The sequence below is a fragment of the Copadichromis virginalis genome, linkage group LG9 (genome assembly GCF_057382275.1).
Source record: "Copadichromis virginalis isolate Kocher_CV1m ecotype Utaka linkage group LG9, C_Virginalis_male_GT1.1, whole genome shotgun sequence".
Taxonomy (NCBI): domain Eukaryota; kingdom Metazoa; phylum Chordata; class Actinopteri; order Cichliformes; family Cichlidae; genus Copadichromis; species Copadichromis virginalis.
In genome coordinates this window covers 2,601,199-2,673,287 of record NC_140626.1, presented here as the reverse complement: position 1 = coordinate 2,673,287, position 72,089 = coordinate 2,601,199, and the positions used below count along the sequence as shown (strand labels likewise).

Genomic DNA, 72,089 nt, shown 5'->3' with positions numbered 1-72,089 from the left:
TCATCAACAAACACTCGTAGATTACTTAATTTAATAGACTACTCATACAATAAAAACATCGAAACCATAATATTATCTCTAGATGCAGAAAAAGCATTTGACAGAGTTAACTGGAAATTTTTAGTCACAACTTTACACAAATTTGGTTTTGGAAACTCTTTCATAAACTGGATAAGAATATTATACAATTCCCCAACAGCTCGTATCAGAACAAATGACCAGATATCCTCCAGCTTCTGTCTCCTGAGGGGCACCAGACAGGGATGCCCACTCTCCCCTTCACTTTTTGCAATTTTTATCGAACCTCTAGCAGCAGCATTTAGACAGGCTACAACAATTAAGGGCATAAAATGTAAGAACATAGAACATAAAATCAGTCTCTATGCGGATGATGTGTTGCTTTTTCTGCAAAACACACAAACCAACCTCTCTGAGGTAATTACTCTAATAAACTGGTTTTCAAGAGTTTCAGATTATTCAATTAACTGGCCAAAATCTACAGTTCTTCCCATTAACTGCTCCTTCCATAATTCTTCCTCTGCCCCACTACAATCTGGAAATGTTAAATATTTAATGGATTGGATTTATATAGCGCTTTTCTAGGCACCCAAAGCGCTTTACAATACCACTATTCATTCACTCTCACATTCACACACTGGTGGAGGCAGCTACAGTTGTAGCCACAGCTGCCCTGGGGCAGACTGACAGAAGCAAGGCTGCCATATCGCACCATCGGCCCCTCTGGCCAACACCAGTAGGCATATTTAAGTATTAATGTCTCTCCTAAGCTTTCAGACTTAACAAATTAAACCACATCCCACTTCTAAAGAAAGTAGAAGGCGATTTGACTAGATGGAAATCTTTACCCATATCACTCATGGGAAGGGTCGCCACTATAAAAATGATGATCTTGCCAAAAATAAATTACTTATTTTTGATGATCCCTAACAAACCATCACAAGATTGGTTCAGATCTCTGGATTCATATATTTCCAAATTCCTTTGGAAAGATAAACCCCCGCGTATCAGCTTAAAAACGCTACAAAGAACCAAGGATAGAGGAGGATTAGATCTGCCTAATTTTCACCAATACTTCTTAGCCAACAGGCTTCACTTCATCTCAGAATGGTTAAAACATACCTTCTTAGATGAGCCCTGGCTAGATGTTGAACAGGCACTATGCAATAATCCAGAGATTTCAGACCTACCATTTATCAGCTCAAACATCAAAAGAAATGAATGCTTTAAAAGTATCAACATCAGCTCTTCTCTGACAGCATGGTGGGAGTTTCTAAAAATAACAGAGTCTTCATTAATCCCATGCAGATGTACACCTATCTGGAATAACCCTGACATATTACAAAACAATAATATGATTAATTTCCCAGAATGGAGTTGTAAAGGAATTAAATACTTAGAACATATATTAGAGGGAACAGAATTTATTCCATTTGACAGACTAGTTGCACAATATGGGATCAACAAGAAAAGATTTTTAGAATATCAACAAATTAAATCCATAGTAAAAAAGAAATTTAACCTCAGTCAAGTTGAATTACAGACACCACCAAGTGCGGCACATTTTCTTACTCTTAAATCCCCTAAATTATTATCTAAAATATACAGAACACTTTCTAAATTAGATGAATCAATATCCCTTCCTATTGCAAAGTGGGAAGCAGATTTATCAGTCAGCTTAGACCAAAACTTCTGGTCTCAGGTATGCTTAAAAACCTTTAAATTGATTAAAAATCACAGTCTGCAATTAATACAATACAAAATACTACATAGAGTGCACTATACAGGTCATCGGATGTTCAAGATGGGCTTTACATCTACCAACAACTGCTCACGCTGTCAAGGCAATACACCAGACAATTACATTCACGCTCTTTGGTTCTGTCCACCAGTGCAAAAGTTTTGGCGCGAGATATGTGAAGACTTATCAAAGTGTCTGAAATGTAAAATTCCAACTTCCCCTTTAGTATGCTTGTTGGGAAAATTGGATGATGTCACTACAGAAACTAATACAGTCCACATGGTTTTCACTGCCCTATGCATCGCCAAGAAAACGGTCCTCATGAACTGGAAAAATAAAATTAATCTTAATTCTAGCCAATATAGAAACCATCTAATAGATCACATTATTCTCGAGACAGCCTCTGCCACCACATTAGATCAATCCCTCTGGGCTCCTTTGATCGGCTCCATCACCTAGCGGGGGTAGGGGGTCGTAGTTTGGTCCAGCCTTAGCTACTGTGGTTGATATGGAGTTGGGATGGGCTTAGGGCGCCTGGAGGACCCCTAGAAACATTATCCCTGGAGGGCTTAACCCGGGGGTTGTGTTCATAACCTGGTTAGTGGCTCTGGTTGCTCTTAGAGGTTGTCCTCCTCGTGGCTGCGTGCAGCGGGGCTGGAGGATGGTCTGTACTGGTGGACGTAGGTTACTGGCCTGGTGGCCTGGCTGGCCCTGAGTGGATCCGGGGCAGGCGTGGGGGTTTGGGGTTCGGGGGTGCTTCGCCTCTGTGCTGGGGCTCTGGCTGGGCCTTGGGGGCTTCGGTCCTCGTCAGTGTGTCACCGAGGTTGTGGGCGGGTGGGTGCACGGGGGCTCAGCCCTGGCGCAGGGGGCCTCTTGTGTATTGGCCTAACTGGGGGGCTCTTCAACTGGCGGGGAGGTTGTTCCATCCTTGCAGGAGTCCACTCTGCAGGTGGGGGAGAGACATAGGAGAGGTGGAGAATAAACTTAACCTGGGTGTCTGTTGTCTTGTGTAGTCTGGGAGACAATTGAATGTTGGGGTTGGTACAGTTTCCTCTGCGGTGGGGTAGGGTGGGCTGCCCCGGGTCCTGTGGGGCTTGGCAGTGCTACCGTAGGCCCCGGTCTGGATGGACCTGGGCTCCCTTGCCTTGGTGGGTACCAGAGGACGGGGGTGCCTACTTGGGTCAGCGGGGGAGCTGGCCCTAGGGAGGGGCATCCTCCCCTCCCCCCTTTTCCTCCCCATCCCCGGCTACCTCCCTCTTCCCGCTCCACCACACTCACTCACACAGGTAGGGCCTTGGGGTGCGGGTGTGTCACCAGGGTGCAGGGGAGACATTCCCCCCCCGTCCCCTTCTGGCCACCTGTGCCTCAATTTTATCTCACAACTTAGACATCCACATTACTTACACTCTCATAACACTCACACATATATATATATATATATATATATATATATATATATATATATATATATATATATATATAGGGCCTTGAGGGTGGGCACGTTAACGGCGTCCAGTGGACGGTCTGTGTACTCAAACCTACCTCTGGTGCCCACCTCCCAATTTTAAATCCATGTAGACATTGAGGGTTCTCGGGACGGGCCGTGCTAACACCTGCTGCTCTCTGGCAGCAGCACCATGCTCTCCCTTGTTTTAAATGCACTTTAGAACAACATGCAGCAACACTACACATGAGCGGGAGAAGGGAGGTATGGGGTCTTCATACACCCCCGTTCTCTACTAGCCATCGGGGCGGGGGGGATGATAAAATCCAATCCAAGATGATAAAATCCAATTTTGGTTACATGTTTAATATGTGGGATAAAACCAAGCTGTCCGATTGGCCTCCCTGCTGCTGCGGAGCCTGGGACGGTCTGCTTGCCTCCACCCGGGGAGGAAGGGTAACATCTCTTGGGTCTGGGTTCTGTTTCCCCCTCTGGGGGCGAGGGTACCTGGACCCGGGGTGTAGAGTATGTTTGGGGAGTGTGATTGTGTGTACATGTCCATTTATGTCAATCCTTACGTTGGGTGAGTGCTGAGTGTTTGTATATGTGTGCATGAGGGTGGGAACGCATGTTTGTGTCTGTGTCTATATGTCAGGTCGGTCCTGCCCCATCCCCCAGGGCTTCATGCCCCATCCCCCAGGGCTTCATTTGTATTCAAATGGTTTCCACCATTACATGTGGAAACCATTTGAATACAAGCGCGCTGATCCACACAGGTATGCACACGGGTGTTCACTGTTCGTAGAGTTAAATTACACCTTTCTTGGCTGCTACTTCAAAGCACATTGTGCGCTGTCTGTCCTGCGTGCTGCACAACAACATTGAATATTTAGTATTTACTCCTGTTTACACTTAGCTAGATTAATGCGATGGTGTTGTGTTTAGTATGTTGCTTTGGGGTTTTTTTTGCTTGTTTTCTATTCTTTCTCTCTTAACAGGTGATCCAGGAGATTTTTTTTCCCCCTTTCTCACTGTCCCTCTCCCCTTCTGTTTTTCTTTTCCTTCCTCTTTCTCTCTCCTTTTCCTATCCCTCACTCATGTCTGTCCCGTCTGTAACAACTGAAAATAAAATAAAATAAATAATAAAAACAAAGGTCGATCAAATGGACCAATACGGCAATGCCACGATGATCCATTTGGCAAAATAAATCCATTGGGTATCCTTGTTGGTCTTCAGACAACAATTCTGAAGGCTAAAGAACCAAATGGGACAGGCGAAGAAAAAAAAAAGATGATAAAATCCAGTTTTGGTTACATGTTTAATATGTGGGATAAAACCAAGCTCAGAGTCAAAAATAACACCCAGGTTTTTCACTTGTAGCGAAGGACATAGTGAAAATGTCTGTAATTTAGACAGGAGTTTCTCTCTATGAGCCTCAGGACGACGATTAAAACTTCAGTTTTGTCCTGGTTAAGCTGTAAAAAGTTTTCTGCCATCCAAGATCTTATATCTAAAATACAGTTAAAAAGGGCATCCATTGGTCTGGTGTCATCAGGAGACACGGAGATGTACAGCTGCGTTTCATCAGCGTAACTGTGGAAGTTCACTCCATGCCTCCTGATGACACCGCCGAGAGGGAGCATATACAAATTAAAAAGTTCAGGGCCTAGAACCGACCCTTGAGGCACACCTCATGTCATTCTATGGGTCTTAGAGGAGCATGTATCCATACTCACCATAAAAGTTCTGTCTGAGAGAGCTGTGGTTCACCCTAAATCCAGACTGGAATATCTCCAGGATCTGTTTATCATTCAAAAAGTCAGTAATCTGATTAAAAACAAGTTTTTCTAAGATTTTACTTAAAAATGGTGAGTTGGATGCAGGTCTGTAGTTATTAAAATCATTACAATCCAAACTGCTCTTCTTCAGAAGGGGCCTCACCACCGCCGTTTTAAAGGCAGCAGGGAAGACACCCAACTGAAGAGAGCAATTCATCATGTATAAAAGCTCAGCCTCAAAAAATCCATAAAGTGTTTTAAAAAGTGAAGAAGGGATTGGATCTAAAAGACATGTGGTGGGTCTCACTGTGGAGAAAACTTTCTGAAGGTTCTCAGCATTAACCAGGACAAAGCTGTCCAGTGTCTCCTCAGGTACAATCAAGCCCTCAGATGTGTTTACAAACATATTGCGATTAGATAAAATATCAGATCTGATGGCGCTGATTTTTCCCCTGAAGTGGTCTGCAAACTGCTCACAGAGCGAGTCTGTGGGGGTTCTTTGGGAGCTGTTAAAATCAGGGTTAAATAAATGATCTATGGTGGAAAAGAGGGCCTTGGGATTATTTTTGTTATTACTGATTATTTTGGCAAAGTATGAATTTCTTGAATTCCTTAATGTATTATTGTACATTTTAAATTGCTTGCAAAGTATTTGATGGTTGATAGTATTTTTATTTTTCCTCCATCTCCTTTCTGCTGCCCTGAAATTTCTTTTGAGTGTTTTGACTTCTTCGTTTCTCCAGGGTGATGCATGTTTTACGTTAATCTTTTTGGTGGTGAGTGGAGCAACAGAGTCAAGGCTTTTCTTCAGTTTGCTGTTAAAATGATTAAAAATCAAATCACAGGGTGCAGGTAAAATCACAGGGGGGCATTTGTCTAAAACCCTGGTATAATTTGCAGCCACTTCAGAGGTTAGATAGCGCCGCCTCACAGTTCGCACCGAGGTCTCCCGCTGAATAAAACCGGTGATGTTAAAAAACACACAGTAGTGGTCAGAGACAGCCAAGCCAACAACAGAGGACACGCTGGTGGACAGCCCATGGGTGATGACCAGGTCCAGAGTGTGTCCTCTGTTGTGAGTCGGCTGCGTGACGTGCAGGTAAAATCCAAACAGTGAAGAATGTTTAAGAATTCTTTTGCTGCAGGGTCAGAAGGATTATCTATGTGCAGGTTAAAATCACCGGTTAAAATTATCATATTATATTCTGAATGTATGTTTGTTAAAAATTCTGAGAATTCCTTGATAAAAGCAGCGCTGTCTTTAGGTGGTCTATAAACTGTGACAGATAAAACTGGAGGGCTGCTAAAAACAATAGCATGGAATTCAAAAGTGGTAAAATGATCAAATAAAATTTGTTTTGTGGTGAGTGTGTTGTTGGCTAAAGATGCAGTCCCACCACCTCTCGTACCACTTCTAATAGAAAAAGAGAGGACGCTGAAGATATCTACCTATTCGGAACCATGATAACAGGATTCTTGCTGATTGGAGCTGGCTTGGCCCTGGCTTATCGGAGAATTAAGAAAGCGGAACCAGCTGTTCAAACCCCCCCCAAGGCTGCCCGCTGGGATTGAAATGATGGGACAAGGCACGACCTCTCACAACGAACGCAGCATGGTTAACACCTTGGAGACGCTTACAGCTGCCGTGAAGACTCAAAATAACACCATTGAGCGTATGATGGGATACATCAGAGAGAGGCCTGCTCAAAATGAGACCCTTGAGCGAAGGTTGGATCACATCGCAGAACGGCTCACTGCAGTTGTGGGGTCTCAGAATCACAAGAATGACAACACCACGGACCAGAAGTTTGATACCATCATGAGGAGGCTCGCGGCTCTCCAACGGGAGATTGAGAGACCAGTGTCGGAGTGTTAAAGATCAGCTTTGAAATTCTCCTGAGCTGCTCGCATAAAAGAAAAATCAACGACATCAACATGCGGACACCACGGCGCTGCTCAGGCCCAAGGCTGGAGCCGAACAAAAACTCCCTGATAACGACTGTGTGATGACTCTTCTTCCCATTCCATGCAACGCCACCTGGGTTGGCTAGCATTAGCCTGATAGGGTGAAGGACACTTTCTCAGCTGAACTAAGGACACGCACACACATACACTTACACTGATAAGCACTCACACATCCCCCTCCCCTTCCAACGCCTTCGATGCTTGTTGCCTCCTGGGAACACGAGGCGGGTCTGAGCCCGCGCTGGAGAGTCGGCGCAGTGGCAGGATGGCTGCTGTGTTGCCTGGGATTACTCCTCACCCCCTACCCAACCCTGTTGCTGGTCACGTGCTCTATAATGTTGTACTGTGGATGTTTATGTGCTTTTCTGTGCAGAGGAGTTTTTTGTTTCCTCTTCTCATGCTGTCCTCCTGTAGCCCAGCATGAGAAGAGGTCTCTTTTTTTCCTCTTGTACTTTCCCATTGTAGTGTACATTTCAGTGTTTTTCTGTAATGCAACCGTTCTCTGACTTGTATCCCTATGTGATGTCTGTGTTGTGTGTGTAAGGTCGGGGGGCAGGTTCATTCCACTGCAGGGCAACCTGCTTGTGGCGAATAAACTTTGAACTTGAACTTGAACCCTGGGAGACACAGGCGGCTGAGCAGCCGGCTGAAACGGCCTATCCCTCTGCCACAGGTGGGGGTGGGCCCGGAGATAAAAGCACTCACCTGCAACTGACCAAGGAGGCTGAAGAGTTGGAGGAAGTCCAGCTTCAGCAGCTCAGTTTGCTGTTTGGGGATGTCATTGGTGCCGATGTAGATGATGAGCCAGTTGGCCTGTGGGTGGGATGCAAGGATGTTGGGAATTCTGTCCACTATGTCAACAACGGTGGCTCCCGGGAACGACAGCGTGAGCGCCCCCCTCATCCGCACATTCCTGACGATGGAATCCCCGAGGACCAACGTGGAGAGAGGAGGTGCTACTGGGGGCTGCTGGCCATCTGCAACGCCCGTGCCGCGGCACCAGGGATGTTCAAATTGAGATGCACCAGCCAGACCACGTGAGTGACAGGATCCAGGACATTGAATTTATTCTCCAGTACTACCGCACCGGAGGGGTGAGGGTGCGAGAGACTAATCCTCCTGGCCCCTCTGCAGCCACCGCGCGTCTCAACCACGGTCCATGGCGCTGTTTGGAGTGGAGTGGAGCTGACCAGAGCCTTGGGTCTGGCCCCTAGTTGAAACCAGCAGTTCTCGACCATGACAGAAACACCAGCGACGCAAGTTGAGAGCCTGGGTTGACTGTTGGCGGGATCTTGGGACACAACAGCTGGGTGGTGCACTGTGTCGGCTAGCTCAGCGCTAGTAGCAGTGGTTTGAGCTTTGCCAAGGAGGATCGTGTCAAGTTCGTGTTCAGCCCCCTGGATTTGGTATAGCATGGATATCCTTTGTTTCAGCTCAATCACTTTTTGGCTCAGGTTGATGCAGCTTTCACAACTGGATGTTGAGGTAAGTGGTACCATTCCGAAATCTTGTACCGGTGACAAGATCTTGTTTTGGCTTCCCTTCATTGGCTTCCTGTTAAATCCAGAATTCAAAATCCTGCTCCTCACATACAAGGTCTTAAATAATCAGGCCCCATCTTATCTTAATGACCTTGTAGTACCATATCACCCTATTAGAGCACTTCGCTCTCACACTGCAGGCCTACTTGTTGTTCCTAGAGTATTTAAAAGTAGAATGGGAGGCAGAGCCTTCAGTTTTCAGGCCCCTCTTCTGTGGAACCTCTTTTAAGATTAGGCTTCAAACTTTCCTTTTTGCTAAAGCATATAGTTAGGGCTGGATCAGGTGACCCTGAATCCTCCCTTAGTTATGCTGTGATAGGCGTAAGGTGTTGGGGGATCCCTTTGATGCATTGAGTGTCTTCTTCAGTCACCTTTTTAACTTACTATGTTTATACACCTCTCAGCATTTAATCATCAGCTATCGTTAATATCTGGCTGGTTAATATCTGGCTGGTTAATATCCAGTGATGGGAATAACGGTGTTACTTTTTTCAGTAACGAGTAATCTAACTAATTACTATTCCTATCGTTGCAACACCGTTACCGTTACTAACAAGAAAATGCGGTGCGGTCGCGTTACTATTTTTCAACAAACAGACGGTTGAAGCTGTCTTTAGCTTACTGCACCTTATTTCAGTTGCATGGAAGGAGCTGTAAGTAATCGACCAATCAAAAAATGATATGGCAACATGACATTTGGTTGTTTAGGAAGAGGGGGAAGTTTTAGGAGTGACGGCGAGAGAGAGAGATAGAGAGAGAGAGTGCAGAAAAAGAGAGAGAGCGAGTTTTGAGATATGAGACATTTGTGATGTTTAGCGTGTTTAGAGTGTGTAGTTAATGTGTAGTGTTGTGGATAGTTTTGTGTTGTCTGTCAGAACAATGCTGTCTCCAGCAGTCAACTCATTTTTTTTCGAGTGGCACAAATAATTTGTGCGGCATCTGCTTGAATGCAGAACAGAATATTTGTTCTGTAAATAGTTTGAAATGGTTATTTAAAAAAAAGGTAAAACTTGTGCATATGATTTTAAAATTGACAATTTATATTTGCATTTAACATTATGAAATATGATTCATTAAACATGTTTGTGGTTGTTACAGTAAAAAATATAACTTTTTCTACTCGGATTTTATGTTTTTTGTCTGATTTTAGATCAATTGTGTCAATACAGTTTGTCAAAATGAAAACATAACTGTAAATTCAGACACGTGAGGTTGTGCTGAAAAGAATGACACCAAACAAGGCAAAGTAAAGAGTTTTTATTTTAGTATTTATTTATTTATTGTCATTGTCAAGAACAATGAAATTGCGTTTGGGGCTTCCATACAACCCAAAAAAAAGAAGAAAATAATAAATACCCCTTAAAACCCAAGTGTACATATTTAACCCAGTGTGACTCCAATGCAATAAGACAATCCTTAGCAATAATGTTCGTAGAAATTCAGACAAAGACCTGAGAAACATGACAAAATACAACAATGCAACCCATTCAATATTATTGTACTGTGAGATATGATATCAGATATGATAGTTATCTATTTAAGAAAGAGGGGGGGGGGGCAGGAGGGGGAAGAGAATAAAGATATGATGCACCAATGCAGACCAGTTCATTGCTATTAAGAAGTTGGATATGGTTATTGTCCGTGAGAGGGGGGCAGAGAGTTCAGGAGCCTCACAGCCTGTGGATACAGGCTGTTGGCCAGTCTGGATGTTCTGGCCTGTATAGACCTGTACCTTCTCCCTGAGGGCAGCAGATGGAAAAGGTGGCACGCAGGGTGATGTTGGTCCCGCAGGATACTGTGCACCCTCCTCAGACAGCGAGTGGGGAAGATATTACTGATCTCTGGCAGACTTGTTCCAATAATTCTGCCAGCTTCTTTCACCACCCGCTGGAGTGCTTGCTGATCGGCCTTGGTGCAGCTGGGGAACCACACTAGAAATCCATACGTCAGAACGCTGCTGATGGCACAGTTGTAGAAGTTCAACATCAGAGATCTGGGAATGTGTGCGCTCCGCAGTCTCCTCAGGTAGTAGAGGCGCTGTTGGGCCTTCCGTACAACTGAGGTGATATGGTTGCCCCAGGACAGGTCCTCGGTCACAGTTACCCCCAAGAATTTAAAACTGCTCACCCTCTCCACCGCCTCACTGCCAATGTTAAAGGTGAAATGTAGAGAAAACATCAAAAGTAGTTAAAAATGGCCAATTATACCCTGGACCCCTGAGGGTTCAACATTTTTTTTAAAGTAACGCAGTAGTAATTAATTACTTTTAGAATCTTGTAATTCAGTTACTAACTACTTTTTTGAAGAAGTAACTACTAACTATAATTAATTAGTTTTTCAAAGTAACTTGCCGAACACTGTTAATATCCACTGCGTGTCTGCCCCTCCCTGAGCCTGGTTCTGCTTGAGGTTTCTTCCTGTTAAAAGGGAGTTTTTCCTTCCCACTGTCGCCGAAGTGCTGCTCATAGGGGGTCATATGATCATATGATTGTTGGGATTTTCTTTCTTTCTCTGTATTATTGTTGGAGTTTCTGACAGAGCAGTAAAACATGGCATTAGGTGACTTCTGGAATTGTCTTTTTTTCTCCAGAATAATTTTCTCTTTCTTCAATTCAATTCAATTCAATTCAATGTTATTTATATAGCGCCAAATCACAACATAAGTCGCCTCAAGGTGCTTCATAGATACAGAGAAAAACCCAACAATCATATGACCCCCTATGAGCAAGCACTTTGGCAACAGTGGGAAGGAAAAACTCCCTTTTAACAGGAAGAAACCTCCGGCAGAACTAGGCTCAGGGAGGGGCGGGGCCATCTGCTGTGATTGGTTGGGGTTCAAAGTGTATTTTCAGTACAGTGCACCCTCCAAAGAAAATTAAAAAAATAAAATAAGCTAATCACCGAGTTACTAATGAGCTTATCCAGAGAATATTATATCTTTGTGATTAGTTTGACTAGAAGCCTTTCATACTGCATGCTGCTGAAGCCAATCTCAATCCAATTATTTCTGTTAAGACTGATGCATTCAAGTCAGCACAATTAATCACTGATGCAGGGAACATGTTTTCACAGCTCTATACAGCAGTTTTGTGCACGTGAACCTGTGATAGAACAAAAAATATATGTTTGATTTAAATAACCAGTTTAGTCCACGAGGTCAAAGGTGAGTGCAATGGTTTTTGTGACCTCGGGTAAGGACAGAGATGTCTATACTTGCATGTACTTCTTTGTGAGTGATTTAGACTGGATGTTTTTTTTTCAGACTGTCTAATGGTGTGTGCTCTGGCTGTGTGCTCACTGTTGCAGTCAGTTCAACACTTTGCAGTCAAATCTTTCTGCTGATATGCTTTGTAAAAGTCATTACAAGAGAGCATTTCTGTAAAGTGTGTGACAAATAAAATTTGAATTTGAATTTGAATTTGAAAGTGAGGATGAAACGAAGTGGAGAGAAGCAAGTAGGAAGATTCAACAAACTGCTTCAGTCTTTATCACCTCATCCACTGTTTATGCGCATAAATACAGAAGCTAACAGTCAGGGCATTTTACATAAATCTTTATTTTTAACTGTGTCACAGCATTTGTGGATGTACTCAGTTGTCACGAAGCAGCTTCAGCTGACACCTGGAATGTGGAACATAACATGATGTTGGTCGTCAGGTTGGATCAGATTACTTCAAGTACAAATGACAAACGCTAAAAGATGTTTCAACACATGAAATAAAACAACTGAATGTGTAACTTAATGTGGCTTCTAGTGAATGCACTTTATACTGTAAGTATCAATCCGTTTGGTACAGGCCAAGCTGGCTTTTCATACAGGAGGATTAAATTAACTGAGGCAACACCACCAAACAACACCAGCTGCCTGGGAATACCAAAATAAAACCACTAAAGCAGTTAAAGGTCATATTTGACACCCAGACTGCACTGCATGGACTCGAAAACACTTCTGTTTGCTGATGAATGCAGGGTTTATAAAGGTAAGGTACATACATAGAAGGAAGATTTGAATTAAAGCTGGAAGTCTGCATATGCACTGAACAAACAAATTCATTTTAAACAGAGTTCAAAAGTTCACTGAAAGACACGATGGGCACAAGAGCAACTATCTTTTTGTAATGTAGTAACTAATAGCTGACAAATAATGTCAAATTTACAAGTAGAAAAAATAACTGTTTTAAGATTTTTTTTTCTTCTTCAAATAAATTAGGGAAGTCTGTGTATGTGGTTAATGTTTAGAATAATGCATCTTTCAACAATGTATGCAGTGCATGAGCTGATTCTCTGTTTCTGACAGTACTTAGATCTGTAACCTGCCCCATCTTCCAGCTGAGGAAAGAGCAGTAGTTAGAGTAGATCAACAACGGCTCCAAAAACCTTCCTGAGGACATAATCCCAGGCCGTCCTACTGGAATGAGACATGGGTCCATCATGCCCATTTCATGCTTTCTCTCTCCACGCGTCAGAAGTTGCAGCACGGAGAGATGACATATTTAAAGCCAAGAAGTCACTAGTGAGCAAGGAAGGCATGAAGTACATTCTAGCGTCCTTCTATAGCAGAAATGATGAAGTAACGTCTTTAAACAGTGACGTCTGTTTAAATACTTTCCCGTGATTATTTCCATGGTACCTTAAATAAAATTTCTCCCTTTGCTGGTAGTGCAGCTTACTGCAACTTGTGCATCCTTTTCATGATTTGCTTCTCCAAAGCGTTAAATTGACACAGTGGACCAGCATGCCTATTAAATATTTCACCGAGATACTGGGTGGGACCCAGAATCTGAATCTTCAGTCTTCTAGTTCCGAATCCAAATCCTGGAAACTTGATCAAAAAGAATGGATGAAGGATCTTTGATATGTGATATTATGACTCTGGAAATGTGTCCATCAACAAATTATACTTTTTGAAAAACTGATGATACTGGGGAAAGTACAGATTTAATGTTTAAAGCAAAGTAACTCAAAATGGTCTGTACAGAGAGAACATCAGTGATCTAAGAAATATCTCACGTCTCCCCCCTTCAGAATCAAATTTTCCAGTGATTTCTGTGAATCTCTTCCCTCTCATGCCTCACGACTGTGCTGTGTAAAACAATCTCACTCTCAGAGGACTGTCATTTTCTTTCCACATGTAAATGTCAGTCTCTTTTGACAGCCTCCCCACAGTTTTGGAAACTATTAAAACCGTACCTGAAACTCTGATCGTCAGTGATGAGCCTGGGATAAAGCAGAAGCTGATCTGTGATGGCAGCACATGTGGTCACAGTGGGATTTCCACTCTGAAAACATACTGTACATGTGTGAATGTGCACGAGAATATGAAGACTCTAAACAGGAGATTTCTTTTTTCTTTTTTGTCTGTTCTCACATCATAGATGCCGCTGGCAAAGTTATACAGGACACTGTCCAGTTCCAGAGTCAGGGAAGTATGTTGGCTTGCTTAGTATTTCGAATACAGTCACTGAACAGCTATAGACATACACAACACATTGTGCTGGACTTGTGTATATGCTTTTGTCTAAGCGGTTTCACTAAAAGCTGTAAGGCAGTCAGTCCTTGAGTGTGTAGTTTAGCAATCTGACCACAGACATATGTCTACGTGCTCTGTAGCATTTACATAAACCCAGACAGGTCTGTTGGCATCAGTGAACCTGTTTATTACAGTATGAAGCAGAGCACAAACACCCTCTCAGTGATAAACACATGCTCATTCATATACAGTCGACCCGATACTCACAGACCATCTGTTGCAGCTCACGAGAAAAATCTGAAGTTTTTATGGTGTGCAGATAAAGAAATTCTTGTTTTTCCTCCAAGCACAGCTTTCAAAGTAATGATTTCTGTCAAAAGTATTTCGTAAACAGACTGTCCTCACACAGGAGGTCTCAGGTTTCTAACCTGTGATTATACTTATAAGAGAATCTGACCCACACCATCATCTTTTCCTAAACATAAGAGAACAGTGAACAACAACAAAGGTTAGTGACTCCTATGTGTGAGTCAAACCCCAATATCGTGTCTGAAAATCCTTTTTTTGTCAAAATCACGCAGAGCGGAGTTTGTTCTTTTAAACTGCACTACACTTATGCCTGGTTGCAATTTATGTCTATGTAATGAAACCTGTGGATTCAAATTTCAGAAGGTTATTGTTAATCAACTTTTGATTTGATTTTTATTGATTAGCATTCAAATATCTCAGTGAAGACAGAATAAAGATTCCCACAAAGCAAGAAAGCATGAGACAAGGCTAATCAAAAGGTATTGGCTGAAGCATTTGCTTATTACGCCAACCTTTTTAACAAAAGATCTTTTTGCATGCAGCTCCTGTACACAGGGCTCGAAGCAAAGAATAAAACAAAGCAAAAACAAAACAAACAAACAAACAAACAAACAAACAAACAAAACTATCCACCTTAGATAAGTAACTACATCAAAGCAAAAGAATCAACTTGCCTGATTCCACTCAAGAACAGTCACGTGGTGAACTTTAATCACTGCCACTGGACAGTCAAGCTTGAGCTCTAAGTGTATGTCCTTTCCTCTTCTTTCTTTGTGTTGGACACATGAACACAACAATGCACGCACATTGGATTTCTTTACTTAGTGATTTCATGAACATTATGCACTTCTTGCTCATTCCTGTGTCCAAAATACCACACATGGACTTAAATACCCCTTGACTACTGAATATGGCCCCATCTCTACACTTCTGAATCCCCACCTTGACATGTCGATTGCATTTGTGTGCCTTTATGACCCCAGGGACTCTTTTGCAAGGAGAAATTGCTTCTGGTACAGCAAGTCAAGATTAATCAGTCCTGAGCAGAAACCGCCAAAGAGCAGGAACTTCAAAAGTGAGCTATCTGACATTTATAAGAGACATTTCTGCCGAGGTGGACAACCGACACAGAGCAGCCACCTCATGGACCAGCCATGTGCAAAGAGGTGGGATCTTTCGAACAGTGATACCAAAGGAACTGAAAATATCCACCTGTGAGGAAATTAAGCAGCATGTATAGTCTGGACACGAACCATCAAGAAGATGTTTTATTATTTTCCTCTCTTCAAGTGTTTTTTTTCTTCTATTTTATGTGTTGCGATCTTAGTGCAGTCTAAATGTGAATAGGTTTAGGAATCAACATAGATTGGACAGGAAAGTCATGGATTGTGTAAAATTTAAAGATTACGGGTTTTACATGTCATATCACAGTAACCTGAGATGTATTTGTGATGTATTAGCAGAGGAGCTATGAAGATAAATTTGCTGATAGGTATAGAGCTTTGGAACTGCAATGCATTCTGGGTAGCCACCACCATGTCAGAAACCAATAAGTAATAAAGAGAAGAACCCACTAGGAAAAGCTGGGAAAAAAACCCAAACAGAGAAGATCAGATGCATGATACGATACAGAGAGAAACAATGAGGCATAGCAGTGGGGGAGGGGCTTGTTACATGTTCTCGAAATCTATTTGCGACGAGCAACAAGACATTAAACAACGTCTTGATGCATTCTCAATCATCCAGGAAAGTAAATCTCCAAAGGTTGATTCTGTTCATCTGGACGTAGCGTTTTGTGGGAGAAACGTTTCGTCATCATTCAAGCGACTTCTTCAGTCTCAGCTGACTGCAGGTTTCAATCTTATAAACAGTGCATTTGCATAATGACTGAAACCAGCCCACTGAAGGAACAATGGGCTGGGAGGTCAGTTCCTTAATCTTAATTATGCAAATTCTCATGACCACTGATCAACAACCATTGATCAATAACCATGAGTCCCATTCACAGAGAGTTGGGAATGGCTGCAATCACAGCATTGTAAGATGGCGAAAGAGATGAGAGTCATGAGAATTTGTTCACCTCAATGCACCGCTTGGCCTCTGGAACCGGCCACCTGGAGAGGGGTTGGACTGTGTTCTAGTCTGGAGTTGACCTTGGCAGCAGGCAGGTATTCATGTATCCCCTCGGTTTGCTGCCTGTATCTTGGATTTATTTGCCAGTGGAAGAGATGATTGTTTCCATGTAGCTTTGGATCAGAGAATGGATCCTGACTGCAACAGTTCAGTGTACCCAACCTTCGTGGGATGCTCAGTTGTGATCCAGCTGGCAACTCTGATGTCCTACTGGGAGACTTCAGTGTTCACATGGGCATGGGACACTGTCATTATGGGCAATGGCCATAACGGCAGTGTGACCCTGGGAGGCGTTATCAAAAGGAACCCTGATCTGAATCCTAATGATTTTCCGTTATTGGAATTATGTGCAAATAACAGTTTGTCCGCGACAAACACCATGTGCAAACATAAGTGCACCAGGACATCCTAGGTCACAGGTCAATGACTGATTTTGTAATTGTATCATTGGATCTACGGCTTTAGGTTCTGGTGAAGAGAGAAGCTGAGCAGTCAACTGATCATTACCTGGTGGTGAGTTGCACGAGATGGCATGAGAGGACATTGGACAGACCTGGCACACCTAAACATATTGTGAGGGTGCACCGGAAATGCCTGGAAGACACCCCTGTCTGTGAGACCTTCAACTCCCGTCTCTGGCAGAGTTTCCACAGTATTCTAAGGGTGGCTGTAGCTCCTAAAAGCTCCTCTCAAATATTTGAAACATTTTTTTTAATCTGAAAAAAAATATCAGTCAGTAACATTAAAAAAAGAACTGATCTAAATTAATTTAACTGTCTCTCTTTGTGAGGACAGCGATTCCATTCCCAAGGTTTAACCATCACATCTAGGTGCCAAACATTTACCCTAACTCACATCTAATTATAACCCTAAGATCAGCTCTTCACCCTCAAATAATGGGCCTTTTGAATGGCTAAAACCTTCTAACTTTTACAAAAAAATGTTTTACTCTAATGTACTCAGAGCAGTACATTTATGCACTGCAACTTGTGCACTGCAGTCATAATCAAAATGACAAACATATATCTTAGAGGAAAGCTCATTCAAACCAACAAAGTTCTGAGAGTTGGAGAATTAGTCCCAAGTACATTGAAGCTGTGGTCTAATGCTTTATACCATGAACATGAGAAGTATCAGCAGTTTCCCAGTTCCACAGAATTTCTCTGCAGTATATACATGAACACTGTGTATGACTGTCCTCATTGTCAGCAGACTTTTGGGAGACCCAGATCAAACTGCCTCTAGCTCAGATTTTTTTGCTCTGAGATCAGATACAATGTGCAGATACACAAGGTAAAACAAGACACAGGAGAAATAAGCTAGCTAATCACACTCTGACTCATTGTAATACCTACAGCATCCTCTAATCTCTGCAGAGACTGATGAGCTCTGAAATTTTTCAAATAAACTACTCCTCTGTGTGGTGCCGCTGCAGAGGAGGTGGATACACCTGCACGGCAATCACCAATCACCAGCTTAAAGTCTGTGCTCTCTGACTGCTGTGGTAGTTGCTGTCAGAACGGTGAACTGCGAACTGAAAAGCTGCAGCCGGTGTGTACATTGCAACAGCTGTGAATAAAGATGCTGAAAAGCATACAAACGTGGACGGGTCTGCTGTGGTTCTGTTACACTCTGCAGATCATCAGTTAGCTGTTTTACAGCTACTCTTTCAAGAACATTTGATATAAAAGGAAGGTTGGAGATGAGCTTTTAATGAGCTAAGACAGCAGGTCACCTAGTAATTAGAAGGTTGGATCCCTGGCTGCGCAATAAGCTACACTCTGAGTTGCTATGTGTTTATCAGAGTGTGAATGTTGCACTTTTAACCAGTCACATGTAGCCCAAGTCTACATTTCAACTCTGTTTTGTTAATTGTAGTAATTAATTGAATTAATTCTTTACTTACTCTCAGACCATTGGGTCTGCAGTTCAAAGAAGAAAAACTAAAACTTTCTTATGCAAATTTTCACATTAATTTAATGGAATAATCGATTACAACCTATCAGATTCTCCCATGCTTTACTAACACTTAGCATTTTCGACAGCTTTCAAATACAGTAAACTATATTAATCTTTAATCTTTTTACACATAACACGACCAAATCACATTTTCTTTCACACTTGACCAAGTGGTGCTACACTTTAAGGGCACCACAAGCGCATGGCACAACATAGAAGAGCCACCTCCACAGGACAAGACTCCGCAGTCCATCTGCATCTTAAGGATAAAGGACACTCTTTCGAGTGAAAATCATTTTTGTTTTTTTTAACATATATTTCTAGTTAAAGGAATTTAAGAGGCTTATCCCTCAAAACTGTAAATACAAAAAAGTTGCATAAAATAGTTTCCCACCACAGGAAATTTAGTTTGAGTGTCTTCATAGTTTTATTTTTGAAATACACCAATTTTTATACACTGCAGGAAAAACGAAAATGAATATTATAATGCAAATTTGCAAAAAAACAGCATATGTATCAAAAATAAACTATTTCCAACAGTGCAATTTGAGTCCTAAGCATCCCAGAAAGTATTCAGAAAAGCATAAAGTTAAACATAACTTTTAAAAATACCAGTACAGGCTTATAAGGTAAAAAACTACATTTCCGCGAAAATGACGTCACTTCCGGTTTCGGGCAGGTCGTGGCGGACATGCGATAGTTCGCGCTGATGTCTACTCCAACTTAGGAAGTGTTATGAACAGCTGATCGGATCGGCAAAGCGTGGAATATTATGTTTTTGTTGCTGCAAGCGCTTTTTATGCGATTTTTTGGTGTATGTGGAAGGAAACTGTGACCTAGGACAAGCTGATGGTATAAGATGTAAGTACAACTCCTCCGGTTTCATATGCAAAAAGATTATTGCGCTAGCTTATGTGGTTCCGGTTCCACAGGGGTGCAACGATACTCGTATCGATATTGAACCGTTCGATACAGTGCTTTCGGTTCGGTACGCATATGTATGAACAATACAAAATTTGAATTTATTTTATCAACTTTCCTTCTGACGATGCTGTCTGTGTTGAGCGCTCAGTGGATCTGCGCTCGACAGTGCAGCCTAGGCGGAGTAGTCGAACGCAGATTCACTGAGCGCAGGGCGAGCTAGCGAGACAGAAGCTAAGCTCTCCTTGAAACATGGCAAATTGAACCTCCCCCACCCTCATTCAGATCTGGCGTTTGGAACTATTTTGGTTTTCATGTGACGTATGACCCTGAAGGTAAGCGCTCATGGACTAAAGTAAAACAGTATGTTGGATGTGCCATGCAATGCTCAATTACATGGGTGGGAACTAGTGCGTTAGCGCAGTTAGCTCGTTAACGTGTTGGCCGTCCAGCCCCACGCACGGGGCGATCGGCGGTAGCTCGTTAACGGAGATTTGCCGTGTTGTGGCGTTAAGGTCATTTCAACGAGATTAACCTGAAAGCACTAGTGGGAACACAACGAATATGACTGCACATTTACGCCGACATCATCCTAGTGCAAAGACCAAAACAACAAGCATGCTACTAACTTTAGCAGAGTCATTTAGACAGCCGTTAGCACAGGATTCTCCTTATGCTGCTGAGAATATAGCCCAGAAGAAGCGGATAGTATAGCTTTTATTTTGGAAAGAGACATTTCTCTGTAATAAACTCTCTTTTCCAAAGATGAGTGATTCCTCAATCAGATACAGGGCTCGCAATATCGCTAGCCCGACGTCCCGGGGCTAGTGATTTTTTCAGTCGGGCTACCAAAATCTATCTCTGCCCTGCCCGTCCGGCTATTGTAGGAAGGAAAAATATATGTCAATGCTTTTGCATTCTTTCGGAAATGTAGCTGGGTAATTATGTCATTGGCATCGGTGAGCCACTGTCAATATGTGACATATTGAAATCGCGTTTGAATTTGCGCTTGTTTTTTTGCTTTCACTTTGCAATCGCGCGAACTGTGTATAGAGAGCGACAGCACTGATCTGTGAGTGATGATAATTTGTGCACCAATTCCTCTGACATCGTCTTATTAATTGTTAGCTTACTATGCAAACATGACAAGTGAAATCTCCCGTAGCTTAAACATGTGAGAGGTTGATCGCGCAGAGAATCGCTGAGCTTATGTGAGTGCAAGTGTAAAATCAGCAGGATATATATTTTAGTTCTGCTGAGCCAAATAGGACAGGTCAGGGTGAAGAAGTGACAGCCAAAGCTTACCACAAAACGGAAAAGTTATGACAAATCAGACTATAAGGCAAAAAGAAAGTGCAGCTTTATGGTTTCATGGACAAAATAATTTCTGTGGCTGCAATATGACGAGCTAAATAACCAGGGCTGCACATAAGTGGTCCGCAGGTGCGCATTCGCTGTCAAAATAAAAAACGCGCACAAGATAAGAAGTTGCAATGCGTGTTTGCGTACATAAGATTTTCAGGAGGAGTGAAGGAAATTGCCGTCCCGGGTTTCCTCCGTGGCGTGAGCGATAAGCAGAGTTTTGTCCTTTCCTTCTAAGATTCCTAATTATTTAAAGTAACACTCAGGTATGCCGTTCAGCTGGGTTAGTTACAGCGCCGGGAGCAGCTTGGGAGAACAAGGAAACACAGACTGCTTCAGGTTGCCTTCCCAAATCAACTCAAAGGTTTATTTGATACACAGCAGTTTATATAGAGGAAAAAAAAGGTTCGTGTGTCAGCTTTCCCAGTTCAAACCGGTACAGACTAAATAAGGAAACGTCTTCCTGCCTTGTGAGCAAAGAAGTATCCTGTGTGTAGTTTATCAGTTCAGCTATAATTTATGATCATCCCAGCAAAATACACTCCTAGACATAAAATACAGAGTTCTTTCATTAGTGAATTCTGAAACAAACCACCTAGCCTTTAACGAGCCTTTTCCAGGAGATAAAGAAAAAGGGAGGATGGGAGTAAGGAAGTGGTCTCATCTCTGTGGTGTTTTCGACCTTCTGGTACCAGCTTGTGAGTCTTACACATTAATTCTTGGGTCAGAGAGAAAGAGAAAAACAACTAGTAGATTGGCCTTATTGAGTAACAGTTTTCCTGTAAATGCTAACCGTGGTATCAAAATATCATAACAAGGAGGACAGACATTTGTTTAGAACTCTTAAAGATGTCGAAGAAGCTCCTTTAAGCAATTACTGTGATGTTCCTCCACCTCCAAACAAATGTCAGAAGGAGTCCGAACCACAAAAGAAGCAGGTGGTTGCAGGAGGTGAGCTGGCTTCAAACAAATGATGAACGCACAGAGATGTGGTGCAGAATGTGCCGTGAAAATTTAATAAATGACAAATTAAAAAGGCATGAACATTTTTTTTTGTATCGAAAAAATATCGAACCATGACACCAAAGTATCGAACCGAACCGTGAATTTTGTGTATCGTTGCACCCCTAATAAACACACTAAAGCTTGATACAAGGATACAGGAGGAGCTCAAGGAGAGGACAATCATCAGCTTCTAATTCTGAATCGGTATTTCGTTTGAATGACCAGAAGCATACCAGGAAGTAGGTGTACTGAATTTTTCCCTTTAAATAATTTTATAGCCATTATTACACCTTTTAATTTTTCACATACGACGGCTCCAAACAAACCAAATCTGTCAAGGTTGTACGATGAAAAATCTTGTAAAAAATCCAGATCAAATATGCGGCTCCTCTGCTGTCCATTAGTCTGAGACCTTCTAGGAAGCTCACTGCGCCTTGTTTTTGTCATTGTGTAACTATTTCTGAATTTCTGCTGTGCCGAAGTTCAAAATTCCAACTGGAACTAAAATGACTTATTTTCTTCCTTATCTATTTTTGTAGCTTGTAAACATCTTTCTCACAGGTTAAAGACAAACAGATGGTTGGTGTTGCAAGTATTTTTCAGTGCAGTATTAATTAAAGCTTATAGCAGCTGATGCAACAGATTCACACTGACCTGCAATTAAGGAGAACACTTGAGAGTTTGGAGAGCTGGGGATATAGCAGCCTAACAAAGTGCTGCCAACTGCCATTAGAAATCCATCCCTCTCACTGGGATTTGTACTCATTAAAAGTTGCTTTGTGACATTTTGATTTAGATGGTTTTTTTCGCTCTTGTCTGTGTGCTTGTGTTTTTCTGGTGCTTGTGAAGTTCTCCTAAATGTGACGTTGGAGTAAGTCGACGAGCAAAATGTAAACACGAGAGGCTGGGTTTACCAGGTTATATACGGCCACGGTCTTTATGAACATAATGGCATGTTAAGTTAATAATAATCCGTCCTCTTTTTCGCTTGTCCAGAAGTGTGCAACAACTAACACGGGAAAAAGTACAGGTCAGTAGTCCATCACCAGGCAAATGCAGACAAACAACCACAAATCACAATGTCAAATTCAAAGAAGGGACAGAAGACATACAGTTTCCAACCAGGAGACCCACATCTACAACCTGGAGCTTTGAGGTGACAGGGAAGGAAGCTCACACGGGGAAGGAAGAAGAAAAGAAAAATCCATACAGCACCTGCAACGCAGAAATATAAAAAAATGTACAGATACGTGAGAGTCTGTGTATGTGTCTTTGTCATGAAATCTTCTTGAAAATGAGGGTGTGAAGCTTCAATATCGCCCCCTGGAGCTACAGGCAGACAGAGCTATATCCAGGAGTTCCCTAAAGAGTACCAAAGACATAAGGCAGGGGTGTCGAACTCCAGGCCTCGAGGGCCGTGTCCTGCAGGTTTTAGATCTCACCCTGGGTCAACACACCTGAATCAAATGATTAGTTTATTACCAGGCCTCTGGAGAACTTCAAAACATGTTGAGGAGATAATTTAGCCATTTAAATCAGCTGGACACGTCTAAAACCTGCAGGACACCGGCCCTCGAGGCCTGGAGTTTGGCACCTGTGACCTAAGGCCTCACATCTGGGCAACAATCAATCAATCAATCAATCAATCTTTATTTATAAAGCACTTTTCATACAGAGAAAATGTAGCACAAAGTGCTTTACATAGTTAAAAGCAGCCCACCCCACCCTCCAACTCACTCCCCACACTCTCAATACACATATATCCCCCCACCCACACACACATACACACACGCGCACACTTAAAGAGTAAAAATTGGGCTGGGCTCGCATGAGCCAAGTGAGGAAACACTATAACAGGGAGCCGTCTGCACCGGGAGCCGGTCACAGACCGCAGCCTCCAGGCTGGGCACACAGCAGGAGGGAGGCAAAGGAGCCCCCCAGCCAGGCTGAGAGGACCCCAGAGACCCAGCAGCCACGGTCAATAACAGCCCCGGTGCAGAGAGCGCCCTCCGAGGAAACACTGGAGATATGACGCAATACAATATATATAGGGTAAAATGATAAAATAAATAAGAACAGGATACAATATAAATATAAATATAAATAGAGTAAGAAGATTAAAAAATGAATAAGAATAAAATCAATAAATATTAGGTAAATCCTAAATTAATAATAGAATAACAGGATAGAATAAATAAGCATAAAATAAATAAACGCTAAGTAAAAGCTAAATTAAAAAGGTGGGTCTTGAGCCTGTTCTTGAAAACATGTACGTTCTCTGCGGCCCTGAGCTCCTCCGGCAGGCTGTTCCACAGACGAGGACCATACCACTGAAAAGCTGCCTCTCCGTGAGTATGTGTCCTGACTTTAGGGACAATCAAAAGGCCAGTGCCAGAGGACCTCAGGGTCCGCGAGGGTTCGTATGGTAAAAGCAGATCTGAGAGATAAGAAGGCCCAAGACCATTAAGACATTTAAAAACCAATAAAAGAACTTTAAAATCGATCCTGAAACACACGGGGAGCCAGTGCAGCGATTCTAAAACCGGTGTAATGTGGGCCCGCCCTCTGGTCTTCGTCAGCACACGAGCTGCCGAGTTTTGCAAGAGTTGTAAAGTTGAAATATTCTTCTTAGGAAGACCAGAGAGCAGGGCATTACAGTAATCAATGCGACTGGTAATAAAAGCATGCATCAGCATCTCCGTGTTGGCCCGAGAGAGAATAGGGCGGACTCTGGCTATATTTTTTAGATGATAAAATCCAATTTTAGTTACATGTTTAATATGTGGGATAAAACCAAGCTCAGAGTCAAAAATAACACCCAGGTTTTTCACTTGTAGCGAAGGACATAGTGAAAATGCCTCTAATTTAGACAAGAGTTTCTCTCTCTGAGCCTCAGGACCGACAATTAAAACTTCAGTTTTGTCCTGGTTAAGTTGTAAAAAGTTTTCTGCCATCCAAGATCTTATATCCAAGATACAGTTAAAGAGGGCATCCATTTGTCTGGTGTCATCAGGAGACACGGAGATGTACAGCTGCGTGTCATCAGCGTAACTGTGGAAGTTCACTCCATGCCTCCTGATGACACCGCCGAGAGGGAGCATATACAAATTAAAAAGTACAGGGCCTAGAACCGACCCTTGAGGCACACCACATGTCATTTTATGGATCTTAGAGGAGCATGTATCCATACTCACCATAAAAGTTCTGTCAGAGAGATAGGAAGTGAACCAGTTGTGTACAGCACCAGAGAGGCCCACCATGTGTTTCAGTCTGTTTAAAAGAATAGCGTGGTCTACTGTATCAAAGGCTGCGCTTAGATCCAGTAGCACCAGGACTGAGAGCTTTTGGGAGTCCCAGTTACATCTAAGATCATTTAAAACCTTTAGGAGAGCCGTCTCTGTGCTGTGGTTCACCCTAAATCCAGACTGGAATATCTCCAGGATCTGTCTATCATTGAGAAAATCAGTAATCTGAGTAAAAACAAGTTTTTCTAAGACTTTACTTAAAAATGGTAAGTTGGATACAGGTCTGTAGTTATTAAAATCATTACAATCCAAATTGCTCTTCTTCAGAAGGGGCCTCACCACCGCCGTTTTAAAGGCAGCAGGGAAGACACCCAACTGAAGAGAGCAATTCATCATGTATAAAAGCTCAGCCTCAAAAAATCCATAAAGTGTTTTAAAGAGTGAAGAAGGAATTGGATCTAAAAGACATGTGGTGGGTCTCACTGTGGAGAAAACCTTCTGAAAGTTCTCAGCATTAACCAGGACAAAGCTGTCCAGTGTCTCCTCAGGTACAATCGAGCCCTCAGATGTATTTAAAATCATATCACGATTAGATAAAATATCAGATCTGATGGCGCTGATTTTTCCCCTGAAGTGGTCTGCAAACTGCTCACAGAGCGAGTCTGTGGGGGTTCTTTGGGAGCTGTTAAAATCAGGGTTAAATAAGTGATCTATGGTGGAAAAGAGGACCTTGGGATTATTTTTGTTAATACTGATTATTTTGGCGAAGTATGAATTTCTTGACTTACTGCTTGTCCATTCCAGGTGGAGTCACTGCATGTAGTGAACTGTAATGACTAGTTTAGTGTAATTAAAAAGGAGGGGCAGGTCGCCGCACAGCACAGCCAGCAAAGCCACATGATCACATTATAAAATCTGCTGGAAAACCATCGGGACCAGAGGTTTCACTGTTTGGGAGATGCTGCAGGTTCATGACATTCAGACAATGAAAGAGGTGAACTCAGAGCCTCAGGCTGTTCATTTAGTTTTGGTAGATTTATATTGCTAAATTCTTCAGTGGCTGCTTTACATGAATTAATCTGTGATGCGTATACAGCTTCATCATAAAACTCTCTAAAAATAATTTTTTATTTGTTGTGGGTCATGATTAATGTTTCCAGTTGAATCCTTAATAAAATTAATAGAAAACAAAACTTTTTGCCACGTTTGAAGTTCTCCAAAAACAGCCTTTATAGCAGAAATTCTTATTAAAGATTTAATTGAACTCCAGTTTCAGTTTTCTCAGTGTGTTAATTATATGTTCGTCTGGTGAGGCAGCACACACAACTTCTAATGGTGGATTTTTTTATTTTACTTCTAAAACAAGCATTTTTTCATTAGCTTTTTTCTTATGTGAACAGTAAGACATTATTTTGTCCTAAATTATCAACTTTCCTGTTTCCCAAAGAATACATGTGAAATCAGTGGGGTGCCATGTTCCCTCAGTGAGCTGTCATACTCGTGAGTTTGAGGAAGTGAACACCCCTACTTGTAATTTAAAACAACAACTTCTTTTCAAGTTCTATTAACATCTAACTGTCCCAGCTGCTGTGTATAATCATCATAATTCTTTCTTGTAAATTACGTTTGTGTTTAAATCCTCTGACAGTTTTTAATTTCTCTCTTACTATTCGCTTGTTGTTCATTTATCTCAGTAGTCACCGCTAACAGCTCCCTGTTAATGTGTTCTCCTGCACCACCCTAAAAGAAAAATCACTCTTAGTTTCAGTTTTTTGGTGTTTAGCTGAAGAAAACAATCATTACACCAAGTAAAAAAGACATCCACACATGCACCATACTTTGTTCCTTCATCTATGATCAAACCAACAATTACAGTATCACCAAGCTATTACATGAAAAAGAGCAAACTGGAGCCACTTCCATTTATGCAAATGGAAGTGGCTCCAGTTTGCACTGAGCTGAGAACATTGTGCAATACCACTGACATCACGTGCAATGAACAGATTTAATGCCTGTATTTTGATATTTTCGGTATGGGAGCATTTATTGGGACTTCACATTTCTTTCTACATTTCTTTACATTAGGACCATGCCACTTAATCCAGTCAGCCAAGCTGGTTTTTTATCTTTTAATCTGTCTAAAAATTTGACTTAGTCAGGGTCAAGCTGTTCCCAAATATAACTCACACTGAATTCTGTGTTTCAGTCTCCTATAAAAAGCAATCAATCCAAAGATCAAATGATCCTGTAAATAAGTTGCTTTCCCTGCCCCATCCTTGTGGACAAGTTCCTGCCATCCCTGTCTTAGGTTATCTTTCATTATTATTTTTTTGTACACTTTTTTTAATCCCCAGTAGGGAAATCACTCTCTCCATTTAACCCATTCGCTCAGTAGGGACAGTACCTTACTCAGGGTACCAAACGGCTACCTCAGGGCAAACACTCGCTATCCCCCCCCCCCTTATTATACTCTCTATTTTCCTGCTTATGCTTATATTTACACCTAACAACAATTAATTCATGGTTTTTAATTTGGAATTGTGATTTCTTTTTATATAACATTATCAACACAAAACTTTTCTTAATACATTTCTACAGTTCTAATTTCATCCAAATTCCTAACAGTCCACTGAATCATCATTCCAATAATTGCACCTTACACTGTAAATTCCAGTACCTTACATAAATAAGTTAACTTGGCGAGGAACAATACAAGATTTTTAATAGTTTGTGTTAATTATACAGTGAAATTTTTAATGAGTGCTTACTGACTGTTAAGTGAAGACAGTTGTTTTACCAGTGGGAGGAAGTAATGCGCTAAACTATGCCTAGTCAGATGAAAAGAAGATGCTTAGTTATTTGGAAAGATGTGGATTTTAACCTTTTCTGAAGACCCTTTTTTCCCAAAAACAGTAGGGTGAGTAATTGAACTAGGAAGAAGTGGGATTCCCTCCGTTTCTCAGCTGATAAATAAAGTTTATTAAAGAATTAAACCCCACTCCAGGAGACTGATTCCAGAGTTCAAGCCATCGAGGTGATCCCGACTATATGTTCCTGTCAGCCCTGTCAGCCAAATGCTGGCCCTTCTCCCACCAGAGAGGTGAAATTATATGTCCCAGCCACTAGCATCAGTCCACCATGGCCACCACTGCCCAACACATACTGCACATGTCCCTATGATGCTTCGTAGAAAGGTTGAGGCTTTTCCGAGTGGAAGAAAGGGTTGTTTCCCTGCACCTTCAGTCCAGGAAATGTGTCCTGACTGTCATCTGCACGTATGCACCAAGTGACAGTTCAGACTGCCCAGCCTCCTTGGAGTCGCTCAAGTGTTCTCCATCTGGTGACTTAGTGGTCCTACTGGGAGACTTATGTGGGCAATGACAGTGATACCTGGAGGGGCCTGAATGGCAGGAGCAGCCTGCCTGATCTGAACCTGAGTAGTGTTTGTTATTGGTTACGGGAGTCACAGTCTGTCCACAACAAAGGTGTGGATGCAAGGGAGTTGTTGCATGTCATGATGATAACCGCTGAACTAGATGATAGACACCAGTGTGTATCCTGTAGGAGGTGCTGTGGGAGTATGCGGTGTCTGTTGAGGTGGTCTGAGCATCTGACTAGGACACCTCCTGGGTGAGGGCGAGGGACATCTGTGATCCTCTGCTTAGGTTCTTGCCCGCATGATTACCCCTAACGCTCCCGGATAAGTGGAAGAAATTAATAATTGGATTGTCATTAGTTATTATTATCTCTTCCGCAGCGTGCCTTTGTCCTGTTTTTCTCCCATCACCTCTAACCAGTTCATCCATAATATACATCCCCGTACTTTGCACTAAACCTTTATATTTATTTTCATCTAGTTACCTTTAAAAATGACTCGATGAAAGGAGCTTTTTATTTATCTCTATGAAAGCTCTCAGTTCACATATTCAATTTAACTCAGTTTCATTTATTCAGAACCAAATCACAACAATAGTGCCTCAAAGTGCTTTATATTGTAAAGACCCAACAGTAATACAAAAAAACACAGAAAATGTCAATGATCATTGACCCTCTGTGAGCAAGCGCTTTGGGAAGGAAACAGTGGGAAGGAAAAACCCCTTTCTAACCAGTGATGGTAAATTTGATTCTTTTACTGAATCGAGTTTTAATGAGTCACTCACCAAAGTGAATCGGATTTTTGAGTCATTTGATTCACTGAGTCAGTCGACCAGAGAGTGCAAAAAATGTACATTTTCACTCAAACTTAATTTGTTTCTCTTTTCATGTAAATCTCACTGCTAAGATGAGTGATTAAAAAAAAACAACTATTTTATAGAGCAAAAAAGAGCAAAAACATTTCTAAAATTAAGCAATTTCCTATCAAAATTGCTTAATAAACATTTATTTTGTTCATTTTTATTTTATTGGTATTTGCAGTCAGAATTATTGTCTAAAGGCGAAGAAAGATGCCCAACGGATTTACTTTACCAAATAGACCATCCCAGTCTTGCCATAATGGTCTATTTAATCACCTTTTATTGTTTATTTTATTTTATTTTCACTTGCTAAATATGGGACAGACTTGACTGGGGAAAAGAAAGGGGAGAAAGAAAGAGGGAAATAAAAACAGTGGGGAAGAGGGACGGGGATGAAGGGCAAAAAAACAACAACAACAACAACAACAAAATAAGCAGACAAAAAATACATATATCAATCACCTGGATCACCTGTTGAGAAATTTAAAAAAAGGAAAAGCAAGCAGAAGAAAAAAAAAAGAGCAAGATAATAAACAACTCACAATGATCTATAACATCGTTATTATTTATAACAGCGCACAGTGTGCTTTGAGGTAGGAGCCAAAAAGGGTGTAGTTTGTGTGTGTGGGCACCCGTGTGTACACCTGTGAGCATGGACGTGCTTGTTTTTAAAAGGTTCCTTCATGTAATGATCTGCTAGAGCAGGGGTCGGCAACCTTTCTGATGACGAGTACCATCTAAAATTTCCTCAGAAGTCAAAGTGCCATATGATTGCATTAGCAATAATTTGAATAACGCTCTATATTAACAGTTACACACTATATAGAACCATTTTATAGAATTATAATTGTTCGCAGATGTTGGCAGCTGTCAGCGAATAGTTATCAGCTACTTTGAAACAAAAAAAAAGACTTTTTATCCATAACAGCAAATGAACTGTACAACAGAAAATGCAAATGCTATTTATGGTCTCCTCACAACAGTGATAAGAAAAATAAACTGGGCCAATATGGCATGTTTGTTAATACACATGTTAATATGATCTCTGGTCTTACACTCCCACGAGTGTCCAGCATTCAGACGGCTACCTGAGAACACTCATGTGAGAGAAAATCTGCTCACACAGATATGTAGACATACATATACCAACAAGACAGCGTACATCACTGTCACAACAGTGTTTGTTTTCATTCAAAGGCTCTATGGCTTTAATACCTGATGGGCCGGTCTCTAGTCAAAATGCCCGGGCCAATTTTTTGTCCCAGTCCAGCCCTGGGCATGACACGCAGTGAGTTAATCTGAGAAGGTGCATTAAAAAAAATAAATGGCCGGGCCAGCGGTGCACATCGCAAATTAGCTCGCATAGACACATTAGTTGTGCTGCTTCTTAATGACAGTATCTTAGCTAACAACCCCAACTACCAGATTCAACCTGTAATTGGCTAAAAATAACTATATTAAAATAGCTTCAGGAGCTGTCCACTCAGCGCAGCATCAGCACCACAGAAATACACGGATACATCCGTAGACTCGAGACAGAATTCACAATGCGTTTTCGGGACTTTCAGGTGTATGGACCAATGTTTTCTTTTCTGATCAAACCAGAAAGCTTTAATGAGCAGCTGGGTTTGTCTCGCATTAACTGCCAGAGTTAAGGCTAGTTAATGCGATATCAAATTGCGGCTGATAGAACTGAAAAGCTCGACTCTGTGGGGTCAAAGTTTGCAGAACTACGAACGGAGCTGGAATCCATAGCTGTGCGTGGAGCTGCATTTCCACCTGCTGGACGTCACTACCTGACAAGTTTAACTGTCTTCAGAACATTGCAGAGGCCTTATTGACAGTATTTGGCTCTACATGTCTGTGTGAGCAGATTTTCTCTCACATGAGTCCTCAGGTAGCCTCTGAATGCTGGACACTGGGAGACCTGTGTCTGAGAGGGAGACCAGAGATCACATTAACATGTGTGTCTCTGTATTAACAAACATGCCATGTTGGCTCAGTTTATTTGTCCTATCATTGTTGTGAGGAGGCCATAGATAGCATTTGTATTTTCTGTTGTACAGTTCATTTGCTGTTATGGATAAAAAGTTTCTTTTTTTTTGTTCCGAAATAGCTGATAACTATTCACTGATAGCTTCCAACATCTGCCAACAAATATAATTCTATAAAGTGGTTCTATATAGTGTGAAACTGTTAATATAGAGTGTTATTCAATTTATTGCTAATGCAATCATACAGCACACTGACTTCTGAGGAAATTTTAGATGCACTCGTCATCAGAAAGGTTGCCGACCCATGTCTTACAGTTTGTTTCAGTCTTTCCTAAATTACTCCAAATGTCCCTGTGTCCTCCTTTTCCTTTCCCTAGGTAAAGCTACCAGCCTTTTTCTCAAGACTCATATGATTTGCACACAGTGGTGTTTCAGTTGCAGGACCAGACTTCAAGTTCTTGTCATGGATCGCTGTGTGGCAGGCAGGAGGAGGACCCAAATTGCAAAACTCACAGACTCGGGGATGAACTCAAAAATCACAGCTTTAATGCTGGAGAGGCAGAACGTAGGAAATACAAAACTAAACTGGGAAAACTAAATACAAAGCTCGCCAAGGAACAGGGAGGAACACACACAACATGAGGGAGAACGCGACACAGAACTGAGGGAGACGCAGACATAAATACACAGAGGGTTAACGAGGGAAGTGGGAGCACACGGGGAACACAGGTGACACTGATAATCATAACAAGACACAGCAGGAGTGAACACCACACTGGCGGGAGACGGGCAAAGTAAAACAGGAAGTACAGAGGTTCAGACAGGAGGAGAGAGAGCACGGGGAAAACACAGACATAACGGGCTGGGGAAAACATAGAATAAACACAAAGAGAGACGAGGGCTCACAAATACACAGAGGGGCACACAGGGGGTAAGAGTCACGAAGGGAAAACACTTAGGGAACAACACACCAGGGCAACTCAGGAAACATGGCCTAAATAAGGAACAAAATACAAAAATACATGAAAACTAAGAATACTGGGCCCACATGGCCCAGGACCATGACAGTTCTTGATATTTAGCGATCTTAAAATTATTAATAAACTAATGGATTAATAATTAATCCATTCTAGTGTAAATAGCTTTCACAGGTTACTCCAGCCCTTTAAATCTAACAGACTCTTGAGGCCTATTTTTCAGGTCCCAAAAATGAACCCAGTTAATTACCAAGTGCACCGACTAAGAAAGGCGCTGCAATAACAGGTGTGGCTGGTAGGACTGGTGCGGCAAGCCTACTCAGGCTGTTCTTATCAGAGGTGGCAGGGAGACACCTAGACTGTGAGGTAGTTAGAACTGGGGGACCCCTCTCATGCACATTGGCTCCATCTGAACTCTGCATTGCCTGCTAGGTAACACTCATAGGATCAAAGATTAGGACTTAAATGTGTTAAATACATATTTTCTCATCTAAATGTCCACTGAAATGTGAGCCAGGGGGCGGTAATGCGCCTTAACATTGGTTGCCAACCAAGAAGAAGAAGAAGCTGTGAGCCAGGAGGGAGGGGGTGTCACTACCCGATCCGTACCGGAAACCCGATCGGTACCCTGCATGCGCAAATCTTACGTCACTTCCTCTCTTTGCCAACATTGCGACATTCAATATATTTGAATGATACGGTTAGCGCCCAGTTAGCTCCTAGCATTTCTCAGCAGCTCTGCCTCATTTTCGACTGCCCGGGACATTTAAACAATGGATAATCCGTATCCACAACAAATTTTTGCTTTTCTCCTCAACAGAGAGCATCCCCCGATTGAACAACAGCGCTGTAAAATAAGAAGAATGGCGCCTAATTACAGACTTAATAATATTGACTTAGCAATGTGTCACGTGAAGTTTCAGCAGCCAGATTAAGTGTTTACTGACAATTGACAGTGATAGCGGACATCATCATCACTATTCCAACAATCCTCTCCTCACAGACAAGCATAAGCACACTCGACTAGCACTAAATCAAATTTAACACACGTTTGTAATGACGCCAATTCAGTTTACGATAGGGTCATTCGCTCGGTCAGCAGGTGGCGGTGTCCTCGTACACTGGGGAGTAAACTGCCGTTAAACGAACAGAAGAAGAAGAAAACATCTGCACATGCGCGGTACGGATCGGGTAGACCCGATTTGTACGGTCCGACTTTGCACATGCGCAGTAAGGATCGGAGAGTCCTGATCCGTAACTTTCTTTTTATTTTTTGTTATTGTCTACATTGTACTGAAATGCTTCATTATTGCAAACATTTTAAGATATACTTGTTATTCTTAACATCTTAACAGATACTCTGATCCATAACTATCGTAAAACGCTACGACCGGAAGTAGAAACCTTTCGCGCATGCGGGGTACCGATCGGGTTTCCGGTACGGATCGGGTAGTGACAGGGAGTGAGTGATTGATTTGTTTGTTCGCTCTATGATTCAGCACAGGAGGGAGGGGGTTAGTGAGTCCTGAGTGATTCGTTCGCTCTACGATTCAGCACAGGAGGGAGGGGGTTAGTGAGTCCTGAGTGAGTAGCTCAAATGTGCTGTTAGCATGTTAGCATGTTAGCAGAGCGATGCTACTGTGAACCGAGGAGCTATTGTCTTGATGTGAGCTTCTACTCAGGGTTTTTTCTTCCAGTTCAGAGCAGAAATGTTTTTGATAAGAAACTGGCTGTTGTGTTTTCCTCCACAATTTTAATTATAAGCTAGATACATTGCTGCTAACAGCAACAGGGATGAGTCAGTGAGTCAGTTGGGCTTGTGAATCATGATTCATGAGTCAGTAAAGTGATTCTCGAGTACTGAACTCGATTCGTGCATCACTACTTCTAACCTTGGACAGAGCCAGGCTCAGGGAGGGGCAGCAATCTGCCGTGACCGGTTGGGATTAGGGGAGGAAGACATGCTGCGGAAGAGAGCCAGAGATTAATAATAACTCATAATTAAAAACAGTAATACATATAGTGATTATTAATATAGCATACATTATCTAGTGCAAGAGGCAAATGAATTATGCCTTTTTTGTTTTAACTAAGATTACCTAATTAAAATTTACAGTGCTAACAGGTTTTAACCTGCTGTTACAGGTCTCACATGCCTTTGCAAACTTAAACATTTTCAGTTTTAAAAGAAAAATAAAACATAACGCTTTCAAGAAATGTTGTTTTAATTAAAAGTAACACAAATTAACATACAAATTAACAGAAATATAAATTATATTTTGTTACTAGAAGACCCTTCCCTTTTAGGTCAAACTGTCGTGGTTTGAGGCGTCACAGACAGATTTCATGAATTAAAGATGATCTTCCATGAACAACAAAACAAAATTAAGATGACAGGGCTGGGTCAGGTGAGCCTGAATCCTGCCTTAGTTATACAACAGTAGGCCTGGGCTGATGGGTGTTTCCCATGATGCACTGACAGGCAAGAGACAGAAGACTCAAAAAGTAACTAAACAGGGAACCAATGAACACAGTAATACTTTGAAGGCAGCAAAAACTAAAAAGGAAATATATATTCTATGCACTTTGTTAGAGTATTTATTATTGTACTGCTGTCAATATAGTTTTTAACGTACAGCTCAAACAACTCACCGATTCAGTAACTTCTTTTTAAGCTTTTAATTTATTCCTTATGCTATGACCTTATGTGAAAAAGACTTCGATGAAAAACGTGTCACTGTAAAAAAATGAACCATGATCTATCTAAAAAATATTTATGAATCTCAACTAAACAAGGTCTGAACGTAAACACACAATAAGACTGTATACTTGACTATTGTAATGCAGTTTTTAAAAAGAAATGAATATGTACAAGTCTCACGTTTTTTATGTTCAGATGTAGGTGACCGAATCAAACAATGCCAATGATTTAACATGCCAGGATTAAATCCCCTTTCCACATTCAGTTATGTCATTTAACTTAAACATTTAATATTTAATAATATAACAAATAATTACAAATTTGAAGAGTGAAGAATGTTGTGAATTCAGTTGTTAATATTTGCTATAGTAGATTCCTGCATATCAGATTTAGAAATGATAACATCCTCCTCTGTCACACCAACCTTGTGCATGTTCTCTATCATTACATCTATGAGCCTCCTCTGAGGACTTCCTCTTTTCCTTCTGTCTGGCAGCTCCATCTTCAACACATCCAATAAATCCACTATCCCTCCTCTGCACATGTCCAATCCATCTGAGCCTCACCTATCTCAATTTGTCTCCAAAATGCTCAGCCTGAGATGTACCTCTGATATACTCATTTCTAATCCTGTCCATGCTGGTCACTCCCAAAGAAAATATTAACGTCTTCACCTCTACCTCCTGTCATTTCCACCATCTACAAACCATATATCATACGAGGTGTAGCTGATACCCATCTGTCACAAAATCTGTCACAAATCACTCCAGCGTTCATCTCCACCCACTCCACCCTACCTGCACTCTCTTCTGCTTTGATGATGGACTGAAGAGTGCCGTCTTCAGTGCAGTATGCCTTTTACCTACATCTGTAAATCTCTGTACACAGAAGGAGGCAACTCTGTTACAGTGACTGAGATCAGCAGCAAAGTATCAGAGACAAATATGTGATAATGACTTGACTCTCTAATGTGCTCTAACTTGTGAAAAATGGTCACACTTTCACGGAGGGTTGTGGCTCCTCTTTATCACTTCACATTGCAGTAAGTAATGGGCACTGATAGCTACAAAGCCAGCAATCTATGCATGTATTTTCTTCAGATTTGCTCTTTATAGAGGCATCATAGGCACACAGACAGAATATTTCTTCGATTTGGAACAGGAGGTGGTTACCATTAATGATGGATGGAAAGTGAAACAAACGCATGCACATGCAGGGCACTTGAATCCACATTCACTGGACCCATTAATAAGATGATTGGGATTCAAAAATCATGCAGCTCTTTAGTCTTTATTTTGCGGCTCCGGGTGGTTTGGGAAAATAAATTAGAAGTATTTAGCTGAAGTGAATTTTATTTGTGTTTAGTTCTTTTTTTCACTTGTAGTTCTAAATTGGAAGATTATTGGGATTTTGAAATATAAAAATAAAATTATATCTTATTATTTTTTCATCGCTCAAAATAAGCGGCACACTCGCGGAAGCCGGTGTACCCGCCGAAACGCCGTGCATTTATCGGGACTTTCAACCCCAGCTAGGCCAATTATGGATCTTCGGATCCACATTATGTCAGCAGCTGTTCCCCACCGTGAACTAAACAAAAACAAACATAAAAGCAAACACCGCTCACGCCTCGGATGACAGCAGACACTGTGCGCAGAGGTTCGGGACCATAAGTCTTATTGTAAACATATCACGGCAGACCCGACGATGTTTGCATGAACACGCTTTTCAGCATCTCTTTATTGACCACTGTTCACACACGGTTGCTGTACGCACACAGCCGGCTGTAGCTCTTCAGCCCGACACAGACCAACACAACAGCAGAGAGAGCACAGATTTTAAGGTGATGAGGTGTGATTGCGGGTGCCGGTCAGGTGCGTCCGCCTCCCCTGCAGCGGCGCTGCAGACCACGCCCTGCCACACACATTAACCAGGTAAAATACATATTTCGGCAGAATTTTGCAAATATCTATTTTTTTTTAGCAGCATAGTGCTTTTTTTTCAATTATTTTTTAAAAGTCAGGTCAAGGCTCCAAAAGCCCAAAGGCGATATAAGTGTGGCGGCTCACAACAGTTTTTGTTTGCTGGATCATTTTAGTTCAGCTGGGTGTCTTTCCTTTTGTTATATTTCTTTAAGAGTTCAAAATGTGTTAATTACATAAATAAAATGTAATTTTCTCTGTAGCACTTCATGGATTTCATAAGCAACACACTTTAGTTGCTCTGTCGATTCTTTTAAAAAGCAGTTAAAAACTTTTCTTTTCAAACAAGCCTTTTGTTGATCTACGTATTTTATAATCTTTCCATTCTTTACATTTGATCTTTTACATTGTGTATAATGCCTATTTATTGTATTGTTTATTTTAATATTTGTGTACAGCGCTTTGTGACTGCCTGTCTATGAAAAGCGCTTAATAAATAAACTTTACTTACTTACGTTAGTTGTTCACACAAAGCATAAAGGTAAAAAAAAAAAAAAAAACACCCAGCACGCCCCTGCGGGCGGTTTATCCTTCAAGCTCGGGTCCTCTACCAGAGGCCTGGGAGCTTGAGGGTCCTGCGCAGTATCTTAGCTGTTCCCAGGACTGCGCTCTTCTGGACAGAGATCTCCGATGTTGTTCCCGGGATCTGCTGGAGCCACTCGCCTATCTTGGGAGTCACCGCACCTAGTGCTCCGATTACCACGGGGACCACCGTTACCTTCACCCTCCACATCCTCTCGAGCTCTTCTCTGAGCCCTTGGTATTTCTCCAGCTTCTCGTGTTCCTTCTTCCTGATATTGCTGTCATTCGGAACCGCTACATCGATCACTACGGCCGTCTTCTTCTGTTTGTCTACCACCACTATGTCCGGTTGGTTAGCCACCACCATTTTGTCCGTCTGTATCTGGAAGTCCCACAGGATCTTAGCTCGGTCATTCTCCACCACCCTTGGGGGCATCTCCCATTTTGACCTCGGGACTTCCAGGTTATACTCCGCACAGATGTTCCTGTACACTATGCCGGCCACTTGGTTATGGCGTTCCATGTATGCCTTGCCTGCTAGCATCTTGCACCCTGCTGTTATGTGCTGGATTGTCTCTGGGGCATCTTTACACAGCCTGCACCTGGGGTCTTGCCTGGTGTGATAGACCCCAGCCTCTATGGATCTTGTGCTCAGAGCTTGTTCTTGTGCTGCCATGATTAGTGCCTCTGTGCTGTCTTTCAGTCCAGCTTTGTCCAGCCACTGGTAGGATTTCTGGATATCAGCCACCTCCTCTATCTGCCGGTGGTACATACCGTGCAGGGGCCTGTCCTTCCATGATGGTTCCTCATCTCCCTCCTCTTTCTTGGGTTTCTGCTGCCTGAGGTATTCACTGAGCACTCAGTCAGTTGGGGCCATCTTCCCAATGTATTCTTGGATGTTCGTTGTCTCATCCTGGACTGTGGTGCTGACACTCACCAGTCCCCGGCCCCCTTCCTTCCGCTTAGCGTACAGCCTCAGGGTGCTGGACTTGGGGTGAAACCCTCCATGCATGGTAAGGAGCTTTCTTGTCTTTATGTCAGTGGCTTCTATCTCCTCCTTTGGCCAGCCTATTACCCCAGCAGGGTACCTGATCATGGGCAGGGCGTACGTGTTGATGGCCCGGATCTTGTTCTTACCGTTCAGCTGACTCCTCAGGACTTGCCTGACCCTCTGCAGGTACTTGGTGGTTGCAGCTTTTCTAGCGGCCTCTTCATGGTTCCCATTTGCCTGCGGGATCCCCAAGTACTTGTAACTGTCCTCTATGTCTGCAATGTTGCCTTCTGGTAGTTCAATCCCCTCAGTTCTGACTACCTTCCCTCTCTTTGTTACCATCCGGCTACACTTCTCCAGTCCGAACGACATTCCAATGTCATTGCTGTATAGCCTGGTAGTGTGGATCAGTGAATCGATGTCTCGTTCACTCTTGGCATACAGCTTGATGTCATCCATGTACAGGAGGTGGCTGACAACTGCTCCGTTCCGTAGTCGGTATCCGTAGCCAGTCTTGTTAATGATCTCACTGAGGGGGTTCAGGCCTATGCAGAACAGCAGTGGGGACAGAGCATCTCCTTGGTAGATCCCGCACCTGATGGTGACTTGTGCTATGGGCTTGGAGTTGGCCTCTAGTGTTGTACGGCACATCCCCATTGAGTTCCTGATGAAGGCTCTTAGGGTCCCATTGATCTTGTACAATTCTAGGCATTCCAGTATCCAGCTGTGGGGCATTGAGTCATAGGCCTTCTTGTAATCAATCCAGGCAGTGAACAGGTTGGTCAGTCTGGTCTTGCAGTCTCGGCTGATTGTTCTGTCTACCAGTAGCTGGTGTTTTGCGCCTCTGGTATTCTTGCCAATTCCTTTCTGTGTCCCGCTCATGTATTGACCCATGTGCCTGTTCATCTTAGCTGATATGATGCCTGACAGGAGCTTCCATGTAGTACTGAGGCAGGTTATTGGTCGGTAGTTGGAGGGGACCGGTCCCTTCTTGGGGTCCTTGGGGATCAGGACCGTCCGGCCTTCAGTTAGCCATTCCGGGTGTCTCTCGTTAACTAGCAGCTGGTTCATTTGTGCTGCCAGACGCTCGTGGAGTGCAGTTAGCTTCTTCAGCCAGTAGGCGTGAACCATGTCGGGCCCTGGTGCTGTCCAACTCTTCATACTGGAGACCCTTTCTTGGATATCTGCCACTGTGATGGTTACTGGACCCTGTTCAGGGAGGTCGCTGTGGTCTGCCCTCAGATCCTCTAGCCACTGAGCATTGCCGTTATGGGTTGCATCCTTCTCCCATATGCTCTTCCAGTATTGCTCCGTCTCCAGCCTTGGTGGTGCTGTTCTCTTATTGTTCCCTTGCCACTGAGAGTACACCTTTGCTGGTTCTGTGGAGAACAGCTGGTTTATTCTCCTGCCTTCGACCTCTCTGGTGTACCTCCTCAAGCGGCTGGCCAAGGCTGTGAGTCTTTGCTTGGCAGTTTCCAAGGCCTCAGGTATGGACAGGTTGCTGTATTTCTTAGGCACCTTATTCGTCGCACCTTTCTGCAACTCCGTTAGTTGGCTAACCTCTCTCCGTGCTACTTTGATCTTGCCCTCTAGCCTCATTCTCCATGGAGGGTACTGCCCCTTGTGGCTGTTCAACTTGTAGCCAAGCATCTCACTGATCACTGCTGCCGTATTGTAGATCAGCTTGTTAGTGTCGGTAATCGTGGTTGTAGGTATTGCCCGTAGTGCTGCATTAACATCATCTAGCAGACCTTCTGAGGGTACTTCACGTAATCTTGGTAACCGGCTACGGGGGATCCAGGTTTCAAGCTTGGCCATGATCCTATCTTTCAGGTCAGTTCCTCTCGCACTCAACGATCCTTCTCCTATCACACTTGGGGCTATGTACCCAATCTCGGGTGGGGGTGATGATATCTCCCCCCTGACCTGGCGTCCTGACTCCTCCTTGCCGTAGCATTTGTGTTGTACCTCGTCAATCTCTAGCTGTGAGAGCAGTCCCTTCTTTCGAATGTTGGAACACTGAGCTACTAGTTGTTTCGCCGTCATTGTGGATGTTGGGTATCGAAGAATCCATAGGTCCCTCATCCTATTCATGTAGCCCCTTCCGCCGGGGTTACTTGCGTAGTAGCATTCCAACAACGCCCTGTTTTCGTCCCTTGCCCACCGATGCCTTCTTGTTCCAGTAGCCCACTTTTCGTCAGGGTGCCCTGGTTCCTCAACACCTGACGCGGACCTTGTTGATCCGGGCGACGTCCGAGCCGGCATGCCTTCATATTTATCTGTCTCGCTCATGTCTGCGGTAGGCTTGCTTAGCATAGGGGGTCTAGCCTTAGGACCCTTACTGGATACAGACGCCCCAGGCAGGAATCGAACTTGCGATCCTCTGTTCCAAAGGCGTGTAGTCTAACCACTACGCTATCCAGCTGCTATGGGTATATATATATATATATACATATATTAGGGGTGCAACGATACACAAAATTCACGGTTCGGTTCGGTTCGATACTTTGGTGTCACGGTTCGATATTTTTTCGATACAAAATAAAATGTTCATGCCTTTTTAATTTGTCATTTATTAAAATTAAAAATATATATTTTAACTCAAAAGTACAGTTTTAAAATTTAACCCTAACCCTTGTGCGTGTTTTTTATTTTGACAGCGAATGTGCACCTGCGGACCACTTATGTGCAGCCCTGGTTATTTAGCTCGTCATATTGCAGCCACAGAAATTATTTTGTCCATGAAACCATAAAGCTGCACTTTCTTTTTGCCTTATAGTCTGATTTGACAAAGATACTTCCGGTTGAGTGAACGCTGGCGCGACTGGCTGCCGCTACTCACCGGCCGCCACTCACCACTATCGCTAACGTTAACGCTACTGGACTCTGGACTTTTGGACTTCTGTCCTACTCCTGTTTCTAAGGCCCACCGGTGTCCCTGCCCGGCTGTTCCTGTCCATGATGTGGCCTTTCAGGATCTATGTACTCTCAGTGTGGGTCTGGATCCTTATGTCATCGATCTACCGACTCGGCACTGGACTTCATCAATATACAGCTGATGAGCTCCTCCGGCTCCGCTTCTCTTTAGCTGCTCCGCCATTGGCTGCTCTTCATTTCCACACGGACATTGCCTTCCTCCCTCGCCGAAAGTACGTACATCGAGGCTCCCGTCGGTATTTCCATCAGGATAATTCCAAACCAATTCAGTCCTTCTGGTCCACCTCTGGTCGCTCTCAACGGAACCCCTGCAGGTCTATTGACCACAATGTTCTGACTGGTCTGCCTAGGTCGGCTAACACTCTCATCCAGTCCGACAGTATTCCTGTCAACTTCGGCCTGCTTAATATCCGTTCGCTTACGAACAAAGGACATCTCATCCAGGATCTCCTAACAGACCGTAAGTTTGACTTTTTCTGCTTGACTGAGACATGGCAACAGCCCAATGACTTTTCGCAACTCAACGACTCCACCCCCCCGGGGTTTGTTTACACCTGCCAACCTCGCGAGTCCGGCCGTGGTGGTGGCCTCGCGATAATCTATCGCGAGAACTGGAAAGTCTCGCCGCTGTCCGCCCCTACGTACAGCTCCTTTGAATCTGCTGTTTGTCAACTTTCAGGACCTACCCCAACTGTAATAGCTGTCATCTACCGCCCCCCCAAAATTTAATTCTGTTTTTATCAGTGACTTTGCCGATCTGCTGACCAATCTAGCTACTGTCTCCCCTAATATAATATTGCTGGGTGACTTTAACGTTCACGTGGACAACTGCGACCATCCTCTTACCAAGGACCTTCTATCCTGCCTTGATAGCTTCAGCCTTAAACAATACATAAACTTCCCTACCCACATTAAGGGCCACACTTTGGACTTAGTCTGCTGTTCTGGACTTACCCCTCCATCTGTACAGCTGACGAACTGCCAATTTCGGACCATCTACTTCTCTCCTTTAATGTTCACATGACCCTCTCTGTAATTAACAACCCCCGTATTATCTCTTTCCGGAATATTAAGAATATAAATCTTGATATCCTTTCCTCTGCTTTTTCTAGCTGCTTGTCTTCTAACAACTTAGCTATTCAAGAGGACCTGGTACTTTTTTATAATCATAGCCTTAGTAGTATTTTAAATTCCCTGGCTCCACAAAAAACCAGAACTGTACTTTTTTCTCGCTCTGCACCCTGGTACACCCCTGAACTCCGGCTACTGAAAGCTAAAGGCCGACAGCTTGAACGCCTCTATAAGAAAACTGGCCTTACTATTCATAAGGATATGTTTAATAACCACGTTCTGTTTTACCAGGAATGTATTAGTCAAACCAAATCTGCTTATTACTCTGCTATTGTCTGCTCAAGTAAGAACTCTACCAAGACCCTTTTCTCACTATTCAATTCTTTTAACAGGCCACCTGATTCTCTCCCTGCTCATCTCTATTCATCTAACTTCTGTGATGCTCTAATGCTATTCTTTATTGATAAAATTCATAAAATACACTTAGACCTGGACCCTAATGCTCAATGTAGCTTCTCTGTCCTAACTCCTCCCCCTTCTCACTTCCTCTCTGTTTTTCAACTTCCATCCTTAGCTGATATTGCTGATCTCATCCATAAATCAAAGCCTTCTACCTGCCAGCTCGATCCTATCCCCACTGTCCTCGTCAAAGCCTGCTTACTCCCTCTCCTTCCCCTCATATCTGCTATTATTCACTCTTCACTCACCACTGGAACTGTTCCTGCTTCCTTCAAAGTTGCTGCTATTACCCCAATTCTGAAAAAAACTGGTCTAGATCCCAACAACTTTAATAATTTTCGTCCTATCTCCAATCTACCATTTCTCTCAAAAATCCTTGAAAAAATAGTTGCTTCACAAGTCCATCTTCACCTAACTGATAATAACCTTTACGAACAGTTCCAGTCCGGCTTTCGTCCTTTACATAGCACTGAAACTGCTCTTATAAAAATAACAAACGACCTTCTTATAGCAGCTGATTCTGGTCTCCTCTCCATCCTTATCCTTCTTGATCTGAGTGCAGCTTTTGACATCATCTCTCATCCCATTCTCCTTAGCAGATTAGCTTCTATTGGTCTCTCTCACACTCCACTAGCCTGGTTTAAATCATACCTATCTGACCGCACTCAGTTCATTCAATTAAAATCCTTCACTTCTCAGCTTTCTCCTTTATCCACTGGGGTGCCCCAGGGATCTGTCCTCGGGCCCCTTCTTTTCATCATCTACCTTCTTCCACTCGGACATATTTTTCGTAAATATAATATTCAGTTCCACTGCTACGCCGATGACACCCAGCTCTATCTCTCTACCAAACCTGACTCTACTCTTCCTCCACCCTCCCTCATCCTCTGTCTAGCTGAACTTAATTCTTGGTTCTCCTCCAACTTTCTTAAACTCAACAGCAATAAATCGGAACTTCTTCTGGTTGGCACCAAACGACTGCTATCCAGAATTAACAATTTCTCTCTCACCATCAATAACTCGCTGGTCCCTATCTCTCCTTCTGTGAAAAGCTTGGGTGTCATTCTCGATAGCACATTATCCTTTAACTCGCATATCAATAATATTACACGTGCAGCATATTTCCAACTCCGTAACATTAATCGCCTCCGCCCCTTCCTCACACCTCACGCAACTGCCATTCTCATCCATAATCTTGTTATCTCTAGAATTGACTACTGCAACTCATTATTATTTGGCCTCACACAAAAATCTATCAACAAGCTCCAACTTGTCCAGAACTCTGCTGCCCGTATTATTACTAGGACTTCTTCTACCCACCACATCTCCCCAATCCTGAAGCAACTTCACTGGCTCCCGGTCAAATTTCGCATCCATTTTAAAATAATTCTGTATACATTCAAGGCTATTCATTCTCTCTCTCCACCGTACCTCTCTGACTTATTACAGATGAAGCTCCCATCCGGCTGCCTCAGATCTTCATCTTCTCTTTCTCTCTCTGTTCCCTCTGCTCGTCTGATCACAATGGGAGAGAGGGCCTTTAGTTGCTCTGCCCCTCGACTTTGGAATTCCCTACCCCCGGACCTCAGAAATATTAGCTCATTCTCTCTTTTTAAGTCCACCCTTAAAACTCATCTGTTTAAAATTGCCTATTCTTAAATTTCTGTATGTTTTAACTTTTATCTTCTATTTTTATCATTGTGTATATTTCCAGTTTTTATCTGTTGTACAGTGTCCTTGGGTGCTTTGAAAGGCACTATTTAAATAAAATGTATTATTATTATTATTATTATTATTATTATTATTATTATTATTTGTCATAACTTCTCCGTTTTGTGGTAAGCTTTTCTTTGGCTGTCACTTCTTCACCCTGACCTGTCTTATTTGGCTCAGCAGAACTAAAATATATATCCTGCTGCTTTTACACGGACTCACATAAGCTCAGCGATTCTCTGCACGATCAACCTCTCACATGTTTAAGCTGCGGGAGATTTCACTTGTCATGTTTGCGTAGTAAGCTAACGATTGATAAGACGATGTCAGAGGAATTGGTGCACAAATTATCATCACTCACCAATCAGTGCTGTCGCTCTCTATACACAGTTCGCACGATTGCAAAGTGAAAGCAAAAAAACAAGCGCAAATTCAAACACGATTTCAATATGTCACATATTGTCACTTCCGGCGCCCCCCGTGTGCGGCAGCCTGTTACAGCAGCTCTGCTCATTCTGAGTTTCTTTCTTTCTTATCTTTTTTCTCGTAATTTTTTTGTAACTAACGTATTAGTAATTAGACTCTGCAACCATGTTCTACCGTTTTGTGCTAGTCCTGGTCGTTTTTCTCAGTTTATTTCTACTTTTTTCACCCGTGTCTGGGGACCCAGAGCAGAGATCCTTTGTTTACAGTAAGGATCAGCTGTTAGCGCTGCGTCCTGCAGCGGTACTGCCGGCGGACAGACCCGATATTCCCAGCGAGCTGAGGAGGAAAAGACGGGGGTGTCGTGCTGGGAAGGAGCGCCGTCGCCCGAGAAGGAGACGTTATTGACCATCTCTTCCTTCTGTAATTATTGGAAACGTAAGATCTTTGCCCAATAAGATGGATGAGCTCATGTCGCTAACCTGGTCACAGAGGGAGTACCGGCAATGTAGCATCATGATGCTAACGGAGTCGTGGCTAACATCGCTAACTCCGGACACAAGCGTGACACTACCGGGATTCCAGCTGCTGCGAGCGGACAGGACCAGAGACAGCGGTAAGAGGAAAGGAGGAGGACTGGCAGTTTTTGTGAACGACAGATGGTGTAACCCTGGGCACATCACTGTAAAAGAGCAACTCTGCAGCAGAGACATTGAGCTGTTAGCCGTTAGCATGCGTCCGTACTACCTGCCCCGGGAGTTCTCGCATGTTATCGCGATAACAGCGTATGTCCCCCCCTCGGCCAACGCGGATGCAGCCTGTGACTCTCTCCACTCTGTGGTCAGCAGACTGCAAACACAATCACCGAGAGCCCTTCTCATAATATCAGGGGACTTCAATCATGCCTCACTGGACTCCACACTGCCCACCTTCACCCAGTATGTGACCTGCCCAACCAGAGTCAATAAAACACTGGACTTACTGTATGCCAATGCAGAAGAGGCATACAGTTCATCACCTCTCCCTCCCCTGGGCAGATCTGATCACAACCTGGTGCACCTTGTCCCTGTGTATGAGCCCTTAGTGCGCAGGGAGCCACCAGCCACCCGCACAGTACAGAGATGGTCAGAGGAGAGCGAGGAGGCTCTTAAGGATTGTTTTGAGTCGACTGTGTGGGAGGTGATTTGTGATGACCACGGAGAGGACATCGACAGCCTTACTACATGCATTACTGACTATATAAACTTCTGTGTGGATAACACTGTACCTACCAGGACTGTACGGTGTTTCTCCAACAACAAACCTTGGATTACCCCAGAAATTAAAACCGTCCTCAAGCAGAAGAGGAGGGCCTTCAAATCCAGAGACAAAGAGGAGTTGAAAAGGGTGCAGAGAGAGCTGAGGGGACTGATAAGGAATGGGAAGGAGAGCTACAGGCAGAAGATGGAGAACCAGCTTCAACAAAACAACGTTGGTGAAGTCTGGAGAGGCCTCAGAACCATCTCGGGCCACAAACAGCAGAACTCTCTGCCTGGGAGGGATGTGAGGTGGGCAAATGAACTGAATCATTTCTTCAACAGATTTGATTCAGCCATGAGGCAGTCTGCAACATCGGCTGCAGACTCACCCACCCCCACTGCTGCTGTTCCACCTCAGACACTTCACACCTCCTCTATTCACCCTGCTCACTCCCCCCCACCCCCAACTGCAGCATCCAATACACACTCAACACAAGGCTCCAGCCTGTCTCTCTCAACCACCCAGGTTAGGAGAGAACTGAGGAGGATTAATGGCAAGAAGGCAGCGGGTCCAGATGGCATCAGCTCGAGGGTCGTCAGGTCCTGCGCGGACCAACTGTGTGGGGTGATGGAGCACCTCTTCAACCTGAGCCTGAGGTTGGGAAGAGTCCCACAGCTCTGGAAAACCTCCTGTGTTGTACCAGTGCCAAAGACTTCACGCCCCAAGGACCTCAACAGCTACAGGCCGGTGGCTCTGACATCCCACCTGATGAAGACCCTGGAGCGGTTGGTCCTGGCTCAGCTTCGGCGCCTAATAAGCTCATCACTGGACCCACTTCAGTTTGCCTACCAGCCTGGCATTGGAGCGGATGATGCCGTCATTCACCTCCTACATCGTTCCCTCGCTCACCTGGAGACCGCTGGAAGCACTGTGAGAATCATGTTCTTTGATTTCTCCAGTGCCTTCAACACTATTCTTCCCTCGGTTCTAAAGGACAAGCTGGTGAACTCTGGAGTGGACCATCACCTCACTACCTGGATCCTGGACTACCTCACCGACCGACCACAGTATGTGAGGACTCAGGGCTGTGTGTCGGACAGGGTCGTCTGCAGTACGGGGGCCCCACAGGGAACGGTTCTGGCTCCGTTCCTCTTCACCATCTACACTGCAGACTTCTCCCACAATTCCACCCAGTGTTTCCTGCAGAAGTTCTCTGATGACTCTGCAATAGTCGGCCTCATTACTGATGGGGACGACAAGGAGTACAGAGGTCTGACCCAAGACTTTGTGGACTGGTGCCAGCTGAACTACCTCCAGATCAACGCTAGTAAAACCAAGGAACTGGTGGTAGACTTCCGCAGGCACAAGCATTCTCCACTGCAACCACTGAACATCCAAGGTATGGACATTGAGGCTGTGGACAGCTACAGGTACCTTGGTGTTCATCTGAACAATAGACTGGACTGGACTCATAACTCAGACGCCCTCTACAGGAAAGGGCAGAGCAGGCTGTACCTGCTGCGGAGACTCAGGTCGTTTGGAGTGGAGGGCCCACTCCTGAAGACCTTCTATGACTCTGTTGTGGCTTCTGCTATCTTTTATGGCGTGGTCTGCTGGGGCGGCAGCATCTCTGCTGGGGACAGGAAGAGACTGAACAGGGTGATCCGAAGAGCCAGCTCTGTTCTAGGATGCCCTCTGGACCCAGTGGAGGTGGTGAGTGACAGGAGAACGGCGGCTAAGCTGTCATCCCTGATGGACAACATCTCCCACCCCATGCAGCAGACTGTGACAGCACTGAGCAGCTCCTTCAGTGGGAGACTGCGGCACCCACGGTGTGGGATGGAGAGATTTCGCAGGTCTTTCCTCCCCACTGCTGTCAGACTCCATAATGAAGACTTTAACTGATCAAGCACACACATCCATACATATGCAATAATACTAAGTGCAATAATCCTTTCTGTCGTCGTTGTATTTTTACTCAGTTGTATATAGTATTTGTATTTGTATTCTATTTTTATCTTATTGTATATTTATTTTATTTTATTCTACTGTATATAGTATTTTATTTTATTCTATTCTGTACAGTTGTGTACTGTATTTATTCTTATTGTATTCTAATTTTTGCCTCATAACTTTTGCACTGTCCACTCCTGCTGTGACAAAACAAATTTCCCACGTGTGGGACTAATAAAGGTTATCTTATCTTATCTTATCTTATATTGACAGTGGCTCACCGATGCCAATGACATAATTACCCAGCTACATTTCTGAAAGAATGCAAAAGCATTGACATATATTTTTCCTTCCTACAATAGCCCGACGGGCAGGGAAGAGATAGATTTTGGTAGCCCGACTGAAAAAATCGCTAGCCCCAGGACGTCGGGCTAGCGATATTGCAAGCCCTGTATCTGATTGAGGAATCACTCATCTTTGGAAAAGAGAGTTTATTACAGAGAAATGTCTCTTTCCAAAATAAAAGCTATACTATCCGCGTCTTCTGGGCTATATTCTCAGCAGCATAAGGAGAATCATGTGCTAACAGCTGTCTAAATGACTCGGCTAAAGTTAGTAGCATGCTTGTTGTTTTTGTTTTTGCACTAGGATGATGTCGGCGTAAATGTGCAGTCATATTCATTGTGTTCCCACTAGTGCTTTCAGGTTAATCTCGTTGAAATGACCTTAACGCCACAACACGGCAAATCTCCGTTAACGAGCTACCGCCGATCGCCCCGTGCATGGGGCTAGACGGCCAACACGTTAACGAGCTAACTGCGCTAACACACTAGTTCCCACCCATATAATTGAGCATTGCGTGGCACATCCAACATACTGTTTTACTTTAGTCCATGACGCGCTTACCTTCAGGGTCATACGTCACATGAAAAACAAAATAATTCCAAACGCCAGATCTGAATGAGGGTGGGGGAGGTCCATGTTGCAAGGAGAGCTTAACTTCTGTCTTGCTAGCTTGCCCTGCGCTCTTCCTTCTGACTATGCTGTGTGTGTTGAGCGCTCAGTGGATCTGCGCTCGACAGTGCAGCCTAGGCGGAGTAGTCGAACGCAGATTCACTGAGCGCTCAACACAGACAGTATCGTCAGAAGGAAAGTTGATAAAATAAATTAAAAATTTTGTATTGTTCGATACATATGCGTACCGAACCGAAAGCACTGTATCGAACGGTTCAATATCGATACGAATATCGTTGCACCCCTAATATATATATATATATATATATATATATATATATATATATATTAAAAAAAAAAACACCCAGCACGCCCCTGCGGGCGGTTTATCCTTCAAGCTCGGGTCCTCTACCAGAGGCCTGGGAGGTTGAGGGTCCTGCGCAGTATCTTAGCTGTTCCCAGGACTGCGCTCTTCTGGACAGAGATCTCCGATGTTGTTCCCGGGATCTGCTGGAGCCACTCGCCTAGCTTGGGAGTCACCGCACCTAGTGCTCCGATTACCACGGGGACCACCGTTACCTTCACCCTCCACATCCTCTCGAGCTCTTCTCTGAGCCCTTGGTATTTCTCCAGCTTCTCGTGTTCCTTCTTCCTGATATTGCTGTCATTCGGAACCGCTACATCGATCACTACGGCCGTCTTCTTCTGTTTGTCTACCACCACTATGTCCGGTTGGTTAGCCACCACCATTTTGTCCGTCTGTATCTGGAAGTCCCACAGGATCTTAGCTCGGTCATTCTCCACCACCCTTGGGGGCATCTCCCATTTTGACCTCGGGACTTCCAGGTTATACTCGGCACAGATGTTCCTGTACACTATGCCGGCCACTTGGTTATGGCGTTCCATGTATGCCTTTCCTGCTAGCATCTTGCACCCTGCTGTTATGTCCTGGATTGTCTCTGGGGCATCTTTACACAGCCTGCACCTGGGGTCTTGCCTGGTGTGATAGACCCCAGCCTCTATGGATCTTGTGCTCAGAGCTTGTTCTTGTGCTGCCATGATTAGTGCCTCTGTGCTGTCTTTCAGTCCAGCTTTGTCCAGCCACTGGTAGGATTTCTGGATATCAGCCACCTCCTCTATCTGCCGGTGGTACATACCGTGCAGGGGCCTGTCCTTCCATGATGGTTCCTCATCTCCCTCCTCTTTCTTGGGTTTCTGCTGCCTGAGGTATTCACTGAGCACTCAGTCAGTTGGGGCCATCTTCCCAATGTATTCTTGGATGTTCGTTGTCTCATCCTGGACTGTGGTGCTGACACTCACCAGTCCCCGGCCCCCTTCCTTCCGCTTAGCGTACAGCCTCAGGGTGCTGGACTTGGGGTGAAACCCTCCATGCATGGTAAGGAGCTTTCTTGTCTTTATGTCAGTGGCTTCTATCTCCTCCTTTGGCCAGCCTATTACCCCAGCAGGGTACCTGATCATGGGCAGGGCGTACGTGTTGATGGCCCGGATCTTGTTCTTACCGTTCAGCTGACTCCTCAGGACTTGCCTGACCCTCTGCAGGTACTTGGTGGTTGCAGCTTTTCTAGCGGCCTCTTCATGGTTCCCATTTGCCTGCGGGATCCCCAAGTACTTGTAACTGTCCTCTATGTCTGCAATGTTGCCTTCTGGTAGTTCAATCCCCTCAGTTCTGACTACCTTCCCTCTCTTTGTTACCATCCGGCTACACTTCTCCAGTCCGAACGACATTCCAATGTCATTGCTGTATAGCCTGGTAGTGTGGATCAGTGAATCGATGTCTCGTTCACTCTTGGCATACAGCTTGATGTCATCCATGTACAGGAGGTGGCTGACAACTGCTCCGTTCCGTAGTCGGTATCCGTAGCCAGTCTTGTTAATGATCTCACTGAGGGGGTTCAGGCCTATGCAGAACAGCAGTGGGGACAGAGCATCTCCTTGGTAGATCCCGCACCTGATGGTGACTTGTGCTATGGGCTTGGAGTTGGCCTCTAGTGTTGTACGCCACATCCCCATTGAGTTCCTGATGAAGGCTCTTAGGGTCCCATTGATCTTGTACAATTCTAGGCATTCCAGTATCCAGCTGTGGGGCATTGAGTCATAGGCCTTCTTGTAATCAATCCAGGCAGTGAACAGGTTGGTCAGTCTGGTCTTGCAGTCTCGGCTGATTGTTCTGTCTACCAGTAGCTGGTGTTTTGCGCCTCTGGTATTCTTGCCAATTCCTTTCTGTGTCCCGCTCATGTATTGACCCATATATATATATATATATATATATATATATATACAGTGCTATCTTCATTTTAGATGTCAGTGTTTTCTTTTGCGTGGAAACCGGGTCCAAGTGGCTCTTTGGGTGTTAAAGGTTGCAGACCCCTGGTCTAGCTAAAGATCTGGATATGGGGTTTAGCCCTGCAGAAAATCAGTGGGGACAGAGCTTCTCCTTGGTAAATCATCAGCTTAATAGTTAATGGATCATCTTGAAATTGGTGTCTAGTGTTGTTTGCCATATCCCAGTTGAATTCCGGGTGAAGGCTCTTAGGGTCCTGTTGATCTTGTACAGTTTTAGGCATCCCAGGATCCATGTGCTATGCATTGAGTCAAGACTGTCTGGCCTTCGGTTAGCCATTCTATGTATCTTATACACTGTTAGGTGGTTCATTCGTGCTGCCATGGCGCGCAGTTAGCTTCTTTAGCTAGTTGGTGTGGATTATGTCAGAGTGGTGACATGTCAGGGTGTTGCTATCCAGCTCTTCATATTTGAGACTCTTTCCTTGGATATACCAGATGGTTACTGGCAAGGTTACCATAGTTAACTGAAACAAAAAAACCCTAAAACTTAAAAAACACTCATGTAAGACCTCTTTCAATACTTGGGATACAGATTTGAATGCTTACCTGGGTGCTGGACCAATAGCTAAGGTTCAACTACTAGAGCAAATTGGATGACTAATAAAACGCTCTGAGAACTTGGTTAGATTAACTTGTATTCACAAATGAATAATCTCATATACATACAATGAAAACAATAGCATTACATGAAAGGAAAAATTGGGCCCAAATCATGGAAAATAATAAACAAAACACTCCCTCGGGCGATTTTGCTCAGTCTCTCTAGTGTCAGGCCACACCTTGAAGTGCGAGTCCAGCAATAAGGCTTCTCCTTGCAGGATACGCAAAGGAGAAATGAGGTGCAATTCTGTCCTACCACGTAAGTAGACTCTGTACAGTTCAAGGCTCGTCCAAAGAATTTAGTTTTGTTTTCCGACCAATCATCTCAAGGACTCATGGAGGGGTACATCCGAAAAAACCTGACCTGTATAACAGAATCAGAGTAACTTTCAGAAATCTCCACTTAGACATCCATACATATATTTTTTCCTATATTTTCTACATACATTCTAGCAAAGTTGCAGTTTCTGCCTCTCCAGTGTACAGAAAGAAAGACAAAATATCCCCAAACACTGACGATGATTATTTCTTACTAAAGTAAACAACAAAATGGGCTCTCCTGGAGCTTCAAAATGTTGATGGTGCAGCGTCATAGCACAAAAAAATCCCCACCACCTTTTCTTTAAACTGCATTCACTTCACAATAAATACAACTAGAGGTTTGATACACAAACATACAATCTCTACAGCATACATTTAACCTGCAGTCTTTACATACAGTGTTATAGGAAGCTAACAAAATCTAATATAAGGTTTGATCTTCACAATTGTACATTTACAACCACAGGCTAATAGCAATGGCCGCGATAGCTGTTAGCATGTCATCGTTGATCGCTTAACATCACAATATTCTTACTCAGAACAAGTTAACTCACCCAGAAGAATCCCAGCAATAGCAAAACTCCTCTCCAATTAAGAACAGTACCCAGACAGTTTATTTCCTCTATACAATCCGGATAAAGAAAGCCAACCATGTTTCACACTTGGAAAACCAAAGTTTTTTTCCTCTCCCTTTTTCCTGATCTCAGTAGCACCCCCCCCCCCCCCCCCCCCCCCCCAATATACTTCAAAGACCATCTGGACATCATAAACACCTGCTATTTAATTATTTCTCATCAAAACAATTTTACTTAATAAAGCTTAATAATGAACACAACTTTTCAACCTCACTCATAACATACTCAAACCATTAGTAACTCTCTAAGGTTACACTCACACTGTGAAACAGTAAAACTAACAAATGTTTTTGTGAACTTCAAAAGCTAACTAAAATAAAATACAAGTTAAGAGCAAACATCCTTATTTTTTGTATCTATTACGTTGGCAAAAACATTATTCCAGCTATTGAAAGACATGTTTATTGTCTGTCACACTATAGCTTAACTGCATTGGAAATGTTTTTTTTTGTTTTGTTTTTTGGTCTTTTTATTTTTCATTTTGTTTTTATAATACCTGCCCTTATTTTCCTAAATCTTACCTTCACATAGTAATTCAAAAGACTAAAACGAACACTGGTACTACTAAAAACTAAACTAAAACTAAACATCTGCAAAAGAAATTCAACTCTGGAAATGAACTGAAACTAAACTGAATTAAAAAGTCAAAACATAAAAAATAAATAAATGAAAACCACTTAGAAAATAAAAAAATATATTATAACTCTGGTTACTGGACCCTGTTCTGCAGTTCTGATACTATCCCTCCATGTTACCCTGATCTTGGTCTCTAGTCTCCTACTCCATGAATCTTACTGCTCCTTGTGGCTGCTTATCTTTCTCTGGTATAGATCTGCTGGCTTGTTTTAGTTATGGCCTGTAATGCCGCATTCACATCTTCTTGTAGACTTTCACATAGTCTTGGTAGTCAGCCAAGGACGGTCCAGGTTTCCAGGTCAGCCATGATGTTTTGCACAGGTCAGCTGCTCTTGCATTCAACACATCAGTTGTTCTTGTGGCTTGGTACCAAATCTCGTGGGTGGAGATGATATTTCCCCCCTGACCTAACGTCCTGGCTCGCCCTTGCCCTAGCATATGTGTTCTACCTCACCAGTCATTTGCTGTAATAGCAGTTGCTTATTCCTAATCACGCAGCTAGCTGCTCAGTGTTCCGTGATTAGGGAGTAAAGTTTTATTCTTCATTTTCTCTGTTCAATTAAATGTTATTCCTGGTCCATAAAGACATGGACGGGCGAGTTTGTTGTGAAGGAACTTGATTGCCCTGCAAAGGGTCCCGACCTTCAATCAATAGAATACTTTTGGTAAGAAATTGGAGCAGACAATGCAAGCCAGGTCTTTTTGTCCAACATCAGTGTTTCACTTCTGAGAAAACTGTAAAAAAAAAATTCTCATAAACACTTCAGGAAACCCTGTGCACACACACTAACACATCCTCCAACCACACACGCCCATATTTTGCTCAATTGCGGTTTATTTCACACCTCAAACATTTAGTAAACAATTAAGCAAATACAAGTAATCTGCAATAAATTACAGGTAGTAATAAAATAAACGACTAACTCTTTTACGCTGCGTCCGCACCTACACGGGTATTTTTGAAAACGCAGCTGTTTCGTCCACGTGTTTCGAATCACCGAAAACTGAGCTTTTTTAAAACTCTTTTTTGCGTTTACGTGTGGACGAGGAATACAGAGTTCGTCATGCAGCGTCAAAGGTATGAGCCTTTTTTCACGTCACGCTGTGGCCACATTATTGTTTACATGACATGAATCGCAGAATGGCAGGTAGAGACAAAATACTGTTAATCTGACTGTCTGCAGGTTTTACACGCAGTTACTGTCCCTCCATTTACAAAGGCAGAGGCGTCACGGTGGGATTATTTTACTGTAGCTGTTTTTTTCCTGTGTAATAATATTCAACATTGCTATGAATACATTTTTCAAAAAATGCCTCTCTGTGCAAAATGGGTCTAAAAACATAAACAACTGTGGGATCCTGTTTGTCTGTGATTTGAACTGAGGGAACAAATCGTGGCAGGATCAGCCTGATGTTATTTGGATCCAGCTGTAACTTTACTGTATAAAGAGCAAACATCTCCAACATGTCAGTTAGTCATTACAACAAGTGTTTGTGAAAAATCAAGAATGTGAATGGCCCAGCGCTGCTCCCGACGCAGGGAAAACCAATCCTGCAGGGAGACCTACCTCGGCACTTGTGCAGGTGAAGCCAAAGGGAAGATTTGCTTCACCATATTTTCTAGTCTTTGGCTTAGAATGAAGTTGGTTTGGAAACATATTCAGCGATGCTTCATCTCCTGCTTTGCGTTTCTGTGGGCGCCCGTGCTAGCAGTGTACAAGCGTTTTGTTTTTTTCCTTTTCATACCGCCCCCCCCCCCCCTCCCCTGCAATGGCTCTGCGCCCCCCCTAGGGGGTGGGCCCCACACTTTGGGAAGGTCTGGTCTAAGGTTTTGTCCATTTTTAGTTGCATGCAATTTTGTTTCACTAATAAAGGTTCAGTAAGAAAGATTTATAATCACTCATCTGCTCCTTTCCTGGGTGTTCAGCTGCTAATTTGTTCATCACATCACTATCACTTTCCCATGTTGTTGATCTCAATACTGACATCATTACTATAATCGAATCATCTTCTTGCTTGCTTTCTTTAAGCCAATCAGCCACCATTCTGTGTGGTTTAAATCAGTGCTCTCCATCATTCTCCCTTTCAGACTCTTTTGTGAACCCTCCGTCTGGCTGACAAAAGTGCCTCAGAGCTCTATCCAAGCTTCCATCTTCTTCTTCACCACGACCAAAGTCTAGACTCGTGTCCTGAATCCTATCTCTGATGGGATCTGTTCTGCCATGATGGGTCGTCAGAATCTAATCGCCAAACACATTAATTTCTCTAGCTTAGTAAATCTTGTTAATTCTTCCAAATGAGCCCTCCATATTGAACTATAATATCTAGAAGCTGATTAGCGCATGTGCAGGTCTAATGGCACACTTGTACAAGTGTTACTCTACCAATCTTTGTCTTTAGTTCTCATCTTGTCAGACAAGCTCTCATCCACTTTACCACCCGCATGTTGTTCCCTTCCCAACGTGGCTCTAGGATTGTACAACCAAAGATGATCTAATAGTCATAAAGAACGTGTATTAGACAATAAATATGATCAATAATAGTGCAATAAATAATTTAAAAGAACATTATGAAAAAGCCTAAAAAACCTTTTTAAAATTTGCAGTTGCTGTAGATTAAAGTTTTAATTTGCACCCCTCACTACCGGGTGTATCCTAAAATGCGTTGAATTGTACAAGATTAATCAGGACTATAAGAATCATCAGGAATTTGATGTGGCGAACAACACTAGAGGCCAACTTCAAGCCAACTGCACATGTCAAGATGCCCCATCTCCACAGCTGTCTGCAGTCAGCACAGTAAAGATGATCAATAACAGTGTCATTAATATTTTAAAAGAAAATTTTAGCCTAAAAAACATGCAGTTGCTGTAGATTTAAGCTCAGGGTGTAGCCCACCTCTTGCCCTTTACTTGCTGGGATATGCCCCCCGCTCCAGAGCCTCTTGAGAATAAGTGGACGAAGACGGATGGCTGGATGGATGAATGGCATTGCCTGTGTGGTCAGATTTGTTCCTTTAAAATCTGTTGTCACACAAATTCTGTTAATGCTATGCGTACTGACAATTTAAAATATTACACTCTTATGATTCAAATCCAGCGGCAATAATTACAGCAAGCTGTCCGCTGCTATGCTTTTTTTCAATCGTTTGATTTAAAGGCAGTTTGTTAACACTTATATTCCTCAAAGTAACAAAAAAATCTGTACGCGCACACGTTTTCTCCACTTAGGATGGTAAAGGATGGCTCTCGTTTAGACTGCAGACAGTTATTAAGTCATAGCTTATGGAACACAATGTGGCCTGCATATTCAATATCTTCATTAAACAATTACTGTGCCTTTGTTAAATTGGCCGGCCAGATAATCTTATTAAGCCATTTGCCAGAGGCCTAATTCCATGAAAGGTGATACAGACTATTTTGAGGCATTGCTTGAGCTTTCATATCAGGACCTGGTATTGTGTTTGTAATAGCAAGGCAGTATTATTAAAAAGTAATGTGGGAGTTGAGATGATATTACATATAATGATTATGTATTCTTATTTCCTAATATAAGACTATGGAGACTCACAGGCCATGTTTAGTCATGCTGGCAGACGTTAAGCTTCTTCCACCTTCACATTGCTTCATTGTTGGATATACTACTGCATGGATACAATTCTTTTCTTGCCAATCAGTTTCACAAGTGTACTATTAGGAAACAGCATTTTTCTATTTTGAATTCAATTATATCTATTTAAAAAAGTTTCTAAATATCTACGAAAATGTGATTTATTTAACTATTCAGCAGCTCAACTTCAAAAAGTGAAGCCAACAGAAGCTTAGAATATGTTTTCAGAGCAACAAAATATATATTTTTGCCAAATCTTCACCAAAACATCACTTAGCGTAAACACTGAAATGAAAAGTTGTAAGTTTAATTTTTTTTTCACAAACCTGTGAATGTGCACAAAGTACAGGCAAGGCTTTTTCCAGTTGAGCATCACCTGTATGCTGCATAAACACTGAATTAAAACAAAAAGAAATGTGAAATTTCTGTGCCGTGAAGTCATCTCACAAGTGCTTTGCTGGGACAACTGTTTGTGATGAAAGGAATGACAAAAGACAAAGTCCCATCTTCACTTTATAGTGTAAAAAGATTTTGTAGTTATTCCATTAAAAGGATGCACCTTTATACTGATCTCCTTAACAAATACTGTAAGTTTGTCTTGTTGTCACAGCAATTAGTTAGTTTATTCTTAAATGTATTTTAATGCATTATGTTTGCTTTAAACACTTTCTATTGTACCATTAGATCAATGAAACGGTTTAATTCTTTCATATATGCACATATTTCACTACTTTGGATGTATAGTTACAGCCACAGTCCTGAGGTCTTCACCCACTCAGCCAGTTGTATCTGTCTCTCTTCTTCATATTCTCTCGTTTCCCTTTGTGTGTGTGTTCTGTTATGTGTAACTGCTGAGCCGGGTCCTCCATCGCTTCACTGTGAATAAACACACAGTCACTTATCCGAGTCCTGCATCTTGAGTCCATCTGCACCATTAACGATGAAAGCTACCTCTCTTTGTGTGACCCAACCACAGAAAATATGGTTCAGCCAACCTTTGATAAGATTGTTATTACACATATTATTCCCTTGCAAATGTAATTTAATTTACAAACCCAGCAAAATAAGGAATGCATCTAGTCAATATTCACTAGATTTCAAGCTCAAATAATTAACAGACTTCTGTTGTGTCCATGAACTAACACAGTCACAATAAAAAGTTAACACATTAAACAGTTAAACATGAAAGATACTTCCGTGAATGTAAGATCATCAGATTAACTTGTCATGATCCTGGCAGTCTGGCTCTTTTTCCTTCTTTCTGTCCTCCTTTAGGTGGAGTAGTGAGCCCACTGTTCCTTACAGAGCTTCTGAGTATTCTGAGATTAGCCATCACAACTGATTCTCATCTCTCCATCACAGAGGAAAGTACAGTTAGTCGTTTTTTGAGGTGTTTAATAGAAAAACTTTAATGCTAGACTCATAAATGTACATTGTTTAGGTGAAATAGGTGAAATCAGGGAAGTAGCCAACTTTATTTATTACAATTATTATAGATGTTTTAAAGCTGTGAAACCCCTGACTACACACTTTATACACTTTTCTCAGACAGGCATGAACATTTTCACACTTTTCTCTCGTTTAAACTCTCAAAGTTCAAACCTTCGTAGAAAAATAAGTTCTGTATTATAGAATGAAACCAAAGAAACCCGCGGTTGCCTTTGACAGTGCAAAACGTTTTGTCGACATGTTTGTGTTTGTTGGGGAGAAAACTTACAAACACAGTCACACTGCTAGCGATCGGAGATTTATTTAAATTTGACAAGCTGAACACATTCTGTACTATACAGGAGACACAGCATGAGATTGACTGACAATGGTCTACAGCCAATCAGGACGCAGAACACAATGCACTGTTAAAAAACAAAAGCATGGAAAATTGAACAAAAAAAATCCGCGAAACAGCGAGTCCGCGAAAAGTGAACCGCGTTATAGCGAGGGACCACTGTATATTTGTGTATGCATATATGTATGTACGCATATATATACATCCATCCATCCATCCATCCATCCATCTTCATCCGCTTTGTCCGGGGCCGGGTCGCGGGGGCAGCAGCCTAAGCAAAGAGGCCCAGACCTCCCTCTCCCCAGCCACCTCCTCCAGCTTATCCGGGGGAATACCAAGGCGTTCCCAGGCCAGCCGAGAGATATAATCTCTCCAGCGTGTCCTGGGTCTGCCCCGGGGCCTCCTCCCGGTGGGACATGCCTGGAACACCTCACCCAGGAGGCGCCCAGGGGGCATCCTTGTCAGATGCCCGAACCACCTCAGCTGGCTCCTTTCGATGTGGAGCAGCAGCTGCTCTACTCTGAGCCCCTCCCAGATGGCCAAACTTCTCACCCTATCTCTAAGGGAGAGGCCAGCCACCCTTCGGAGGAAGCTCATTTCTGCCGCTTGTATCCGCGATCTCGTTCATTCGGTCACTACCCACAGCTCGTGGCCATAGGTGAGGGTAGGGATGTAGATCGACCGGTAAATTGAGAGCTTCGCTTTTACACTCAGCTCCCTCTTCACCACGACGGACCGGTGCAGCGTCCGCATTACTGCAGCTGCAGCCCCAATTCGTCTGTCGATCTCCGGCTCCCTTCTCCCATCACTCGCGAACAAGACCCCGAGATACTTGAACTCCTCCACTTGGGGCAGGAACTCATCCCCGACCCGGAGTGGGCACTCCACCCTTTTCCGGCTGAGAACCATGGCCTCAGATTTGGAGGTGCTGATCCTCATTCCCGCTGCTTCACACTCGGCTGCGAACCGTTCCAGTGCGAGCTGGAGGCCCTCACCCGATGAAGCCAACAGAACCACATCATCTGCAAAAATCAGAGATGAGATTCTGAGGCCACCAAAGCGAAAGCCCTCCGCCACTTGGCTGCGCCTAGAAATCCTGTCCATAAAAATTATGAACAGAACCGGAGACAAAGGGCAGCCCTGGCGGAGCCCATCACCCACCAGGAATGAGTCCGACTTATTGCCGGCAATGCGAACCAAGCTCTTGCAACGGTTGTATAGGGATCGAATGGCCCGTAGCAATGGGCCAGACACCCCATATTCCCGCAACACCTCCCACAGGACACCCCGAGGAACACGGTCGAATGCCTTCTCCAAGTCCACAAAACACATGTAGACTGGTTGGGCAAACTCCCATGCACCCTCAAGTATCCTGGAGAGGATAAAGAGCTGGTCCAGTGTTCCGCGACCAGGACGAAAACCGCATTGTTCCTCCTGTATCCGAGGTTCGACTAACGGACGAACTCTCCTTTCCAGCACCCTGGCATAGACTTTCCCAGGGAGGCTGAGGAGTGTGATCCCCCTGTAGTTGGAACACACCCTCCGGTCCCCTTTCTTAAAGATGGGGACCACCACCCCGGACTGCCAGTCCACAGGTACTGCCCCTGATCTCCACGCAACATTGCAGAGGCGTGTCAACCAGGACAGCCCTACAACGTCCAGAGCCTTCAGGAATCTCTTCGAGGCAGTCCGAAAGTCTTTTTCCATGGCCTCTCCGAACTCCTCCCACACCCGAGTTTTTGCTTCAGCCACTGCCCGAGCCGCATTCCGCTTGGCCTGTCGATACCTGTCGGCTGCCTCCGGAGTCCCACAGGCTAACCAAGCCCGATAGTTCTCCTTCTTCAGCCTGGTGGCTCCCTTCACCTCTGGTGTCCACCATTTGGTTCGGGGATTACCACCACGGCAGGCACCAACCACCTTGCGGCCGCAGCTCAATGCAGCAGCTTCGGCAATGGAGACGCTGAACATGGTCCATTCGGACTCAATGTCCCCAGTCTCCCTCGGAATGCTGTTGAAGCTCTGCCGGAGGTGTGCGTTGAAGATCTCGCGGACTGGGGCCTCTGCTAGACGTTCCCAGCACACCCTCACTACGCGTTTAGGTGCACCAGGTCTGTCCAGCGTCCTCCCCCGCCACCTGATCCAACTCACCACCAGGTGGTGATCAGTTGACAGCTCAGCCCCTCTCTTTACCCGAGTGTCCAGAACATATGGTCGCAGGTCTGCTGATACGATTACAAAATCGATCATCGACCTACGGCCTAGAGTGTCCTGGTGCCACGTGCACTTATGGACACTCTTATGTTCGAACAGGGTGTTCGTTATGGCCAAACTGTGATTAGCACAGAAGTCTAATAACAGAGCACCGCTCGGGTTCAGATCAGGGAGGCCGTTCCTCCCAATCACGCCCCTCCAGGTCTCGCTGTCGCTACCCACGTGAGCATTGAAGTCTCCCAGCAGGACAACAGAGTCTCCAGGTGGAGCACCCTCCAGCACCCCCCCCCCCAGGGACTCTAAGAAGGCGGGGTACTCTGAACTGCCACTCGGCGCATAAGCGCAGATGACAGTCAGGACCCGTTCCCCGACCCTAAGGCGCAGGGAGCAAACCCTCTCGTCCACCGGGAAAAACCCCAACGCACCGGCAGCAAGCCGAGGGGATATTAGGATACCCACCCCAGCCCGCCGCCTCTCACCAGGGGCAACTCCAGACTGAGACAGAGTCCAGCCCCTCTCCAGGAGACTGGTTCCAGAGCCCAAGCCATGTGTAGAGGTGAGCCCGACTATATCTAGCCGGTACCTCTCAACCTCACGCACTAACTCAGGCTCCTTCCCCACCAGAGAGGTGACATTCCATGTCCCTATTGCCAGTCTTGGCAGCCGGGGGTCAGTCCGCCAGGGCCTCCGCTCCTGGCCGCCACCCGGCACACAATGCACCCGACCCCTATGGCGCCTCCTGCGGGTGGTGGGCCTGCGGGAGGATGGTCCCATGTCTCCTCTTCGGGCTGTGCCCGGCCGGGCCCCATGGACTAAGGCCCGGCCACCAGACGCTCGCCCTCGGGCACCCTCCCCGGGCCTGGCTCCAGGGCGGGGCCCCGGTAACCCTATCCCGGGCAGGGTAAACTGTTCCCTCGGTTTCCTTTTCATAAGGGTCTTATGAATCGCTCTTTGTCTGGTCCCTCACCCAGGGCCAATTTGCCATGGGAGACCCTACCAGGGGGCAAAAGCCCCCAGACAACATAGCCCCTGGGATCCCTGTGACACACAAACCCCTCCACCACGATAAGGTAGCGATTCAAGGAGGGGATATATATATATATATATATATACATCTATAGGTATATACACACATACAGGCAGTGCTGGGAAGGTTACTTTTAAAATGTATTCCACTACAGATTACATGCCCCAAAATGTATTTTGTGACGTATTACGTTACGTTACTCAATGACAGTAACGTATTCTGAATACTTTGGATTACCTATTATATTATCATGCTTTTTACAACTACATGAATGTACTATTGCTGTGTGAATTATTACTTTTGCTGAAGGTTACTCTCCATACCAACACCAACTAGATGTTTAAATCTTAATATAAATGAATAACAGTAGGTGGACATTAGGTAAGGCTGCACTTTTTGCAGCGATCTCGTATAGAAACTATTCCTCGCGTATATAAAACAGGTCCACGGCTCCGAAGTGTAGTAAAGGGACCTCTGGCTAATACGTCGGGTTCGTGTCGGGCTCATAGCTGAAAACTGGATTTACTTTGTTGTCTGGGTCAACTTTGCTAGCGAGAGACAGAGAGAGGCGTTGAAAGGCTGCTGCAACGGAGCTTATTGTTTCAGAGGAAAACACGAACATGGTGTACAGTCGAGTCTTAATAGCTTACTTACAACTGGGCTCGTCAGGCACTCTTCTTGGCTGCAGTGGTTATTATTATATTTACATGCTTCCAGCTCCCGTTTCTGTTCGGTGACAAGTCTTACTTTTCGACTCTCCTTTTTCTCCCTCCCTCGCTCACAAACACATAACGGGTATGGCAGTCCATTCTCCCTGCAGCACGGACTACACTGCACATAGCCCCAAAAATCACAACGTGCTTCACAGAAAAGCTAAAACATAAAAACAAAAACCAACCAAAAGCAAGTTTAAAAAGATGAGTTTTTAGCTGTTTTTTTAAAAGAAATCACTGAGTCCACAGATCTCAAAGAAAGGGAGTTCCACAGTCTGGGGGCCACAGTTAAAAACAATCTATCGCCTTTCGTTTTCAGCCTTGTATGATGGACAACCAGCAAGCCCTGATCACATGAACTCAGGGACCTGCTGGGGTTGTAAGGATGTAAAAGATCTCTGATATAGGTTGGTGCTTGTCCATGCAGAGCCCTGAATTTCAAAGTCAAAATCTTAAAGTGGATTCTGAATTTTATGGGGAGCCAGTGCAACTGGATCAGCAGTGAGAGTATATCATGTTACACCGCTCTCACAGTATATCTGCTCAGTACACAGTTCATTCTCTATGTTTTTTTTAAATATATGTATTAACGAATATAGTGATGTCATACAAAGGAACGCAGCAGAAACAAATGGCCCAGTTAAATCAGTTCACATGTACCTACCTGACACTGTGACAAGTAATCAGATATCTACGGTGGTCCTGAGAGGCCAAACGGACTGCAACTTCAGAAAACACCAGTAATATGAAAAACACTGCAAAAGCACACAAAACACAACGGAAATAGGAAAAACGACAACGGAAATAGAAAAAAAGAACAACAAATAGGAAAAACGAAAACACAAATAGGAAAAAACACAACAGAAGTTTTTCTGGGGAGACAATAACCCGACGGACCAGTTGCGGGAAGCAAAATAAGACCCCACTTAACTACCAGTTGTCAGGTGACCATTTTGGCAGCAACATGAACAGCGCCACTGAAACTTTTAAGCCATCAGAGTATTCATCTCTCTTTAATTCGCATGACATCGAGCTGTATATCAAAAAAATAAATAGGTTAAATATTACCGAGCCCTATAATGCTCCCGCTTTTCAAAAGTATTTCAGTGTCCCAGATCTATGCAGGATATATAACATACCCAGCCAACATTTATATGTGGGGCCCATATGGTTTGGAAATGGGCTGAAAAATGGGCCCCATATAGAATTGTCCGCGGGTTCCGTAATGGCCCCATGTTAAATGCCCATATAGGTGTTATGTTAGGAAAATTTGGAACCTAAATGGGCCCCAACTGGGCAAAGTACACAGAGACCCACCCGGGCCCCATCTTTCAAGTTTTTTGTGGGTACCATGTGGGCACCACATAGGCTAAAAAGTGGGCTTTAAGTGGAATTGTCTGCGGGTTCCATAATGGCCCCATTTTATAAGCTCATCATGGTGTCATATTGGTAAAATCTGGGAACTAAATGGGCCCCAACTGGGCAAAGTACACAGAAACCCACCTAGGCCCCATTTTTCAAGTTCTTAGTGGGTACAACATGAGGAAAACACGAGCTAAAATTTGGAATGGCATTATCAGTAGTGATGGGATTTCCGGCTCTTCTTAGAGAACCGGCTCTTTCGGCTCCAAACCGGCTCTTCGGGTTGTTTTGTTGCTTTAATTAATTTATTATTAACAATAATATAAAATTATGCACAAAAGAATTACTAACGTTAAAAAAAGTGGTTTTATTTATATATGTTTATATTTAAATATATGTGGTGGCCCCTAGAGACAAAGCACGTACAAACTCCAAAAAGCACATACTGTTAGGATGCCTGGGTGGTTGACCCAGGGTTTTTGAGTTTATTATATTATTTATAATTTCTAGTCTTTGGGTTTTTGTTAGAGTCATGTCTTATGGTTTGTCTCTGTGTAATCCTTAGTTGCTGTCTCCCCTGTCCGCTATATCCCCGTGTCCATTCAGTGTCTGTGTCTGCCCTGGTCCCACGTCTCTGTTCCCTCTGTAGTAGTGCCTGCATGTGAGCCTGTCTTTTGTTCAGTCTGTGTTATGTGTTTCCTGTTTTACTTTGAAGGTCTCTGTCTTATCTCAGTGTGTTCAGTTTATGCTTCCTTGTCTCGTCAGTTCTGATTTGCCCCAGCTGTGTTTCCCTCCTGTTGTCCATTCCCTGATTGCTCCCTCTATGTATTTAAGCCCTGTGTTTCAGTTTGTCATTGTCGCGATCTACCCTTATCTAGCTGTGTGTTTTGTCTGCCTGTGTAAGTTATTTGGATTCTTACTTTTGTTCTGTTTGAGTTCAGCATTAAAGCTGTTTGAGTTTACGTTTGTCTCTGGAGTCTGCACTTTGGGTCCTTTTCCTGCCTGCGCACAGCCGTTACATAACACATACAAACTCCAAAACACATTTCTAGCATGAACTGAACTTCCAAAACAGAGCTACCTAGATCACTTAAAATACACAATTGAAAGCATGAAAGCATATGTGTATTGTTGGTGTATTTATACACAAGCATTCATATATATACTCAAATAATAAATAAAAGAAATGTTCATTTACCTGTTACTACCACACACCAAATCTGGTCGTTGGTACTTGCTGGCTTGTGTAGCCACTAGGTAACAAAAGTTCAACACTGCCCCCTAGCATCCTGGAGTGTTTTGAGTTTTTATGTGCTTCGGAGTTTTTACATGTTTTGGAGTTTGTACGTGGTTCAGGGTTCGTACGTGATTTGAAGTTTGTACGTGCTTTGTCTGTAGGGACCACCGTAAATATACTTTTATTTATTCACTCCACATAAAATGTAACAAATAAATCATATAATACAAAAATCAACTATTCACATTTCAACTTTTAACTATTTAAATTTTCAGCTTTTTCCTTTTACAAATTTAAAGTGAAACAACACAAAACACTGCAAACCACAACACAATTAAATATAAATTAAAATATGAAAACAAAAAGAAGATGCACATTCTCTGTCATATGGACCTGCATGAATAAACTTTCTGAATCCTTTATCATTTGCAACTGAAAATAGTTGTGGATGATTACTATACCTTTCTAATGTGACCTTGTTGTCCCTGGCTCTCTCTCTCTCCCTCCTGCTCTGTTCCTGTGCTACTGAGTGTAACTACCGCCCCTCCCCCCTCTGCTCAGCGTAAAGCACAAGGCTCGCGTGCGAGTGAAGCGGGAAAAAGTGCGAGAGAGAGAGAGAGGAAAAAACAAAAACCCCACGGCTCGCGATAAGGAGCCGGCTCGCGTCGTTCACGTCAAAGACCCGGCTCTAAGAGCCATTTGTTCACGACCGACCCTTCACTAGTTATCAGTGGGTTCTGTAGTTGCATCTTATTTCTTGTTTGAATTGGCTAATTTCTGGCACTGGGTGGGTCCCATGTAGAAAAACAGCCACAAAATCAATTTAACAGACAGCCATTACGGGTTCTGTGACACAAACACACCAAATATATTAAAGCTGACTGCAAACAGAAACATCAGGAGGGGACACAAAACACATTTTTTCACATTTATTTTGTCCAACAACTGTGGGTTTAAGTAACTGTATTCCAAGGAGTGTGAACTTAAAAAACTAGAAATGTCAAACTATTCAAATTGCTTAGAGAGTTGGAACTGTAGCAACATGGGGAAAAAAGGAGAAGGGAAACTCAAAACCTTGTCTTGAATCAGCAGGGGTGTCTTTTTTTTACAGTGCAGTTAGTCTATTTTGTCCTCTTGCAGCCCTCAGTCCTTCTCTGTCTCTAGCTCCAGTGAACCACTTGGAGAGAGCTTTCTCTGCTTCTTGCAGGTTGACTTTTGCAGTCAAAGAATTCTTCTTCAGTGCTTCTGCAAAAATGAAGAAGAAAAATGGATAAGCCAAAGTAAAGTTAACCTTAGCTTACTTCCTTGGTGATGATTTACAAAGAACAATGTTTATTTCACTTTCTTGCCTCAAATATATAAGATGGCACAATAAACAATCTCACTTACACTTTCAAACACTTTATTTAAAAAATTCAAGTGTCTCAAGTGAAACTAACTTACCATACACAACATTAAAGAGGCGCAAATCTCGGAACTTTTTTTTCCCATGTCATCATCCTTCTTGTAGCATCATCTACACTTGTTCCCCCTATATCTGCTACCATGGCAACCAGAGGGGAACATACAAAAAGGACAGATTAGATACTGGCATCTGGGTAGGATGCCTCCCTGGTGAGGTGTTTTGGGCACATCCCACCTGGAAGAGACCCAGAGGAACACCCAGGACATGCTAGAGGGACTATGTTTCTCAGCTGGCCTGGGAATGCCTTGGGATTCCGCTGGAGGAGCAGGGCCAAGTGACTGGAGAGAGCGAAGTCTGGGCCTCTCTACTTAGTACCGGATTGGGTCGCAGGGGGGAGCAGCTTAAGCTTAAGATAATGGACCAGGAATGAAGGATAAATGGATGCTTTACATATTACTTAATGTTAATTGTGTGGTGATAAAAAAAAAATGGTAGTAACACAAGCTAAACTGTTAAAAATTGAATTTAAGTTCCTTAATAGGGCTGAGTATCGTCACTGATTTCTAGAGTCGATTCAACTCCAATTCACAAGGTCCCGAATCGATTTGGGACCTTTCTGTTCGTAAGTGAAAGGGGAAAAAAATGACAGCACTGTAAATGCAGAAAACAGATTTTTAGATGGGAAACGGTTCTTGAAGTACACTGAGAGAGATTGAGAGAGAGACAGCGAGCTCTGCGTGAAGTGTGATTTTTATTGTGGTGGAAAACCAAAACAGCAAAAGTAAGAGGGAATTCATGACTATGTTCATGTGAAGCGAAATTTTCAGTGTAGTTTGGATCTTCTTTTGCTGCTGGTTCAGTCAATATTGTTTGGAGAAAGATAAAAACTGCAGCTTCAGAATCTAGCACAAAAAACACAAAGTGCCGTCGGCTGAGAAAGGCCACATCTCACTGATTCTGATCCGTCGGTGGGTCCGCGCTTTGTGTTTACATCTTTGTGCAGAATGCGTGTGCCTGCTCTCATTTACTTTCTCCAAACTAAAATAGGTTTTAATTGATAAATCGATAATCAAAACCCACCCCTATTCCTTACCCCTTTATCATTTACCCATAATGTTAAGCACCTGGAATTATTTTGTTGTTTTAGCTGTAAAAGTGTCGTAAAATCAGCTGTGAGTGTGTGTGCTTTTATCCTTTTTTTCAGGATTACTTCTACTTTCCACATCTGGTAGTTTTTTCTCTCTACTGTATACTATAAGAGTGTAATCAGGGAGTAATAACAGAATAGGGAAAAAAACAAACTTGAAATTTTACCGTTTTTTAAAACTGAAAAAGGCACTCAGAATGTACATGAATAAAAGATTTAGAATAGGCAATTTGATTTATTAACTGTAAAACAGAACAAAAACTATTTTGTGACCTTTGCCCCTGTGGTTTGTTTTTGGGCATCTCTTTTCTTCTAAATAAGTCCAGGCGTGTTGGGCCCCTAGAGCTCTGGTTGGAAGAGACAGGTTGGAAAAACCTGTCACCGGCAACGGGTTGGGGGCTAAAGGGTTAAAATAAATAGGAACTGGCCAAAATTTGTATAAACTATCATAGCAGAACAACAATAAGAAATCTGGGGGGCGCTAGCGAGCGCGATGGAGTGAACACGCTTACTTCAGAGCCTCTGCACATTCCAGCTTAATTTGCATCAAAAATAGGCACTTAAGTTACCAATCTGCTTTCAAAGACAAGCTTAAACTTTTAAACAAAGTTCCTACGGATTTAAATCCAAGAAAGTCGCTTTTATGGCGGCAAATCTGCGGAAATACAAATACGAGGCTTCGTCGACAGCTAAGACCAGTGCAGCTGCGGGCAAAAGTTGTGACAACACCGCTAGCCAAACACCGAAGTCGGCACCGATAGCTAAAATGGATGTGGCAGACCTCAAGATGGATATTCTTACCTCCTTGCGACAAGATATCGCCGCCGTCATCCAGCAGGAAATCAGGTCTGCTCTGGCTGACAGCTTTGATTCGTTGAAAAGGGATATCCAAGACGTGAAGGCAGAAATCAATAGCAACACTACCACTATTCGAGCCGAGCTGGACCAGGTGAGAGCTAACATAAAATCTGTCGAATCGGTCTGACGAAATGGTGGCCGTACAAGACACAATGGAGCCCCTCACAAAAGAGGTGAAAGCCCTTAAACACAAATGTGAAGACCTCGAGGGACGTATGAGAAGGGGAAACATCCGGATTACCGGTGTGACTGAAACTCAGGGTTCCAGCTCTCCGGCGGCGGTCTCTGCGCTCCTCAAAGAGGTGTTTCAGCTTGACAGAGGAGTCCGCGTGGAAAGATCTCATCGTAGCCTGACTCAACGGAGACCCGGGGATACTCCGCGCCCTATCATTGCTAAATTAAACGGCGAAGGAGAAGCGGCGGACATCCTCAGGAGAGCGCGCAGAGGAAAACTACACTTCAAAGGAAACCCAATTGCCATATTGCCCGACTACACGGCCAGCGTGGCGAAAGCCAGGGCGGCTTTCACTGACGTGAGGAAGATACTCCACGATAGGCCGGGAGTCCGCTTTGGCATCCTGTACCCTGCCAGATTCCGTGTCTCTTACAACAACGTTGAAAAGGAGTTTGTGGATGCTGCCAAAGCCATGGATTATGTCAAGGAAAATACTCTCTCCAGCAGATGGTGATCTATAACTATCTTATCTTCTGTCCCAAGGTGGAAGGTAACTCAGAGTTCTCTATGTCAGTAAGCTACATTACTGTGCCTGGTCATTACTACGTTGTGCGGGGCCTGAGTTCCAATAGTGTTTTAGCAGACAGTACTGAGATTTGTTAGTGGTACTGAGACTGCTCGCCCAGCAATTTTCCCCGAACTTCAGTTCATCATTCCATATGAAGACATCTAAACTTGAGTTAGCTGCGCTCGGGGTCCATTTGACTTTCTGTCCTGCTGTTGTTACCCCTGTTCAGGTCCCTTGTTCTCCCGGGGATCTTTTGATGGGTAAAAAATTTGTACAATGTAGTTTATATATTAGTTTCTGGTTTGTTGGTTTGATGGTTCTTTCTGTATTGTCCTATGCTAAGCAAAACTTTGGGTCATCATGGAGTGCAAAATTACTTGTGCCTCTTGGATATCTTTCAAACGTAACCCTAAACAGTCAAGATAGATTTGCTTAAACTCATAAGCTATAATGTCAATGGCCTCCACAGCCCTATTAAAAGGAAAAAAATTCTAGGCCAGTTAAAAAGTTTCAATTGTCATATAGCTTTTCTGCAGGAGATGCATTTATCTGACATTGAGCGTGACAAGCTAAAAAGGTCGTGAGCACAGCAAGTGTTTTATTCATCTCAGAAGTCTGGCAGGAAAAGAGGTGTGACTATCCTAGTACATAGACAGATAAACTTCACCCCACTCACTACATATAGAGACCCACATGGAAGGTACATTGTGGTCAATGGCTCTGTTGATGGAGTACTGGTTTCCCTCATCAATATCTATGCCCCCAATGAGGATGAGCCAAATTTCATACATACAATTTCTAATTTAGTACTTCAAAAGTGTTCTGGTGTTTTATTGCTAGGAGGGGATTTTAATTGTGTCTTGTCACGTTATTTGGATAAACAACCAAGTTCTAAAAGCCATGCATCACAAATGAGCAAAGCTCTAAAACATTTAACAACTGAACTGGGACTAATTGATGTCTGGAGAAATAGGTTTCCTAGAGTCAGAGATTATACTTTTTACTCGCATAGACATGCATCTTATTCCAGGATATATTTCTTTTTTACTTCTAAAACAGAAGAGCATAGAATTGACAATATTGAAATCTTACCAATTACACTATCTGACCATGCACCGTTATCACTCTCATGGGACTTAGGATTGACACCAAGACTAAAACTTTGGCGATTAAATGCCTCACTCCTAAATGATAGCCAGTTTTGTGAGTTCATACATACTGAACTAAATACTTACTTGGAGTTGAACACAACTCCGGAGATATCGCCTTTAACTCTCTGGGACTGCGCCAAGGCATACATTAGAGGTCGCATAATATCATTTGCAAGTGCCAGGAAAAAAAGAAAAGAGGCTAGGCGGTGTGAATTGGAGGCCAAAATAAAATACCTAGAGCAACAACACAAAAAAGCACAGACAACCAATTTGCTTTCCGATCTTAAAATGTTACGTAGTGAGCTTGATAGTTTATTAAACGAGAAAATTGAGGGCAATTTAAGATTCATTAAACAAAAGTACTATGAACACGGTAGTAGGGCTAGTAGATTGCTTGCAATAAGACTCAGGAAACAGCAAACTCGTAGTATGGTCCAAAAGTTGAAGTCAGATCAAACCCTAATTACTAAACCAAATCAAATTGCAAGTTGCTTTGCCAATTTTTTCGAGTCATTATATAAAAATTCAGATACATGTAAAGATGACAATACACTATCTGATTTCTTAGAAAAGATCAATTTAAAAACACTGCCAGAATCTGTAGCAAAGGAGTTAGATGAACCAATTCAGGAACAAGAAATTTTACAGGTGATTTCAAACCTTAAAACTAAAAAAAAGTCCTGTCCCTGATGGTTTTATTAACGAATTCTATAAAAAACTTAAGGACAAAGTCGCACCCTTATTACTGAAAGCTTACCACTGCGCTCTGGAGACTGGGACTATGGCGCCGTCCTGGAATGATGCTACAATTGTCGTAATCCATAAAGAGGGCAAGGACCCCACAAATTGTCAATCATACAGGCCAGTCTCATTACTTAATACTGATTCACGCATTCTCACCACGATTTTAGCCAAAAGAGTTAGTAAAATTATTACACAGGTTATAAATCCAGATTAAACGGGGTTCATTGCAGGAAGGCACTATGGGGACAATGTTCGTAGATTGTTGAACTTAATGTCCTTGTACAAGACCAAACAAGAAGAAACAATGATTCTGTCTCTTGATGCGCAAAAAGCATTCGACAGGGTTTCCTGGCAGTACTTGGGCCATACACTTGAAAGATTCAAATTTGGCCCAAACTTAATTAAGTGGATACAGATTCTTTATTCCAACCCAATGGCGGCTGTACGGGTAAATGGAACATTATCAGCCAGATTTCCGCTGGAACGTGGGTGTAGACA

The 72,089-nt window shown here is 43.3% G+C and overlaps 1 protein-coding gene across 1 annotated transcript; it reads left to right on the top strand.

Annotated features, from left to right (window-relative positions):
- Positions 1-41,255: 41,255 nt before the first annotated feature.
- On the top strand, positions 41,256-55,779 carry LOC146701100 (uncharacterized). The gene is made up of 3 exons (XM_085469288.1): positions 41,256-41,872; positions 42,815-44,377; positions 55,689-55,779. The coding sequence occupies exons 1-3, from the start codon at positions 41,256-41,258 to the stop codon at positions 55,777-55,779; spliced, it is 2,271 nt and encodes a 756-aa protein (XP_085325414.1).
- Positions 55,780-72,089: the final 16,310 nt, after the last annotated feature.

Bases quoted from the DNA above. Each gene is read 5' to 3' on its own strand.
- LOC146701100 (XM_085469288.1), top strand. From the start codon at position 41,256: ATGTGGCCTTTCAGGATCTATGTACTCTCAGTGTGGGTCTGGATCCTT. The intron at 41,873-42,814 runs GTACAGCTCCTT...TGCTCAATGTAG, and splicing joins TCGCCGCTGTCCGCCCCTAC to CTTCTCTGTCCTAACTCCTC. The intron at 44,378-55,688 runs GTCCACCCTTAA...TCTCCCTTTCAG, and splicing joins AGCTCATTCTCTCTTTTTAA to ACTCTTTTGTGAACCCTCCG.